Genomic DNA, 59258 nt, shown 5'->3' on the forward strand with positions numbered 1-59258 from the left:
TAAGCCGTTCCCAACCTTCTTGGGGTGGATACCCGAATCCTTGGAATGGTTTGGAACCCGTGCCAGAGATCACCCGTGTCCATCCGCCCCGGCGTCATAACCCGTGGACGTATTGCACATGTCCGATCGGCAGCTTCATCATTGTTCTGACAACGTTTAAACTGCTCCGAAATGGTGTTTCCATGTACACAACAGCCTCTTGATTTATAGTCGTTCAATTGTTTTAGCAATCAAGGTTTAAAAAGAGCACTGATCTAGTGCGACTGTTTCGGGCCAACAATCTAATCACGTCTTCCAGCTGACAGGTATCAGTAACTGCTCCCTCAACCGTGACAAAACTCCTTCAGCCTAAACAATGGGACAGTAAGAATGGTGGATGCCCATCAGATGGTATTACTTGAAAAACATTCCCTGTTCTTAGCTGATTGTAATGTAGTATCAAGCTTCAGATATCGACAGTTTCTGTTTCTTTTTGGCAAGTATATAACTTCAGAAAACAAACAAACAAACAAAAAATTCTTTTTAGCCTCTTGGCATCAGTAGACGGAATAGAAAATCTAGGAATCCTGTGGCTGCACACGCGCATTGTTAAGGTCAGAGATACTGCTAGTATTTACTACAGTTTGGATAGCTGACATTGACACGTCTGCTACCATCAATCGATTGATCTATCAGCCTATCCTCCTCCCTCCCGTTTCTCCCAAGCAAACACAGAGACAATACAACTGTTCAATGTATAGGGTATTTTAATGTCATGATTGATGATAAAGTAAACAAAGTTTCAACAAACAACATGGACATGATGTACAGATTGTTCCCTGTGCATTGCTGTAGACATTGTCAGCATACAGGAACAGTGGTTAAACTTATTGTGTCAGCTTCTTGTGAGAGATAACATTAATCAGGTGAGGAAGCACCACCAGTCCAGGTAAATCTGGAACCAAACATATATACTGAGCTTGTCTCATTGAACCACAGTTCCATCTTGTCCCTATCACCCACTTAGTGAAGCATATCTGAATTCTCATCCATCTCCAGAGGAAGCCCCCACGATGGGCTTCACACATTTGTTCCCTAGGAGAAAGACACTGTCTACTTGTGTCTAACCACTATAGGCTACCTGTGGTTTCTAGTTCTCCCTGAAGTTTTGACCATACGTGAACCTTTGTCACGAGAATGATATGAGTGTTCCACCTACAATGGGCTGTCCTTCTTACATCAATGTTTTATCTTTGTGATACACTACCAAGGTGTCCAGCCAGTCCAGTCATGTATAACAGTATATTTAGTGAGGATGAACAACATCATCAAAATCGTCTGGGGCCTGAGCCATCCCTAGAATAAGCTTGGAGTTGAATATGAAAAAAAATAAAGTGAATGGTTCTTAAGATATCTCGCTGACAAGCTTAACATGCTGAAACCTTCAGTGTCACTACGACCTTAAAAATTAAGCGACAGTCACCAAAATCGACGGGGCCCTGCACTAAGTTTGTGTTGAATATGAAGAAAATGGAATGGCTCTTGAGATTTCTCGCTGACAAGGGTAAAAGGTTAAAGTCTCTTTGTGACCTTGAAATGGAGATAAAGGTCAGCAGACCTGTCTTTTTCTATCATGAACATAGGACCAAATATGATAAGAATCTAGTGAATAGTTCTTAAGATATTTCAATGCGTACGGACTGATGGAGCCTAATACTACATCCCCCACTTTACACAGTAAACGTGGGGTGGGGGTAATAAAAGCAATATATCATTATATGCATAGAATTCAGCAAATAAATAAGAACTTATCAAACAATGAAACTCTGTATACCTCTGGCTGTATATACCCTTCCAGCATCTGTGACCACACCCCATGCTGTGCACTACGCCGTAGTGCAGCCCCTGGTGTCTGTGCTACTAACTCCAGCACATTAAGCCACATGACACCTAAAAGAAGGCCTTTATTGGTGGTGGAGGCTCTTTGCCATATCCTGGTACCATTGTGGCCAGTGAATACCCATTAAAACCCTCACCACCAATTCTCTGCCATGACCTCATAACCAATCATCATTAATTGTTGTCAATCAAAATACCTTTTGTTAAATGATGCATAGAATTAACATTATCATGCACTACAAAGTCTCTGCCCTTACAAGATGCCAGCAAGTGGCACGTGTTATTCTCACTCCCATGTCTTAATTTATCTTGAGATTTGAGTTACCAAAATAGAAAATAAATTACTGCTACATGCTTCTCTCCAGTGGAACCAACACTACTGCAGGTAATGCAGGAATGGCAGTCACAATGTAATTGTATGTTGTTACATGGGAGAGATGAGATGTCTGACATGGCAGTGACTGTAGATGATGACTGTAGACTTCCTCACCTTGAAATGTATGACGTAAATGGGATCATTAATGTTTCATGTGAGTATAACCTTGACACACAGGCATTGAAATAATTTTCATTAAGCAGGAGTGGAAAATACATAATCATTCAAACACCTACAGCTTGCAGGCGAGTTCATAACAAGGGAAGTAACTCTGACTTGCACCTTCTCAGCCACAGTGCCATCATTTTCCAACAACAAAATTTATTGGAAGGGTATATGTTGTTCATATAAGGTTATTGTCTCTGTTATAAAATCAAAAATGAACAGACAGATATCTGGCCAGTGCCAGTTTTTATGGACCCAAAAATGTAATGGTGACAATGACATGTTGCTTTTGAGGGAATAAACCAAAAGAGTCTGTAACTACAGAGTTTTCAAATCTCTGCAATGTTCAATATTAACAAGTCATGTGAGCACTATGAACCTTCTGCAATGTCTAGTGTTTTATGGCATATATGAAGAAATATCACATTTGCAACAATCACTTATAGACTCTCACAAACACTGCAACACACAGACTTCTGGCATACAGTGTAAACATACAAATATACTTGCAGCAAGAAAGAATACACAACATCATATCTGGAATATCTACTATCTGTGCATGTTGTACATATCAGCACACTATTATTAAAAGGGTCTCATGTCACAAGGAAACACACTACAAGTGTCTAATGTAAATAGAAGCCGTCTTGACCGCTGGCCACATTCATTCAGAAGGGACTTAACACTTGTAATACCAAGTTGGTAATTCCTTAAACTGCTTGATGTCATTTAAGAATGAGACATGCTGAGACCTTGATGTCAGTGTTTTGTTCATGTGACATCACTGCAGTTTGTGAGGTCAACGCAGCTGTACTGTACAGTTTTCAACATACATCAGAGCACAGTGATCACTCTATACTATTCAGGGCATGCTATTTTATCAACTTTGCTATCTCTATAGCATTCACTATATAGCCCTTGTACACCTCAACTCACTTGACCCATAAGTTTGAGGCAGTCCTTCACAAAGTGATTTTGTGTTACACTTGTGAAGGAATGACTCCTGGTAATACTGGATGCAGCTTGATTTCCACCAACACTCTGTTTCTCTCTCACCAGTCAACCTCCCTCCCCTGAAGTGATGCCTCTGGTGCCCCTTCCAGCATATACAAGATGTCTGCCTTGTCTTCCCGCAAATTTATTCCTCTCCTGATAACCATGGAATCAACTTTCTTAACCTTTTCCTCGTTTCCTCTACTTGCAGTGCTATGTTGATGGTGACAATTTCATCCCATGAAATCAGGGCATCTTGACTGTTAAACACTAACCAGTCAGCTCCTCACAAGTCCTCCTCCAGCGACACCACACCAGACTTATCCAAGGCACCTGGTCATCACAGCAAATGTTCTCACACGTTCTGTGCATCATCAGCCTGACAGTCACAGATAAATACTGGAATCTTCCAAATCGTGCTGATATCTACAGTGTTTCATCACTTTCACACTACTCAATATTACCCATACTAGTAGAGCATGTTCATGAACCAGTGCACACAATGGTGTATTGAAGCACTGAGAGCTGTCAATGCATATAATTTGCTGTCCATTCTGTTCAGACCATCGACTGGTCTTTCCAGAGGCAGTTTGCACTGTCTGACTTTAGCACCAAATGAAAACCGTAAACACGGTTAAAGTCCCTCTCATCTGCGGCTCAGCTTCTTAGCCTGCCATGCATCAAACTTGTTGTAGGCAGCCTGGAGCATCTCCTCCATGTGTCCGCACAGCTGGGGAGACAAACAGGTCAAGGTTATGCTGGTGTTACATTAAAGACAACCAACTTACAACAGTACTCAGATTCATAGAAATTAACAGTAGTTTGGTATATTCGCAGAAACGTTTGGTAGATTCACTGATAATACATTCATAATAACTTGATTGGGTATGACATTCTACTGCAAGTTGGTTAGAATCATAGACATAGGCATTAGTAGGGCTACTATCAAAGTTACTAAGAGTAATGCAATTTTCTGAATATGATTGATGTTTTATACTTATCTTGACTCATGCTTATTTTTGTTTTTCTCCTCCTCCTGTGTGAAAGTAGTGGAACACTTAAAATCCTTGAAAATCCCTTCTGATTGAAGTGGATGTACAATACACTCATCCATCAGGAGCCATGCTTGCCACTCTCTCCTAATCTCATAAGCCTGAGATGAAAATTACTGTAAATACAGCATGCCTGAGAGGCGCATTTGGGAGGGCTGACGCCATGAGTCAGGATAAGTATATAATATCAATTTTATTCAGAAAATGGCATATTTTTCCTCATCGTGACTCATGCTTATTATGCTTACATTATCAAACGGAAACGACAGTGGGTCAGGCTAGACTGGATTGTGTTGACTGTCATATAAGTATGTTCAGTACTCCCCCACCCTTCTGGAACTATAACGCTCGGTCCTGTTCTTCCAATATTCATCCAGTCGAACTTGTCTTCTCTTGTAGCATTTGTTGACTGGAATGTGATAAGATATAGATCAGCTAGCATCCTGCTAGTGTCTAATGCAACTGTACGTCGTATGTCAAGATTTCCAATCAAGAGCAGTCACAACCCTTCTGCATGTACAAGTATCTTCATTATGAGGACAGGATCATAATCACTCTTGCCAGCCTGTGCATGAACTCTCACCATTATACTCCGTTGAGTGTCTTGACCACAACAAGTCACATGATAAAAGGATGACTTAGCACCTTTGTGGATTCATTAGTTCTGCCATAAGAGGTGGCCCAAATTAGTGGCAATGTCCTGTAGGTAGTGGTTGGCAAACACCATGTTTGATTTCCAAAAGAAGCCCTCCATTATTGTTAGCTAGCAGTTTCCATGTAGATCTTGTGTCGACTCCAATGCTCTCACTCCATGTCTGTCCTCTCTGTTGATCATGAGAGCTGACGATCTGTACCTCAGAAAGTAGTAGTGGAGGTTCATTGTAAACTGACGTTTATCTCATCACTAAAGGACTTTGAAGAAGTCCTTGAGTGCAGTTAACAACGTATGGTTACTAGACGCAGTATCAACCGATTTAGACATGACTTCAGAGAGCCTACACTGTTTGTCCTTAGAACAATATACAACTACAATGCAAAATCTGAATCTGATAAATCCTTGCAAAGTTCACAGTGAACTAGATACTCCATGCAGATCAACCACTGACAGCTGTAGTTTACACTAGAAGCTGGATACAATCAACTATGACTAAGTCAATGTTGAAGAAAATGTGTCCAAAACACATCAAATTTTGCTAGTTTCAAAATTAATTTTACATAATGATGATAATGATTACAATCCAAAAACCGAATACTACACAAGTGCCTTCAGCTGACCTTGTTGCATGATGAATGACAGAGTGACAGGCATGGCTGGTCATGTGACTGTCATGTGACTGTAAGGGAGGCTCCCGATGGGTGAGTGTATTGTGTGTCCGCTTCAATTACAAGGGAACCTAAAGGGATTTCAAGTGTTCCACTAACTTCACATAGAGGGAGGAGATAAGCATAATAAGCACGAGTCATGCTAAGGAAACATTTTCTTTAATATAGCTACGATGCTGCTAGTTATATTCCAGCTGTCACTTACATCCACAGAGTAATGGTGTGATGCCAGTTTGTCCTTCAGAGGGTTAAGCTTTGCCACCTGGAACTTTTCTAAAGTTGTCCTCATTTTTCCTATCTGAAAACACAATGTCACATGTACAACTAGTACTGCCCCACACCATACATCATACCATACCACACTAGTCAACAATACACTTACATCACAGGCTGTCAGAGTAAAATGTTACAGAAATTTACCGGTAACAGAATGTCTATAAGATCAATGAACATTGTAAGAAAGTGTACTTGTTTCAGTCTTTTCCACATAAGGTTAGCTAGCTAGTACAAGATTAAATGATGTAATCCCTTACATCCTGTGTCACTCAGTGTGAGCAGTTGGACCAGGAAAGTCCACTTGCCACATCTCACCACGTTACACACTGACATTTTGTCATCACTGCACCATGAACCAAATTTGAACAGGATGTCACCAGATGCCACAGATGCTCGAGCCAGACAGATGCAATAATTTCATGGCACAAAACTTTCCAGATATGATGTAAGCGAAATCTATTCAATATATCGGAAAACTGACAAAGGAATTTGATGATATCAATCCCCACCAAACTGATCCTTGCCTTGTATAAAACAATAACACAACCACAGCAAAGGGACATTACTATGTATAGTTGCTGCATTGTACTGCACCAGTGCCCCAAATGTGAAAACTGAGAATGTTATCTAGTCTTTTGTACATTGGAAAACTTGATCCTTGGAAAAATACAAAATGTTGGAAGAAGCAACAGCCAGTCTGACTCACCTTCTCTTCCACAAACTTTGACGATGGAGGAAAACATGTCCAGAAGTGTCGCAAGAGTTCACACAGTGCACTGTATTGCTGTCTTATTTCATCCTGGACATCGCGGGGAATCATCTCTACAACATAGTGTATCCAAGTGTTTATAGCAATACAACCATTTAACCACTGATAAGTGATAATCATATCATTCATTTAACCACTGACAAGTGATAATCACATCATTCATCTAACCACTGACAAGTGATAATCACATCATTCATCTAACCACTGACAAGTGATAATCATATTCATTTAACCACTGACAAGTGATAATCATATCATTCATTTAACCACTGATAAGTGATAATCAGATCATTCATTTAACCACTGACAAGTGATAATCACATCATTCATCTAACCACTGACAAGTGATAATCACATCATTCATCTAACCACTGACAAGTGATAATCATATTCATTTAACCACTGACAAGTGATAATCATATCATTCATTTAACCACTGATAAGTGATAATCAGATCATTCATTTAACCACTGACAAGTGATAATCACATCATTCATCTAACCACTGACAAGTGATAATCACATCATTCATCTAACCACTGACAAGTGATAATCATATTCATTTAACCACTGACAAGTGATAATCATATCATTCATTTAACCACTGACAAGTGATAATCATATCATTCATTTAACCACTGACAAGTGATAATCACATCATTCATCTAACCACTGACAAGTGAGAATCACATCAGATGTGTAACTGCTGATTACAGTCTGGCCGCATTAATCTGGACACTTCTGTTTTTCATCAAAAACGTTCGGATAGTGAAACGTACGGACTACTGAAACGAACTTTTATGAACACAACTACAGTAGGGTTACTTCCCTTTGATATGGCCATACAAAAACATGCGAACGTATACAAGTTTCAAAAGACTAATAACTTCAATATTCATATAATAATCAATCAAAGCATACAATCAAGTCTGGATAGATTATACATACACGTAACAAAACTCACTTGTGAAAGAAATCTACATGACGGTAACAGTTCTGAATGGTGGAGCTTTTTAACTTCGGACCAGGCAGTTTTCTGTGGCCTGTAGGCACACTGAATGAAATGCTTGTTGGTCAAATGATCATAGCCAATCACGAAACATATACGATGTCCGAAACTGTGCTCTTGCCGATAGATTGTCCGAATTCTTGACCAAAATGTTTACACATAAGATCAAAATTGGCTTTAGGGTTTTCTCTTTTTTTGTCCGGCAGTAATTTCACATCTTCTACGCCTAGGGGCGGGACTTGCCATTATGACTGACAAGCGTCAGGTGATCTAATTTTGACACGATCACTGTTTTATACAGGAAGTAAGCATGACAGGTATTACTCCAACTAACCAAAAGTGAGACCTACTAATTGATCAAAATCACAAACTAACGACATCTTCAAGTGTCGTCTAACAATTACCACTGAATGGGATCATGGTGTGAAGGGATTATCCAAATCGTTTTGATGTACCGCCGGATTAATGAAGCAAAACTATGTGTAATTATCTAATCTGTTACCGCTGATTAACGTTCAGATACGGAGAGTGAAGCACCGGATTACTGAATTAACAGGTAATGAGTTTACATAGTAAACAAGATTGGTTACAGCTAGCTATTGTTCAGATATCGCGGGAATCGGATTGTCGGGGTCCTGACTAATGCGGCCTGACTGTATCACTTGTTGGTGATTAAATGAATGATAATGATTAATATGATTATCACTTGTCAGTGGTTAAATGAATGGCATGATTATCACTTGTTGGTGATATCATTATCACTTCTCATATTATTCATTCAACTGCTAAAAAGTGATAATCATATCAATAACTACTACTAACAAGGGCCATCAGAAGATGCATATCCGCCCCAGTTCCCACATATTTGAAAGGACAAATCATCTGAGAGTTACTTGATGTACGAATCATTTCCATGGAAATCATGACAAATATGATTTATAATATATCTATAGATAGCAAAAGGCATCACTTCAAGAGATGTCTCATATATCCGCTAAGATCTGTTGAAAGATATCAAACGGTTTTCGAGTCCGAATCATTTCTTTGGAAACCGAGAAAAGAAGCAAAAAATCTGAAAATAGCAAAAGGCAACACTTTGGAGTCTACCTCACACATCTGCCAAGTTTTGCTGAGAGATATTGAGAAGTTTTCGAGTTGTGCTCCAGAAATGAAGGTCACCCTTCCCTTTTGAAACAAAGTTCGAAATTGATTCCATGGAATCAACGAAAAAGAAAAATGACAAGAACCTGTAAATATTACATGCCGAGGGAATAAAAAAACAAAAGAAAAAAACAACAAAAAACAAAACATATAGTTATTTATCATGCTCAATTTACCTTTCTAAGTAACACCTACAAGACCTGCTTTAGGTAGACTGATCCAACACAAACATGAAAAAGGCAAATAATATGTGGCTAACCACTGTAGTGTCACTGCCTGCTATTTGTTCAAAATAAGGTTAATCTTGGTTATGACACAGCCCAAGTCTCTAATAAAACAGAGTGACATGCTTTGTGATCCATACCCCCCAAACCCACATTCTTCCTGCTGTAGTCTTTGCCTGTATTCACGTGATGTGTACTTACGATGTAACTGTTGTTGACTGGTTCCCTTCATGAGAGCTCCCCCTGGTGACAGTTCACTGAGTATGCTCATAGCCTGGCCTCCTTGGAGTACCTGCAGTATACAAGGGGAGATAAGCCATCCGCTGTAGGATTTTGTCGGTTGTTTAACACTGCATTCAGGAATATCTGAGACGCAGTAAAGCAGCCTCTATACATATCAAGTCAATGATCTTGTGAACACCTATCAACACAATCAGGAAGCAGCTACACGTTATCAGCTCAGTGAGTAAGCATGACCACCAGGTCAATTTCATCACCTCTCTGACCAGACTAAGTTGCTGGGAGCCTACTCTAACCCAGACTCCCTGAAACTACTCTAAACCACAAGCCTAAACTAGCTAAGACTACCAGATTCTACGATAACTCCCTGAACCTACTCTAACTCAGACTCCTAGAGCCCACTCAACCCCAGACTCCGGGAGCCTGCTACAACTCAAGACTCCCAGACTCTACACCAGCCCACACTCGCTGAACCTACTCTAAACCACAAGCCTAAACTAACCAAGACTCCCAGACTCTACTCTAACCCAGACTCCCTGAACCTACTCTAACCCAAACTCCTATAGCCCACTCAACCCCAGACTCCCGGAGCCTGCTACAACTCATGACTTCCAGACTCAGCTCTAACCCAGATTCCCAGACTCTACACTAACCCAGACTCCCAGAGTCCACTCTTGGGAGTCTACTCTCCACCAGACTCCGTACTCTAACTCAGACTCCCAGAGCCTTCTACACTAACCCATACTCCCAGAGTCCACTCTTGGGAGTCTACTCTCCACCAGACTTCGTACTCTAACTCAGACTCCCAGAGACTTCTCAAACCCAGACTCCCATAGGCTACTGTCACCCAGACTCCCAGAACCTACTCACACCCAGACTCCCAGAACCTACTCACACCCAGACTCCCTAAACCTGCTCTAACCCAGACGCCTGATGCCTAGATTAACACAGACTCCCAAAGCCTACTCTGACCCAGACTCCTGGTCAGATGTAGGTAATGAGGAGCACACAATAGAGATGTTTGCTGTAACTAACAGAATTAGTACTAGTGTTACACTTGGCTCATGCTGTTATGTAGAATGTGTTGAAAAACACCAGAGACAATAAAGACATTCCTTCTGAATGAACAGAAAGTTACATCAAGGTTCAGAACCCATATTACACAAAGCATTGTTCATGCTATATTATTCAACAGCTATTCCATAAAATAGTAAAGAAAATAGAGATTGTGGTACATGTATGAAATGAACAACAAGGTGTTTAATCATATAAATGTTTAATTTTCACAAGCTAGGTATCTTCTTTAAGAGACATTTATAAGCTGGCATGATGAAGAGATGTATAGACATCTTCAATGCAATGACTCAACGACTCAACCTAACAATCAACAGAAATGAAGGTTATTACATCTCTACAGCACATAATTATCTAATCAATGCCAATCAAGAATAACCCTTCTATACCATTTGTTCATCTGACTACACTAGCAGTATCTGTAATCACAACAACGAACAGTAATGTCAACATACTATACATCAACCATATCCAGAGCCCTACATGCTTGATTATAGCATTAGCATCTACACTCAAGCATCACACATAAAAAGCATTCCTCTCCAATTTAGATATCACACAGAGATGCTAAGGACACCTGCATTTTGACAATACAGATATACTTCCATACATGACCCTATGCCAGAGACTATGGGCATTGTGAAACCATCACCTGAGTGAGCTTGGGGTTCCAGTGCTGTATCTCCTCGCCTACAGCACGTAACGCCTGCATCACATTCTCACTAGTGGTATACTTGGCAGCCACAACTGGAGTGGGGCCGTGTAGGTACCGCTCCATCTTCCCTAGTCTCAGGTTCACATGGTTCCACCTCATATCATTCTGTAGATCAGAGTACTCAAGTTTCTCCTGAATTTTTCTCTGCAAAAAGAAGATGGTGTGGCATGGGTGGTGTTGGGTGATGGTGTGACACACAGGCGGTGTTACTTAGTGGTGGTGTGACACAGATGCGGTTATTCAGTGATGGTGTGATATAAATAGTGTTACTCAGTGATGATGTGACACAGATCATGTTACTTAGTGATAGTGGAACACAGATGATATAAGCAGTAATGGTGGAACACAGATGATGTTACTTAGTGATGATGTGACAGAAATGATATTACGTAATGATGTTGTAACACAGATTATATTAGTTAGTGATGGTGGAACACAAATGATGTTACACAGTAATGGTGTATTACAGATGATGTTATTTAGTGATAGTGTGACACAGATGATGTTATTCAGTGATAGTGTGACACAGAAGACGTTAGTCATGGTGTGATACAGATGATGTTACTTAGTGATAGTGTGACACAGATGATGTTATTCAGTGATAGTGTGACACAGAAGACGTTAGTCATGGTGTGATACAGATGATGTTATTTAGTGATAGTGTGACACAGATGATGTTATTCAGTGATAGTGTGACACAGAAGACGTTAGTCATGGTGTGATACAGATGATGTTAGTGATGGTGTGAAAAAGATGAAGTTAGTCAGTGATAGTAGAACACAGATGGTGTTTCTCAAGATGGTGTGACACAGATGTTACTCAGTGATGGTATGACACAGATGATGTTACTCTGATGGTATGACACACATGTTGATGGTGAAATACAGATGATGTTACTCAGTGGTGTGACACAGATGATGTTACTTGGTGTTTGGTGATGGCATGACACAGATATTGTGCCTCAGTGATGGTGTGACATGGATGGTGTTACTAGGTGATAGTGTGACTCATTGATGGTGTAAGTCAGTTATGGTGTGACATATATGGTGCTACTTGGTGTTGGGTGATGGTGTAATATACAGATGGGTTTACTCAGTGATAGTGTGACACACCTCCATCACCCAAATTACCATAACCTTGAATACATTAACAAGTATTTTTCCTAATCATCAAGTGAAGGAGTGCCCTGTGTCCATACCTTCTTGCTAGCTGGTTCCCCAGAAGGACCTTTACTGGTTGACGGTGTGGCTACCTCCGCAGAACTGCCATTGTGAAGACTGCTCTCCCCATTACTTGTCTTGGACGATTCATCTAGAGAGCTGTTGCTTGTACTGACTTCACATGCCCGCAAAACCATCGTGGAGTGATGATTGAAACGGCGAATCATTGACAAGTTGGTGACATTATTGCTCTTCCGGCTGTCTTCAACCATTCCACGATAACCCTGTTCAATCAAATACCAAAACAATGTTATTACACGGCATGCAGAGGCACCATGTGAATCTCACGATAATGTGAACAAATGTGTCTATTATATGAATGCTGTAGAAGTGTTGTCTTGGCTGCTGACCTATATCTGCCAAGATCTGTTGAAAGATATGAAACGGTTTTTGAGTTGTGCTCTGGAAACGAAGAGCCATTTTGAGACTAAGTCTGAATTGTTTTCATGGAAACCGGGCAAAAATAAAAACGCCAAAACTTTGTAAATAGCAAAAGGCACCACTTTGTGGTCTCACTTACATATCTGCCAAGTTTTGCTGTAATATATTAAATAGTTTTCGAGTTGTGCTCCGGAAACGAAGAGCATCCCTCCATTTTGAGATTAAGTCAGAATTGTTTCCATGGAAATTGGAAACATGATAAATCACAAATATCTGCAAATAGCAAAAGGCATCACTTCAGGGTCTGCCTCACATATCTAACAACTTTTGCTGATAAATATTAAGAGGTTTTTGAGTTGTGCTCCGGAAACGAAGCCTGTCCCTCCATTTTGAGACAAAGTCCAAATCGTTCCATGGAAACCCAGAAAATGATAATCAAAAAACCTGCAAATAGCACCACTTTGACGTCTGAAACACATATCTACCAAGTTTTACTGAGATATATTAGGAAATTTTTGAGTTGTGCTCCGAAAACGAAGCACAGTCCTCAATTTTTAGAGAAATTCCAAAACATTTCCATGGAAACCAAGAAAATAATAAATCACAAAAACCTGTAAATAGCAAAAGGCTCCACTTTAGGTTCTGAATGGTTTACAGAAAAGTATTGAATGGGTTTTGATTTCTGCTCTGGAAACGAAGCCCATCCCTCCATTTTGAGACTAAGTCCGAAATGTTTCCATAGAAACCGAGAAAATGATAAATCACAAAAACCTGTAAATAGTAAAAGGTATGACTTTGGGGTCACCCAAATATATCTACCAAATTTTGCTGACAGATATTAACAAGTATGTGAGTTCTGCTCCGGAAACGAAGCCCACCCAACCATTAGACTAAGACCAAAACATTCCATGGAAAAAAAAAAAAAAATATAAATGCCAAAAATCTGTAAATAGAAAAAGGCACAACCATAGATTCAGATTACTGTATCTATTAATTTTAGTCTAAAAATGTTGAAGGGTTTCTGAGTTATGCTCCGGAAACAAAATGATTACAGACGGATGGACGGACGGACAGACAGATGTGTTGTCGAAGTATATCCCCCTGCATTACATCCTGAAGGGATAAAAACACAACAAAACGGGTGCGAAAAGTAGGACCCAGCATTCAATGAATACTTAGAAAGATGTTGATGCATCTTTGAGTGAGTGACTGACTGAGTGATTGAGACAGTTTGTTTTATGCTGCCTTTAGCAATATTCCAGCAATATCACAGCAAGGTACTCCAGAAATGGGCTTCACACATTGTACATGTGGGAAATCGAACCTGGGTCTTCCATGTGATGAGATAGGCTTTAACTACCTGCATCTTTAAGACAACAGATGGTTGTCCAATTCCATCAGAAACAACTGAATAATTCTATCCACAAAACATGATGATGTGTTTAGGAACATGAACTGTAAACAGATGGAAGTGACAAATAAGTGGGACAGTTGTGTACCTCCTCTATGGCCGTGTCTCTAATCCGAGACAGATCAATCAGTGGGTCGGACACATTGCGACTGATCTCCTCCTTCATATCTGAAACATGAGGTTGCTGATCTTCACCTTTTTATAATGGTGTCTGCATGACATATGATGATAGTAACGTTCTGACCAAAAACAATTCTGATGATTAACATTGAAATTTAAAACTTAAAACTTCACAATTCTAAATTCTATAGAGGTCTATATTGAAAATACACTAGTTTCTATGGTGATGTGGCTGTTTAATATGTTGTTTCGGTTGGAGGTGTTTATTTTCATTTGAAACCTTTGAAAGTTTGATGCACCAATCAGAATCAGAACTTTTCTACATTCATGTTGGAATAGATAACTACACACTTCTCTCACCTTCATCATCGTTCTTGGCACATTCAGAAAACAGATCCTTAGTGCCTGTGTGTGTGCGATCTCGGTGGAAGTAGTGGGACTGGAAAAACCTGGTCCAGAACTCGCTCTCCGTCATCCTGTGGGGCACGTACTCGGCATGTTTCCTCTTTACTGAACACAAGAATACCTCACTACTGAGTATGCTTCAGTTATGAATGTAACTTTTCATCTCATGAAAAGTGGTCCAAACCATCAGATATACAGGCAGTTAATCAGTGGGTGGCATACTTGCAACTTTTAGGACAGTTTTAATGTCATTTTCAGTACTAATGCATGATGATGATGATGATGATGATGGGGCGGGGTGGGGTGGGGTGGGGTGGGGTGAGGTGAGGTGAGGTGAGGTGAGGTGAGGTGAGGTGAGGTGAGGTGAGGTGAGGTGAGGTGAGGTGAGGTGAGGTGAGGTGAGGTGAGGTGAGGTGAGAATCAGCATTCTGCTTTAAGGTCACAGCACTTGTATGCCAATGTGAAGGTATATCAATAGATGCTTATGTATCTGTCTGGTCTGCATGTACAATCCCACCCAATGGCAGTTAAAAAGAGATATCAAATCATAGTACAGCTTGACCAGTCACCGAGACACAGTATACTCCATGTAAACAAATTGCAGAATACAGTGACTCGGTGATAACATGAAGGATAGACTTTATTGAATTTGTATACTTACCCATAGGATATGTCCTGAAGATCGACTCTATGATATCAGCATTGAGGTTGTACTTCAGACCGTTGCAGCCATCTGTTTGAGGTTTGATATCTGCCTACAGTACATAAAGCACCTTATGTCAACAGAAAATGTTTGGCATAAGACTTCACTATGTTCACACAAAAAGGTGCAGTTGGCCTGGATATCTCTTGTGGACTTTGACCGTCTGCTTGCCTGGAAATGGGCTTAATCAGCTTAAACCATCTTGGCTTTCACAGTCACACAAGACACATGGCAACATTCAGCAAGAAAAAGACTTGAAGTCAGTCACAGCTGTTTAGTACCAGGCAATTTAGTTGGTACACACAGCGTAGCTGCCTGACAGTCATTATTCTTTGTTTATAGTTTGCCACAAAGTTAAGAGTTAGGATAACACCAATAACGTTTTCACAAACAATGTCAGATTGAAGAAGTAAAGCTTGAGGTGGGGAATGTTGCTAATGCGGTCGCTATCTTTAAATGATGACAGCAGCTTTAGCAACAGTTAGTACGCATACGCAAGCCATGACTCATCACTCCTCTTGCTCTGGGGCAGATATACAGCTGTGAAGTTGAAACTAACTTACCAAGAACGCTGGAGAAATCCCCACAACTTGCTTAGCTTCTGGTTTGCTTGTGGAGTTTGCAAATTTCTACAAATGAGACAGTAGATATGATAGAAATATGAGTTAATGAAGGCAAAAGGTTTAAGTGGTTCTCTCTACCCTGCTCTACTATGTCTACCAAACAAACAAGAAGTGATGCTTTAAGGTTCATGTGGTCCTCTTTCTCTGTTCTACCATGTCTCTCTACAAACAAAAAGCTTGGTGCTAAGGTGTATGTGATTTTCTCTCCCCTGCTCTACCATGTCTACCAAACAAACAGGAAGTGTGGTACTAAGGTTTATATGATCCTCTCTACCCGGCTCTACCATGTCTACCAAACAAAAAGTGTGACGCTAAGGTCTATGTGATCCTCTCTACCATGTCTACCAAACAAACAGGACTGACTGAGTGGGTTTAGTCTTACGCCGCACTCAGCAATATTCCAACTATGTGGCGGTGGTCTGAAAATAATCCAGTGATCAGCAGCATGAGCATCAATCTGCATAACTGGGAACCGATGACATATGCCCACCAAGTCAGCAAGCCTGACCACCCGATCCCATTAGTCGCCTCTTACGACAAGCATAGTCGCCTTTTATGGCAAGCATGGGTTGCTGAAGGCCTATTCTACCCTGGACCTTCATGGGGCCCAAACAAACATGAAGTGTGGTACTCAGGTTTGGGTGATTTTCTCTGCCCTGCTCTATCATGTCTACCAAATAAACAGGAAGTGAGGTGCTAAGGTTTATGTGATCATCTCTACCCTGCTCTACCATGTTTACCATCCAAACAGCAAGTGGGGTGCTAAGGTTTATGTCATTGTCTCTACCCTGCTCTCCCATATCTAACAAGGTGACACTAAGGTGAAGTGTAATGGTTATACTTGGAGTCAGCACACCAGATACATACATGAGCACGTGAGGCCCAGAACTCCTCGGCAGAGATCACCTGACTGACTACAAGGTCCTTGTACAGCTGAAACAACTCGGGATCTTCCTGTAGCATTCTGGAAATCAACGAGAACCAGTATTACATACTATTCAGAGGATTAAGACAAATGTCAGACTTATCACTGACTAGGTCAATAAAATACAGTGGCCAACAAGACAAAATTGTGTCATGGATGTCAGCGCTGTTGCAGGAAGTGTTCCCTACACTGAGTGTGCTCTGGTGATTAACTTCTACTAAGCAAATACAATAAACATCTATGCAACTAGAGATGCACACCTTTTGAGTCCAAATGAAACACAGGTAGAAGCTTAATCAACTCTGCTGAGCAGTTTTGGTGGAGAAGTGGAGAGACTTAATCACCTATTTCACTATCACCAAACAGATATTCCACACACGGTATCAAATCTCTCTAAACAAGTTCAAACCTCTCTAAACATACATAAAAATATATACAGTCAAGTTCTTCACCAGCACAAAATATATCCCCTACATAATAATCTCAAGTACATTAAATGGACAATATGGTAACCAAACGTTGACTTGACAAGGCTGAAACCATAAATAATGAAAGGTAATTTGTACATCAAATGTCCTAAACATAATTTACACAGAACATCTATCCATTTCTTGTTCATAACATAACCATGACAACAGAAGGGTAGATCACCATCTGTTGTTTTGGGTGTGTTGTGAACAAGAAATGGGTAGATCACAGGTACCAGCGATCTAGTAGGTGTTTCTAATCAACGGAGTACATATACCACAATAACATAACAGATGAGATATTTCAAGGGACTCTACTTTAAGCTCTGAGTGACTTGAACTTCTGTTGAAGCACAAGTACCTGTTTTTTTCCTCTAGTTCACTGCTTATTTTCATTCTAAACTTCGGTAGCAGTTGCTGCAGCAGCTCCTTGACGCTGTCCCGATCCCGCATTTGTGCAGCCCGTCCCTCCGCGTTGTTGAAGTGGAATGTGTTTGCACCACCATCGTGCATCACCAGCTGAAGCTGCACCTTGTCTTTGGTGTCTGGGGAAATTTTCTGTGCTGCAATTGTTACATCATCTTATTGGTAATAATTACGCTCAATATTCTGATTACTCCAAAACACAAGCAGTAGAAGCAATAATACTTTGGTCGTAGTGATTGTAAAACAGGACAGTGTTAACAGAGATATGACAGCATCAGAAAAGGGCTTTACATATTGTACCCATTTGAGGCATCAAAACCTGTCTCTAAGGCATGATGAGCAACAATATTAACCACTAGGCTACCCCATCACTTCTTCTTTATATGATGAAACAAACCTTACACAAAGTTCAGTCTAAGTAAACATAGCCCAAGTGTTATTCGTTATACTCCTACACTGGGTCTAACAAAACCTAGTAGGAGGTTGCATCAGATATCCTTTGAGCAACCTATGATCGTCCAGTTAAATATGAGACGGCTAAAAGGATTTAAGCAATCTCACAACGGCCACTGTTTAGGGTTTGGTGGAACTTACAAAATACACCAGTCACTCACAATGATCTCTCAACAAATGAAAATCCACATAAAACACTGATATTTGACCTGCAGTATTATACGCTTTTGGGTTTATGTTGATATGGTTGTCATTAGCTAGTATTTCCGCAAACTGACATCCTGGAATATTGCCAAAAATACTATTTTCAGCAACTATTTATTCACTGTTGTAAGGTGCTCCGGGTGAATCGCCCGGAAGCAACCATAGGGCAAAATAGCATTTGGAATTTTTTGGGTTACAAAACTTTGCATGTGTAAAAGTTCAAAAGGTATGTGCGAATGTCCACTTTTCGCAAAGGTTACCTGACGTGACCTCCTACTAGGTTTTGTTAGACTCAGAGTGAGTGAGTGAGTGAGTGAGTGAGTGAGTGAGTGAGTGAGTGAGTGAGTTTAGTTTTACGCCGCACTCAGCAATATTCCAGCTATATGGCGGCAGTCTGTAAATAATCGAATCTGGACCAGACAATCCAGTGATCAACAACACGAGCATCGATCTGCGCAATTGGGAACTGATAACATGTGTCAACAAAGTCAGCGAGCCTGACCACCCAATCCCGTTAGTCACCTCTTACAACAAGCACTGATCTACACAACTGGGATATGATGACATATGTCAGCAAAGTCTGTGAGCCTGACCATCTGATCAAGTTAGTCACCTCTTATGAAAAACATGGGTTTGCTGAAGATCAATTCTAACCTGGATCTTTATGGGTGGGTTGAAGAGAAATGCATGATCTCCAACTGAAATAGCTGGCAAAGCAACATCTAACACCATGCCTACTTCTATGACTTCTACACAGAAGTACAGTGTCAACATAATTTCTATATGACTTGTATTTACGGTCAGTGGAAACTTTGGTTAGAGTACCCCACACCCTCATAAAAAAAAATAAAAAAATTACAAACTGACATGCATACCTCATCCTAAATATATATTCAATAAACTAGAACTGGTATAAAAAAACAATCAATGAACTAATTTCAGTGTCGGAATATTACTCTAGGAAGTATTCCCCTGGAGCAAATTTACTGTGTAAAAAAAGGAATGTTCAGGCGATACTCTTTCCTAGACTTTACTGATTTACTGGATTGGCAATTACTGCTATATTCCATAATTTGGACTTGTCTTAGTTCACAGTAAACACTGATGATGTAACAAGACTAAAATATCAAGCTAGAATAAATTAACTTACTTTTAATGTTTGCATACATGTGACTGATGGTGAAGGAGTTCTTGCCCCCTGGCATCCATGCCAAGCGAGTGCCCATGAGATACAGCGTTCCATCAGTTTTCTTTTGTCGTACATGGTTGACTATGAGCAGCACCTCCTCTGATGACCTGGACATGATGACAGGGACAGATGGTCTGGGAGGTCACAACTGAAACAACACATGCTTGGACTTGAAGCCACAAGAAGACAAATCACAGTGGTTCTGAGATATAACAAACCCTGTTTAGGAACCCTGTCAAATTTAAATGGTGTGTGTGCATGTGTGTGCATACATGTATGCATGTGTGTGTTCGTGCATGTGTGTTCATGCATGTGTGTGTTCATGCATGTGTCTGTTCATGCATGTGTGTGTGTTCATGCGTGTGTGTGTGTTCATGCATGTGTGTGTGTGCGCACATGACTAAACTTGGTTATCATTATGCACCTGAAGATCTGTCCAATGGCAAAAGATTTTGTGCTGATAAATGCGTTTTGACAAAATGAAATATATATATTTGAAAGATAAGTACAGGTATTTCTCCTTGTCAAAACTCCTTTATCTCCTTTTGTCAGAGTTGTAAACTCCTGCCTCAAAAAGTTGCACGTCTGAAAGTGTTGGATGAACCTGACTTTGAGTGTAATAATTAAAGCCTTGACTGAAACAGATTAGAAACAGTATGAAGTTTCATTCCTCTTATTTACCATCTTAATATTTTCTTTAATCCAGAAAATTCTGGACTGGCAACTTTCCAAATTGTCTGGCAACTTTTGAGAGTTACCATCACATAATCATCATCATCATCATCATCACATAACAAACTGCATCTGTGTATGTCTGGCTGTAATCAGCTACTGCAGATCTTCAGTTAAATCAGTTTTGTATACACCCAACTCAAAAACACTCTACAGATTCCCAACCAACCTTCATTCATCCCTGAACTCCTCTGTCACAAGACGTTCCATCTTTCAATACCTTGTGGTATGATACAGTAAATAAATCAATCCACTGACCTTTAGCTCTCCACACGGATGGTCTATCCACTACAGCCCACGGGCAATATGAATCTCTTGGAGAGAAAAAATCTTTCTTACTTTACTTGACGGTACTTTACATGACTACTATAAACAAAACGTTAAGGCAACAACGTGAAGACGACGAAATCGCTAAATAAATAGAAATATCACACTGAGGTAATATATACAACTTTATCTTCCTCTAAATGGTCTGTACGCTATTAGGTTCACCTTTTCGTGGACAAGAATGAAGTTAAGCCATAAAAAGTTAAAAGTCATAAACAGTAAAGCAACGAAAATGACAATGTCAACGGGAACTCCTTGCATAACTCCTTTGACGTTTTGGTTTACAAAACTTCTCAAATGAAACCATGAAACTTTATTCACCTTTTCAAAGATCAGTTTTTCATTGATACCATCCTTTATACCGGAAGCAGAGACTAGATAATTCGACGCTAAATCATGAAAATAAACATCCTCAAAAACAACACGCACTTGCCGGTGGACATGCCTATTTACGACAACCGGAATTGGGTTTAGCGACACTTCCTGGCAAAAATCGATTCCGCATCTGCGCAATCAGCATAGTAACGCGTAACTACGAGAAGCTAAAAGGAAATCGGGACACTTTTGTGAAGCTGCAATCAGCTGTCATCCCGCAAAATGGAGAGTAAGTCTATTGTATTTTGTATGGTTAATTTGATGTATGCTATAGGTGTATATAGGAGGAAAACGATTTTGTTATCGTCGATCGCATCACCCAAAGCGGTATTACAAGACTTCGAGTGATCCCAACCGTCAGCAGTGTTTGCAACATAATGGTCCACGTCCTCTAAATTCGGGTATTGGGATAATTGGGTGTGGGTGGTTCTGTTTGTAGCACAGATCATACACACATTTATGTCAAGATGTGCTTTAGATATTCAGGTGAAGGAACACGAAACTGTATATCTATCGATAGATTTGGACAAACATATCATGATTTTGAGGGCTGTACAATAGAGATGAAACGTTTCATGATGACTGAATGAGAGGCAAGCAGGAGTTTTTGAGCAATTGGACTTTGAATGTTTGGACATTTTATTCTTTGTGGATTATAACAATCAAGCTGGAGCAAGTTTGTGATTTTAAGATTCTCAACATCTGCCCATACCTGTAATAGCATTGACAGCCAGTGACGTCATCATGTTTATATGAAGGCTAATGTCTAAGGTCACTTGGATGATACACACACTTCAGTGGGTGTAATAGCCAAAATATGTATAGTGACATAAGAAATGTTTCAATCCAACCTTTGCGAACCATGTGTTTTTAAACCTTTTGTGTATATTTTCAAATTGTTTTTCAGTGTTTATATTGATGAATATATTTGCCATCTACAGTTGGACATAGTATACTTGTTTGTAATATTTATAACATTTTAATTACGTACCTTTACTAAGAGTGTCTTCTTTTATTTCAGTGGATAAAAGACCCAAGGTTGCCTTCATGACAACTCTAAATAGGGAACTATTTCCCACTAAAATGCCACCTAATCGTTTTGGTAATGAGGTGGTCCCACTTCGAGGTGCACCCCACAGAGGACCAGGCTGCTACGAAAATGAGGAGGTGTGGCTATAATCCTACATTTCTATAGATACGGAGTTGTATGCAGCAGAAGATGTCTCCAAAATAATAATCAAGAGCAAGGTGGTCAACTGGTTCCATGATTCTCTGGGAGCTTCTATTTAATTTTTGTAGGGGTTTGAGGTGCTGTGTTTTGATATTTTATTCAACTAGCTAGTTTAAGAAAACTATATATTTACTGAGCACCATTAATCAATCTATTAATTTTCACAGTTCACCTAAAATTTGAGGTCTTAATATTTTCAACAGAACAAACTATTCATTTTTTCACTGCTGCCATAAAATGATTGAAGTATTCATGTAAGAAATTCCTATCCTCCCCATAATAATCTAATGGATGCATTGTGTCTGTTTTAGTTGCAAAGGATCATTTGATTGCGAGTTCAATCCCACATGTTATCAATAGTTACCATTGGTCTTTCAGTGCCATACATTAGCTTTTTCTCTGACACATGTATACATCATTGAACATCCAGGTTTGAACTCTTCTTCAGCAACCCCTGAACCTGTGAAGGTCCCCAGGTAGAATAGGCCTTCAGCAACCCATGCTTGCCATAAAAGTCGACTATGTTTGGGTGGTCAGGCTTGCTGACTTGGTTGACACATGTCATCTGTTCCCAACTGCGCAGATCGATGCTCATGTTGTTGATCACTGGATTGTCTGGTCCAGACTCGATTATTTACAGACCGCCACCATATAGCTGGAATAATAAACTTACTCACTCACTAACTCAGCAACTCCAGCTTCTTAATGTATGTCATAAGAGGGGACGAACATGATCAGGTGGTAAGGTTTGTTGACTTGGTTGACACCTGTCCTTGGATCCCATTTGTGCAGATCAGGGCTCATGCTGTTGATCACTGCATTGTTTGATCCAGACCCGATTATTTACAGACCAATGCCATATAGGAATATGACTGAGTTTAGAGTTAAACAAAAGACAAACAAACAAATCCAACACTGACCTGCTAGTCTGTAATATATTAAACATAAACAGCATCACGCTCAGTTCCCAATCACTGAATCAGATGAAAGATGAGGGTCAGGTTTAGTTGCAGCCTATGGCAAATTATATAACAATGTAGAGATAACTTTCTGAAAAGTGTGTCTTAGAGGCAAGTCCTTGTTACCTTAGGCTAGGATTCATGAAGAACCCCGTATCTTAAACCAAGTAGACATAACTTGTACCTTTTTCAATAGTGTGTTTGTTTTAGGAGTTGTTATAACTTCAGACTAGTCTTTCAGAGCTATCGTCGATCATGTTGAAACTAGTACTTAATATATAAATTTCCTAATTTCTGAATCCTAACCAGGGATTGGGATTCATAACTTTAACAATGGGCCGTTTTCAGGATTATTAGCCATTTTCTGAATTTAGAATAGGCCACTGCCCTTGTATCCATAGTAAACTTCAAAATTGTTTTGGGCCATTCCTTATTCTAATGTGCAAAATGGCACATGGTGCCTGCCTTTCCCAATCTCTGCCTCACATATCACTCATAGTGATAATTATCATTCCATGGTATTATCAATCAAATACCCTCAAATGTTTGTAATATTGCTATGATGAAGTTTATAATCACTACAAGTATTATTCTGACACTTCTTGCAATTCAGAAAACCAATTTTTGGTATGGTGTGAAGAACAAAATTACCAGTGAGAAAGGCTACACACTCGGAGCTAGGACTTCAAGCAGAATACCTTCAGATGCAAAGGTAAGCACAGTCAGGTCACATGATAATTGTACATGTTTGTTTGCATTACATTCAGTGTTTTGTAGTAACATCAACAGCACTTTTATGCATTTCAGTTTGTACAAAGAAAGGTAATCTGTTCAAATTGTAAAAGAAGTTTTCCCTTCTTTTTACTGTTGTTATTTTGTTGATACTTTAAGGAGTTAAACCTGCTGCAATGGTATTACATAGTGAAGTCAAATGATAACTTTATTCCACATATACGACATTACACCTGTGAAACATTTCTTTTTGTAATTAGTTTCAGACACCTAGTCCCTTAGTCTACCAGACAACCTGCACAGAACCCAGAACATTCTCAACATCGAAGAAACCTTTTGAAGTTGGCGCAGAGAGGTTCCCTGTGTACCGAAGGGACATCAGTGAGGTTCTTCCCGGGTAGGTAGCAGATAGTGTAGATGAAGAGTGGAGATGTAGCTGGTGTACAGGAGGAATTTACTCAGGGACACTTTACTTCATGAATTGTGCAGGTTCGGCTCATATCAAGCAGCACTGTTTGCCAGACCAGCAAAACAAGTAATCTGTCTGTGAAACATCCCCATCCTAAAATCCGCTTGTAAACACACATTGTTTGATTCATAGCTTTTTAAGATAAAGAATGGATATTATGAACATGTTTAGCATGGGTTGTAATAAGTAAATATATTTTATGCATATCTGCTATGTGTAAATATTTCATAGATTTTAAGTATAACTTGAGGGACAGATACAGCTTTTTGAGAAAGGTGGGGTGCACAGTATTGCCAAAAAAAAGGGTTGGGGGCTGGGGTAGAGGGGTGAACACTTCATTTTCACCTGAGTTTCAGTGGACATATAACAAAATTCCTAGACAAGAATGGGGTAGGGGTGATCCTGCCCCGCCTGTCTGGATCCGCCTATGCAGTTATCAGTTATATCAGACATATTTGTTGAACCACTTACTTGAAAACTATTGGTTGGACTGTTTTCCATTTGGAGAGCGGTGTAGGGGCCTTTGTCAAAAGGAGAGGGGAAATTTCAAGTAAATTTCAAAGTTTATCAGAATATTCACAATTAATTGTCATTTAGCTGAAGTTGGGAGTCTCATTTGGGGGTATTGGTGGAGTGCCAAATTACAGGTCTAAGTGGTTTTCTCTGAAAAACTTTAGCAGAGATAGAACTCTATATGAATGACGTGTTCAGAGGCTATGGAACTTCTCTTTCCAGCCCTGGCACATATGAGCACCAGTGCCCCAAGAACAGAATGGTTCAGTGGCACCAGTCATTTGGCGGAACTCCAATCATGTTGCCTGAAGTCAAAGTCACAAGCACCATACAGAAAAATACAGATAAGGTTAGTAAAATATATCCCTCTAACAGGAAAATAGCAATAGTTCCAAAATATTTGACAATGTTTTATGAACAGTTGGAATAGCCTACAACTCAGCATAGCGTTATTTTAGCTCAGAATTGGTCAGTCACAGTAGAGCATTTTGAATATATGCAATACATGTATGTTGTCAGATGTTTCTTCAAACAGTAATTACAGTTTTTTACTCTAGTGTTAGGTAAATGAACTTAGCACAGCATGTTAAAGTGTGACAGGGACCTTTCTCTTATGATTGTAAGAGGAAGGGAAATACCAGCATGTGACCTATGCTTATATTTTGTAATCATGGGCATACCAGTGACAACTGTGAAAAGTTGAATAGGGATGGTGAGAGCCGGACAACTACTGTCACTTGATATGATGGGAACACGCTTCTTTACAATACTGGGGCCTGTTTCACAATGCAATCATGGTGCTAAGCCTGTCGTAAGTGCAACTGTGGCTTTGTGAAATGGCCCTGAATACTGTTTGTGTGGTAAGATATCCAAGCATTCCCTCCCAAAACATGGCATATCTTTTCCGAGGGTTTAGTGGCTTTTATACTGGAAAAATATGTTACGGATATTGGTATTTTTATGACGGATATTTTATCAGTATGTCAGTGAATAAATACATCATTATTCAGAATTTCAAAATTTACAAATATCCCTAACTATTTTTGTCCAGTGTATGTTCCTGGATATTTATTTATTTATTCACCTTTCCTGAAGCTAACACTGTTCTCTCATGGTTATTTACAGACCACCACCACATAGCTAGATTATTACTAAGAGCAGCCTAAAACTAAACTCATTCACTCGGATGTAATTTGAATACTTGTAATTTTTCTTTCAGTTACTCAGCACAAAAGAAGAGAAGAAATATCATCGAAAGCTGGCTTATCTTAAACTATATTATGATTAAGTTGTATATTTTCACATTGGCTCTTTGTGTTATTTTGTTGTTAATGAAGTCATCACATCAGTGAAGTTGAGACATGTCAGAAATATAAACATCTTCCTCAGATATATCAATTGAGCAATCGTGTCTCGAATGTCTGAAATACATCTGTCTTTGTGTGATGTGTGATCATTTTAAATGTTCAAATGAATACAGATTTTAAGATGGCAGGCACAACACATCTGTTACCTTATGAAATGTCTACAAACTCCAATCAATTTGTTGACTGGAAACATGTACATGATATGAAGACATTATTTCATTGTAGGTGTTGACTTATCTATCTTAACTGCACTTTCAGTCTGTACAGACATACATAGATACAATGTTGCAGGATATATACCTGCATGTGTACATAATTGTAAATAAATGTGTATGATTGTCATGTGCATCAGTCATTCTTTTATTGTTATCAAAGACATGTAGTCCAGAACACACAGTTTGATATTAAATGTTGGATGTTCTCACCACAGAGAACTGATAGCAAATGTGGTCTTATCTATTTGATGTTTCAGTAAGGTCAGTCTGACAATTCTATATTTAAATATGAAGACTTGCTGTGTCAAAAGTGTACCTACTATCAAGACATTTCTTGTTTCTTAAATATGTTGCTAACATTGTCACAAGGTGTTATATCAATCTTTGCCTGACCGGTAGGTTGAAACCTTGTTAAAGTCTGTGCCTGTACACTGGGCACTTGACAAGAGAAAGGAGAGCCATTCTTAATTTTGATTCAGCAAGAAATGTCAACCGGTGTTGTCTGAGAATACACCTCAAAAACAGTTTGCATCCTTCATAAAAAAACATGGAGATGGCAGTGAACATCATACAGGATGACATGGATATGGTGTGGTTTAACAGTGAACAAAATCAAAGTAAAAGAAAGAAAGCATCTGTCTGTACATTGCATCACACAACACTGTCAGATGGACAGGAGAGAGTGTGATTATTTGCTAGTACTTCATCAGTGCAGCTGCAGTTAACTGTGGATGTTGTGGAAGCAGTGTGATGAATGAATGCTGTCATTCTTCATACTCAACTACAAAATGGTGGTAGATCAGCCTCATGGTTAAAGGACTGGATTCAATTCCATGGATCAAAAACAAGGTAAGCCTGTTTTGAAGTTTTCATGATAAATGCAAACATGACCATTGCAATCAGATTCTCATTAGTTAAACTAGAATGGCTTCCTGGACAGTAATTAACAGTAACTATTCTCGTAGCATCCACAGTTCCTGTGTTACAGTATACTGTTTAAAACTTTCCAGAGCTTACGCTTATGAGAGTTTTGTGACACGAGTCCCAGATGAAGGAACAAACACTGACCTCGTTCAAATATTTTATTTCAGTATGTACATGTCTTTTCAATCATAAAATCTTTCATACTTTGAATACCATTCTAGGCATTCATTTTTAAATCCAAACTCTTCCTCAAAATATATTGGTCCACAAATACAAATATATGACAAAATAGCACTTACAGGAGTAATACTGCATTTAACAAAATATACCAAAAACATTGCACTGAGAAATAATGTACAGTTAACAAAGAAGCCACAAATCTTTCTTATGCATGAAATGGTGCCAACAAAAGATGAGATGGGATGAGGACATTCTTTTCTTCACAAAAATAACTGAAACTTAACAGTAACTTAGTGTGTGAAACAGTTCCTCCTATGCATTAATACTGCACATAAGACTTTGGCAATAAACTGGGTCTGAGTACACGCAGAGCAAATTACATATCTACATATACATGTACTCAATGAGATCTGGATTCTTTTTAAGACACAGAAATAAAATGTCAAAGTACAGACACTTGTCCCTCAGTATTCTGAAAATAATAGTTTTGGCTTCCTTCATCATGTGAATTCCCCTTATTCATATACTACCACCAATGGCATCTGGGACACTCTCCTACACAGGAGTTCCTTGCCGCCTGCCTTGTGCCTCTGCCACAAGCCAGTCACTTGTGAAGCTTCATCACATGTTACACTGTCCACTCAACCAAGTTACATTTGTTTCTCGTTTGTCACAAATTCAGTTAACATGTATAGTTACTTTTTAGAAAATACCCAACAAGACAAACTTTCAATTGGTGCATATTCCACTTTTTGCTTTTTACCACTGGCTGTACAACTCTTAAGTACACTCATCAAAGCCCTATGGGGAGCTGGAATACAGTCCCTTAGATTTAGAAAGATACACTTTTATACTTCGCACTGTTGCAATCAGACATGTATATCATTATGCAAAAGAACATGTAAGAATACACTGGTGTTCAAATTGCTTCTGAATATTCAAAATTTAGAATTGTATAATATATTATGACACACACTGCAATACAGCCTTGACCTGGGAAATATTCTGTAACACTGTAAACTTCTAATGACCATCCCTATGAAACACAATCGAACAAAACTTTCACTGGCAGAAACTTTAAACTTATTCATATTATGTCTGTGGTAACAATGAACCTGACGACTGATGTAGTGGGGCAAAATAAAACCACACCTTGGGTGTAAAAATCGTATGGAACAAATCCCATTAAAACCATCTGCAAACATATTAACAGTAAAATGAGCTCCACTTTGGACCCTGTAACTACTAAAAATCCTTCGTAAACAACATGTAATCAGGTATTGTTTTTGCTGTCACAAACTACACTTTTTGTGTTTTTGACTGGCTTTCACTGCTTTTTTCATACCATCTCAAAGGAAGATTGTCATCATTCACAAAGACAAGCAAACTATGCCAACAGATCATCAATGTCTTGTAGTATGTCTCCCTCATCCAACTTCCCTCCATCATCAAATTCATCCAAGTCTTCACCAAAGAAAAAGTCATCATCATCTTCAGTGAGGTTGAGAGACTGCCTTGATTTCTTTTTCGTAGGCCTGCAAATAATCAAGTAGTAGTATACACACTGTCATAACCAAAATGCAAGGATCACATGAAACCCAGCTACTTCATGCAGAACAACACTTCATAATCATGCCTTGGTGTAATATAACCTGGATGCAGGATGGGTACATTCAAACTCTGCAGATGCATGTATTTTCATTTTGTGCCATCTGAACTCTTTGTTGATATTGATAGGACAAAGGCCGATATTTTGGTTTTTACAGTTAATTCAAATTAATTCTAACAGTACACAGTTCAAATTGTGTTTTCAGTTTCTGAGAGCAGGGAGCTAATATGCATATGTAACAATTTGACTATTGTCAGGAGTGTGAATGAAAGAAAGCTGTAGAATGAAGAACACCTACAATTCAGACCCCTGGCTGGATGTTCTTCTCTTTGGAGGGGAAACATCTGGAGCTGACTCTTCAGTTTTGTTCTGCTGACTGGATATACTCTTCTCACTGTCCTTCACTTTGTCACACACATTATAACTCAACACATGGCCCTCAAACAGTCGTCCAGTGCCAGCACTCCTCTGCTCACTGCCAGTATCATTAACGTTTTTCACAGACACATTCTCTTTTGATCTTGCGGTACTGTTTTTCATTGGTATCACAGAAAAAGTTTGTTTACTAGTTTGTTTAGCATTTGGGTTCACACAAACTGTATTTTCTACTTGTGCTTTATCTGAAATGAAAACACTGACAATTAAAACTATGATTTTGCATTCAGTGATTGGTATCAACACAAAACCAGTGCAGATGGTTGTTTTTGTTAAGTTTAAATAAGTTTAATATCCAATTTGTCTCTTTTAGTGTGTATCTGCAGAATCAATTATTGGGAGCAAAAAAAATTTAAAAGTTTTAATGCTCATAAATCAGTTATTAGACCACACAATATGTACACAATCTTTTGACATTTCATGAATGGTTTAAGGTCACTATGTAATAAGTCAATTGTAATGCCTGACAATATAAAGTTACAAATGAAATGCTGGTTAAAAAGCAACCATCAATCAATGATTCTTTCAGAGCAATGTGAAGTTTGCTGGAGACTCTGTAGCTTGCCATGAGATAATGTTGTTGGTAACATGGCGCAGTCAGTTCATTTGACCGCTCCTGGTGCAGTTAGTGAAAAATACTGAAATTGTACCCTCGCATTTCACACACAAAAATCACAAGATCACTAAATGTTGATCCCAGCAGTGTTATTTCCATCCAATGTTCATTTCAAAGGCAAATGTCTCTACAAACAAAATGTCTCCAGTTCTACATCAAGTGAATCATACTTGGCACGGGTGAATATTGCACAGGCAAAGGGACAATAATATTGAAAGGAAACATTACCTTTTTTGTCTATGTCGAACACAACAGGGGTAATAGACACTTTGGGCTTTGAACTTTCAGGTTTGTATTCTTTTTCAAACTTTTCTTGCAGCTCCTTTTGCCTGCGTCGTTTTTCTGCCATTATTTCTGAGAAGGTCTTCACCTTTACATCACCAGTTGGTTTTCCCTATAATCATATCCCATCAGATATAGAAAGACGTGTAAGCAAGCAGGCAAGCACGAACACACTAAACTCATATATCCATTAATACAGAAGTTCATAACAAATGTGTAAGACATATTCTACTAATATCAAAAAAAAAAAGAACAAAGAAGGTAATATGCATGAGTTTCCTACCTAACTTAACTTTTGCCATGCTTTCAGAATATGCCACTTTATTAGTTTGTACATACCTCTGAAATTGGTTGTTCTTTACCTATGGGCTTTGGAACATCAGACAAACGTTGTTTTACTGGCAGAGACTTAACTGCAAAAAAAAGGAAACTCTTCTTAAGTAGGTAGGCTTATCAGGCACAAATACATACCACATTATAATGACAATCAATGACATTACATACTTAATGTGCAAAGACACTATGCAGTTTATTATCCCATTTCAAATCATAAACACAGAGCAGAAATAAATTACACTGATTGCATTCTTGTCCATGGTCTTGTCAGTTTCATATTCCTACTCGAACAATGTGAAATGTACTTGAAAGAAAATCAAGTTAATGGTTCTAGAGGCATGTCGTTCACAAGCATAACATGCAGCATAATATGCTCCAATCTTCAAAGTGTCACCATGACAATTATGTGAAGGTCACCAAAATCGACTGGGCCCTGCACCTTCCCTTGATAAAGCTTGGTGCTGAATATGAAGAAAGTCTAGTGAATGGTTCTTGAGATATCTCGCTGATAATGAGTGCCAGGGATATAGTATTTGGCTCCAGAACTCCAGATAACCAATTCAAGGTAGTTGTATCTTAAAACATCTTTCTTACCAGTGTTTTTCATGGCAGGTGGCCTGTATATCTGACGTTCCTTCTTGATTGACGGTTGTTTCTTTGCCTTCTCTGCCTTAATGTCAGCTAATGTTTTCACCTTCAACTCTGCCACTGGTTCTACTACCACAGGGGTTTCCTTTTCATGCTCATCAAACAATTCATCTGTAGCAAAATATGGATCTTACAGAAAGGTTCATATACATAAGAAACAATGATTGTTAGTATACATTATCCTGACACCACCTCTTGCAAATTCCTTCCATCACCTCATCCCATAACACAGAATATCTCTCCACCAAAGGGTGCTCCTTACCAGGTAAATTTTTGCAAAAGTCAAATTGTTATCCTTTAACATCAGACTAAAACTTTGTTCTCATTGTATACCATTTCGATAAACCTTTCTTCAATGGTGGCTGCATACCATAATGCTTTGACTACATGTTTTGCATAATGCATTTAAGTGTTGTTTCACCATATAGAAAAAATAATAGTTTGTTATTAACAAGTATAATTATGTCTATAGTTTGATGATTTGAACTTATTTTGAGTTACAGTACCTGTTTCTTTCTTCTGAAATGCTACAGGCACGTTTGAGAAGGATAACTGTAGCTCAGTCAATCCACAAAACATTACCACGGTTACCAAATATGTAGCATTTCCAGCTACAGGGATAAGTTTGCAATTATTCCTTAATCTGACTTGTAGTTTTGCTTCTCTCCCTTAACCCTAGATGCATTTGTAGCATTCATGTTATGTTCCACAAGGACAGTGAAAACATCTAACAGTGCACACCTGGCCACTCCCATTGCACGCCAGGCAATGACTGTCACTCTCTCCATTTTCAACCAACAGGATGACAGGATGAAATGGAAAGAAAACACAGATCCATTTCATCCAATCAAAATCCATGTCATCTTTTTTTAAAAACAAAATTAGGCTTGGATTATATCTTTCAGACCGTTAATCATCATTTCTACCCATACTTGTTTCAATTTGGCATTTAACGAAACATATTCTTCTTTTTAATAATTGAAGAACTGTCTTTTTGAAAAACTGCCCAATGATCTTCTCCTTGGACTGGCCATGTCTCACGATATGATCAAGGCCATGTTGACAATGGTGAAAAATCCTCATTTGGAGGAGGAAAGGATGTTTCTTAGGGATGCAAATATTTATCAACTTAGCATACTGATCTGGACAGAGTTAATCTAAAGTTGACCCTGTCTTTGCCCCATCTTAATGTTTCAGCAACTTCTAGGGCAATTCAGAGAAATTTAAAGGATGTTGTATCAGGATAATAAATAGCTGACATGTCTATCTAACATAAATGTAATATGACAGTAACAAATTACAGACAATAACTATTTTCCATCATTTGTCTTCTACAGAGAGACTTAACAAATAGACTGGGCCAAAGGTAGGTCATTTCTTTTCTTTAACATTTATACATGCGAACAGGAAGTGAGTGAGTTTAGTTTTATGCCGCACTCAGCAATATTACAGCTACATGGCCATGGTCTGTAAATAATCGAGTCTGGACCAGACAATCCAGTGATGAGCATCGATCTGTTTGCATTAGCAATCAGTAAGTAAGGTGTTGACAGATCAAGGATATTTAAAAAGCTGTGCTAACTATACCTCCACACAAAACTGGGAGTCATTTAAAATAATAACAAGGGAATGGTGCAACTCACCAGAGTATACGATTAACTTTCTCTTTGGTGCTGGTTTAGCTGGTGGAGGCACTGATTTAAAAGTCTTCTTCAAACCTCTCTCGCCAGAAGCAGGCCCTGGGAAGTTGTATGAATGGATTGTAAGCACATCATGGCAATCCACTTCAAATGTAAGGAACATTTACTCTAAAAATTCTTATTAGCATCCTGAATTAAACCATCATATGACAAATATTATTCTGGAATCATTCCATGATTTGCATGTTCTGCTTCCCTAAAGCTTGCACAATGATTAAGGTTTGTATCAGCAAAAGAGTTACAAGACATTTCATCAGTTACCTTATGTTGTAACAATGCTAACTTTGAGGACTATTAACTTACTCATTGTACAAAACAATAATCAAATAGGAGCACTGAATAAAGTTTTGCATTTGCGATACTGGGTTGATTCCAAGCCAAGGTCCTACCTCTTATGTTCAAAGCCTTACAGGCCTTTTCTGCCTTTATTTCCTCTAGTGACTTGACCTTGATGTCACATTTACCATCTTCTTCTTCTTCAGGCTCTGCAGAAACTTTTATTAACAGGAAAAATATCACATGAAATTTTAAAAGGATGAGAGGTTCAAATTTGGAGAAGATTATTGCATGGATTCTAACAATAAACTGATAACACAATTATTGTGATATAAAATGTGCAAACTTCACAATACACACTTGTATATCCTTAACTATATCTGGACAACAAAGTCTCTGCATATTTTACCTTCAGCTAACTGTTGGAGTATCTGTAGTTTCTGTGTACGTAAATCAGTCAAGGACTTTGCTCCAAGGTTTGAAGCTGGAGCTGTCAACCCAAGTCGACTTCGGACATTTGATCTTGGAGGTGAATCATCTTTAGCAGGTTCCTGTACACCAAGTCTGTCCTTGATGCTAACTTTCACTGGCTCTGCCTGTTGGGGCTCCCTGTCAGATCCACCCAATCGATTCTTCACACTCAGCTTCACTGCAATACACAGATGCCAACCCTGATTGAAATTTTTGTAATTCCATGTAAACAAAGAAGCTGTTATCAATACTTTAATGCAGATTTTCACTTGAACGTTTTTAAGACTGGGGTGTACCGGTACATGCCTTTCTTCTGACTGGGACTTACATGAAACATGACCACTGGTTGCTGGTCACATGCAGCAGAATCCTTATTTCCAAAAATGGGCCATAAAGTGGAAAAATGCCAAAAATGTCTCTGTTTGCATTTAAAGTTCAATACTGAGTAAAACTTAAAAGGGAATATATAAGCAATCCATAAAAGAAACTGCACATGAACAATGAAAAGTAGATGCCAATACAGTTCAAAATTGAATTACCACAACGTCAACAGTGATATGTTGCAAATGGTAAATCCCCAAGACATCCGAAGGAAAAGGAGGAACTCTGCGATGACCCAAGGAGAAGTTTTCAGTGGGTCCATGGACTTCTGCGCACAAAACATCTCAAAAGACATAGAGCGCAAGCAATTACTATAGCCACACTCGTGGAAAAACGTTTGGTCCAACCGTGCAGATAAAACCATGACGGATTGGGGAGCAGTTGGTGACTGAGTGGATGCCGGAGCAGGTTTCTTTTGGTGAGGTGATACAGGTCCGGAAATTGAGTCCTGGTTGGCCACCAAGGTGTGACTAAAAGTAGACAAATTCTCTCCGTCTGTTTGACTTTTGCTATCTCTGCTAGCAGCAGAACTGGAAGTGGAAAGGTGTATGTGTCCAGACCCTAACATGACAAGGACATGGCATCGACTGCCCATGCCTCCAGATCTCAATTAGGAGCTGTTTTTTGAATTTTGTTGCAAATTGGTCGATCAGAGGATGGCTGTGATTGTGACAAAGCAGGTGGAAGGCTTCTGGATGCAGCATCCAATCCGTCAGCGATGGTTTGCCTGGTCTTCATAGAGTTTCTGCTAGAACTTCCCTGCACCCGGGAATGAGCCAAGCTCTTCTTGTGATGCTGTTGTCATCTAGGCTAACTGTCAACTGGCCAACAGAAACATCTGCTCCAACAGCTGCTTGGATGTGGTTGTTCCTTGGTTGTGAATCAAACACACCACCTTGGAATTATCTGAGTCTGGTGTTTCTCAGCAGAGCATCCAGTGTTGTACTGCTAGAATGACTGCAAGTTGTTGATTGCCAACATAGCTTATTGTCAGACCACAGCCCTGAGGCTACCTCTATCATATGTCTCATCTCCTCGTTATAATCCAGGGAAAAGTAACGCTATTCCGAATCATCCAATGACACAGAAGAAGCTTCATGCCGCTTTGGAACTGCGCTAGGTTGAGTAACCAAGAGGAGCGTCCAAGGCAACTTCTGCACCTTCGGATATGATAAATCAGCGAAGGTGTCAGACTAGTGCTAAGGTTCAGGCGTCAACATACATGGCGTAGGAGTAGAGCCTTGATTAGATGGCTGCGCTGTCAATGGAGAGGAGTGGTTGTCCAGTGTCCATGGCAGAGACAAGCGGGAACCCAATGAAAAAGCCTGAGAAGACATTTTCCTCTTGCGCTGAGTAAAATGTTTCATCTTAGCAACAAGAATGGCAATGCTCAGCAAGTATACAAGATACTGTGGCACAGTCTGGACACCAGGGAAGGTGGTTCTTCGCAGATTTCTCCTCTTGTAGATACAACAGAATTCTTGGGTCATGCACACAAAATTGTAAAACATGAAAAAACTGAAACATAAATAATATGTAAACACCAATAAAAATAACACTTCAGATAAATGAAAAACACCCTTGCAGAAGAAATGGGCACGTCCAAGCAGGTGGGACAATAGAAAGTAAACAGCCAGAATGACTGCCCCCATTGTATTAAGAAGAGTGTTTAAACAAGCACAAATTAGGATATAATATGACAGAACACACGAGCAAGCAAGATCATAATGGTGAAAGAGACAGAAGAGACTACAAAACACTACATAAGCCAAGCAGAGGGACACTAACGACGTGGGAAATACACCCCTCACCAAACTGAGAGCTAGCCGGGTAGGTGAAGGTCACCCACACATAATACAGAAAAGATTATAAAAAAATAACATACCTAGCAGATACAACAGCTTTAATAGTGAGAAATTATAAGTACGCAGCAACTTAGTGAAACAAGAAACGTTTTACTCGCATGACACCTGAAGTATAAGTGAATTTTTGGATAGGGGAGATCACATCATTTTTGATCCTGTACATTCGCCGATACATAAGGTAGCCATTCTAGAGAATGGTGAATCAGACAGACTGATCTCTTGTAAGCAGAGTTGGAGTAATATGCATAAGACCTATGGTAGGGTACGTAAAAAATTATAACATGTTTCAGGTAACCTTGGGGGCTTCAGTATCACTAATGTTATTAAACAACCTGTTTGCATAAAACCCTTGGCACTATTTATCCTTTCAACACGGGGATGATACTAAAAAAATGACAAATATGCTTCTATGGCATAAATGCTGACATCAAAATAGAAAGTGCAAATGAATGTCTCACATACATACCTGCCTTTTTCTCGGGGGACCTCTTCACTGTCAGATTTGAGGAACTCCTGCTCTTCTTCAGCACATCAAGAAAAGTCGTCCCTGAAAAAGACAAACAGAAATGGGTATTCTACCCTAAAAATATGCAGTCATCATGAACTGACCTATAGTGAGTAAAAGAATAAGGGCCATTGATTTTAAGAAATAGAATCAAAGATATAGTTCAGAATCATAGTCTATGAAGATACTTATAACATGGTTAAAGTGCACAAGTCAGTGTCCCGATATAGTTAGTCTTTAACAAATCAGTCTCATTTTAATGGATGTAGTTCCTTATTCTTCCAATGACAGCCAAAGGTAGCAATGACTTGGCTTTGCAACCAAAGCAATCAATGGCTTACTCACACGCTTGTAAAACTGACATTTTTGCACACATGACCTGCTTAATCTTCTTTGCTACTGTCACCTTTACCAAAAACAATGGTGAAATACTTCCAAGACTGTCCATGGGTTCTCCAATTTTCCTTATTCTATTTCTGATAGATTTCATTTCTATTGCATCTACATGCAAAAACCCTACAATCTACCAGTGCTTTACAATGCAGTAGTCTCTATTATACACTACATAATTTTCATGGTGGCAGGCTAGAGTGTAAAATCCATGCGGCACTTATTCAGTATTATACTTCTTCGTATGTAATTTTCTGAATAAAACTCATTCATTCTTATTATGCTTATCTCTTCCCTCTATGAGAAGATAGTGGAACACTTGAATTTCCCGTCTCATTGAAGAGGACATACAATCACACTCACCCACAGGAAACCTCCCTTTCCCGCCAATATGGTCACATGACCAGTCATGCTTGCCACTCTCTCCGAAATCTCGTAAGCCCGAGATGAGAATTACCGTGAATTCATTATGCCTAAGACGAGCAATTTGGAATGCTTGATGCCAAGAGTCAGAATTGACATAAATATAAATTTTATTAAGAAAATTACATATTTTCCCTTATTCTGACTGATGCTTATTATGCCTACAGAAACTGACAGAAACGGTGGTGGGTCAATCCATGATGGATTCTGTAGAAATACATCCTGTACTTTCCCACTTCAGGAACTATAATGGCGGTAGTTTGGTCCTAATCTTCCAGTATTCATCTGTGAATGTCGGGGATCACATCCGGTCGAACTTGTAATCTCTTGAAGCATTCACTGACTGGATTGTGATGATATATTGATCAATTAGCATCCTGCTAGTGTCAAATGCAACTGTATGCAACCCTTCTTCATGTACAAGTATCTTCATTACGAATAGTGGTTCATAATCACTCATGTTACCCTGTTCAAGACATGCACATTATACTCCACAGGGCATCTTGGTCTCAACAAGTCACGTGATAAAGGGGCGAGTGAAACTCAGCGCCTTTGTGGAACCGTTAGTTGTTGTGCCACAAGAAGTGGCTAAATTGGTGAATGCCAGTCCTCCATGGCGATGTCCCATAGACAGTGGTTGGCAAATACAGTATTTGATTTCCAAATGCAGCCCTCCATTATAGCTGTTAGCGAGCAGTTTTCATGTAGATTGAGTGTCAACCCTAAGGCTGTTACTTTGTAATAGGTATGTCATAGACGACATAAGTAGTCTGTTACTTGAGGATGTGAGGCCTCCACTGCAGCGAGGCCTTTCTTTCTGGCGTATATTTCAAACCGTATCCATTTATTGTCGTATAATGTGCAGGTGAATCTACCCAGAGCTAGGGTGACTGCCTTCACCACTCTAGTAGAATACCCTCGATGTTTTAAGCAGGGCTTGATAGGATCCAGGCGTGAAGTCGATGTTGGAAAGCTGGATGAATTGGAATGTGCAGGCAGGCTTCTTGCAGATTGATGCAGATCGATACTGGCTAGAAAATCCGCTGGATGGATGAGGAGGCTACATTTGTGGTAGATGGATCATTCTGAACCGTTTTAGTGTCAGTAGATAATCCATGTTGAACACCTTCTTGTTGTATATAAGTTGATACTTTTCCTTGGATGGGTGGGGGGTGGGGGGAGTAGTTTCTTGGTGTTAGTCAATCTAGGTGTAGTTCTTCAAATGCACCTTTCCCTAGTAGAGATGGTATGGTGTACACTAAGAGTGCTTGGTCCCTTGTGAGTGGTGTTAAATGTAGTGGGATCTTGTGCCCATCTCGCAGGATGATCATGATGTAATCGTCATTGAGAAGTCCCCAATTCTTCCAGTAGCGTTCTAGATGTCCACCCACTTGTGAAGGTTGTAAGGGAACGGACATCGTGTACCATGGGAACACCTGCTTCCTCCGGTTGAGTGATGAAAACAGCTCATGCAGCTGCGAGTATTGTACTTGTCTCTCTCTCTCTGGACCCCAGAGAAATCTGAATGTTGGAGTAACGCTCAGAAGTCTGCCTAAGGACAGTGTTGATTGACTTTATCATCATTACTCCCCTGGAGTCTTGGGTGACAGATTTAGCGATGTTGTCAATTCTACCATCAAATACCATAGATGCTGACCAGGGAGCCCGATATGAGGGTTTAGTAAAGCTGTTGCCCCAAGATGATGCTGAAAAAAATCCTTGCCAGTGTTGTAGATTCAATCCTGCAGGCGCAGAGGCTAGATGCTCCAAGATGAATTGTTGATCCTTCTTCTCAGTGGTGAGTGCTGAGAGGACCATCCTTTCTTCTGCAGGTTGCTGAACTTGGAGATGAGAGCCTCGTTGACAGCCCTGAATGGGTGAGTCCGAAGAAGGTATGCCAAATGGTTGTATCCAGTTGAGCCAGTCACTTATCCTCCACTTTGTAGGATCTGTTGCGAGTCTCACTGATGAGTTTGTAGGTCTCATCTATACCGGACGCTTTCATAAAGGGCTCCATGTGATGTAGATGGAATCGACGAGTGCTAAAGGCTGGAATGTGTTGTTGCTGGTACTTAATCGCTGTCTGAAAGGCCGTTGACAAAGGTTCAGGGAGGAAGTTTTAATGTGTCGATGTCCTTGTTACTCATCTTATACATATGAACTTTGTTGGAGTCCTTTGACGAAGAGACGAGGTCCAGTCCATTCGTAATCCATGATGATGATGATCATGACGATGGCGTGTCCAATGAATGGTGATGTCGAAAGTGAACGCTTGTGGCTGTAGCAGGACACATGAGCTCTTGGCGAGCTGATGGAAAGCGCTTCATCCATACTGCGATGCAATGGTAATGCTGACAGCGATGATTTCAGTGAATGGGAGTGTGCACATGACGCCTCCTCGTCATCTGATGAACCTAATGCAGCTGATGAACCATCAATTAGGGCGGTGGTAGTTGTAGCTGCTGACTGGCGTTTCCGTTTCTCTTCAAAATGGTGGTCCATCAGGTTCATCATGTTGAAGAGGCCCGCATGCAGTGGTGGCTGAATTGCAGAAGCATTGGACGTGTTGAGTGTAGACACTGTAGATATCTACATAGAATGTAGACTCTCTGAAGGTTGCACCATTGTTGTTGATGAAGCTGATATGAAGGTCTAGAGGATGCTGAACACTAATCATGAGTGCTGATGATCTATACCCGAGGAAGTAGTTGTGGAGGTTTGTCGTAGATGTGACACTACTGAGACCAAGTCTAAGTTGAAGAAAACATCTCCAAAACACATGAAAATGTATAAATTTCAACAATACTTTCATATCATGACGATAATAATTACAATCCCAAAACCAAATACGACACATTTTAGTTTACAGGACCAAAAAAATTGTCAACATATGGGGAACCAAAGTGCTCCTGCCTTCGTCATCGGGCGATGAAGGAAAGACTGACAAGCATGGCTGTTCATGTGACCATATTGACCGTGCGATGTGAGTGTAAATCATAGCTTAATTTCACCATGATAGTTTAAATAAGATACTATTAATGACCACGATCGAGACAAAAGAACAATAGCTTTCATAATATATTATACTGATTCTTAAAAACAACAATATTTCCAATAAAACAATTTATATAGCCAACCCTTGTAAGGTTGGCCATAGTTCAGAATAATCAATCAGAATCATAACAATAATTCTGAAAGGACTCTTTACATAATTATTTTCAGTTTCAGAAGAAAAGTTAATTACAGACTAATCACTGCATTGTCACAGGGTGAATAAGCAGCATAATAATGTAGATGAAAGACAAGCATTGTAACAACATCTGTGAACTACTACCGGAATCTGAATCCCCTTCAATGATGACATTCCGTCTGGAAACAGCTGACTCCTTCAACAGATCTGCAACAACACCCAACACATTAGAGCTTTTGGCTGATCCAAGCTTGAACTGTGTGGGCTCCTAGTTATATATGGCTTTACATTGGAGCTGTCTTTTATTAGTTTATACAAAGTTCACCTGTTCACGTGAGTAATCAAGAAAACACAGAATGGGTCTCAAGTATCTCAAAACACATAATACACAAATATCTTGATATGCTATTTCTGATAATGTGAAGATGTGTGAACAGCTTGCCCACACACATTCCTACATCCCCCATCAGGTCTGAACAAATTGGATACCTCTTGGGAGGCATGCAGCTTGTCCTCTGATTAGACATGTGATCCTCCTTTGGAGTCATCTGTCTTGGAGCACAGAGTCCTAATCTGTTTAGCGAGACTGGTGCGGTATCCAGGAAAGGAATGCATCAAATCTACTGGAATACGGTATACATAATGAATTGACATTGTTGCTCATGAGTGTAGAGGTCGTTGAGTATGTGTCGATTGCCTCTACATTGTAGCATAAGACTCATCTTTAAGTCTATGATGTAGCCACTCAGCAATGACTGTGCTGTAATGCTCCATTGTGGTTCTTGAACCGATCTACCCAAGCTGTCCACATGTGATCGGTAGGGGTGTGGTCGGGCAAGCTGTTCAGACAGGCCGAATACATTTCAGTTTGTTTCCATTCAAGCATATGAGATAGAGTACAATACGTGAGACTGGGTATGGGTATGTAGATTTTACTACATACTGCATCGTGGAATCAAACATACTGCCAATAATTCATCAAAACCATTTACCGGTGTCGGAGACTGAATGCCTTGTATCATTTTGTCCAACAGTATCAGCAGGTGCCACATCATTTTCTGTGGAATCAAAGAATGCAATCACTCAAATTTAGCTTAACAAAGAATCTTATTGTGATATTGATGAACACAGTCAGTGTGACCATTGCATAACAATTCAAATTTATTTCACTGTGTCAGTGTGAAATTATTCTCTTTGTAACATCACTCCAACTGACATTTCTTACATCCTTACCTATCAACTTTATCTTCCTCTTCAACACTGTCGATTTTGTCATCAGTGCAGGTGCAGCTGCTGGTTTGCATTTTACCTTCACAGAGGCCTGGCTTGGTAACGGGGCTGATTCTCTAACAACATTTTTCTTCAACTGTAGAGCCTTTTGAGGAGATCCAGACGTACTCTCCACATCAGAATCTGAAATATTGACAGCCCTTAATCAAACAAAGAACAAAAATCCTTTGGTCTTCAAACCAATCATAACACTGCCAGTGTGTACCAATCAACAATGTACCATCATCCTGTCCAAGAAATACCTGTGGAAAGGATTAAATAAGGTCAAGATACCAATAAATACATACCATCTTCAAATGGGTTAACAACCACTGGTTCAATCTTTGGACTAGCTCTGTTCTGCTGAGATGCAGTGTTCCGTACATCAGTGTCAAGGAGAGTAGTCTGCAACAACACTGTCTTGTTCTCCCCTGGTGCAAGTACATCTGTAATCCAGACAGACAGTCTTACACGCTTATAATGCAAATCATAGTTGCTTTTGTTCAAGCATGAGAAACAAATATCCTCATCATGATAATAATTGCTAATAACCAATGAAATGTCTTTTCAAAATGTTTCACTCCTAATTCATTTAGGTTTTCAGTAAACATACATGTAATTTTTTAAATAAAATTGATATTTTACACTTCTCCTAACTCATGTTTATTTGCTTATCTCCTCCCTCTATGTGAAGATAGTGGAACACTTGAAATCCCTTGAAGTTCCCTTCTAATTGAAGCAGACGCATAATCACACTCACCCACAGGAATCCTCCCCATTTCCCTCCACTTTAATCACATGTTTGACACATTCTCCATAATTCCATGAGCCTTACATGAGAATTGCAGAGAATCCAACATGTCTGTGGGGGGCAGTAGGGACGTCATGACGTCATGAGTAAGGATAAGTATAAAATATCAGTTTTATTCAGAAAAATACATATTTTGGCCAGTCCGGACTCATTCTTATTTGCTTACAGAATCCGGCAGTCAGTGGGTCAGATCACGACGGATTCTGTTGGCTGCCATATAACTTCAGTACGTCCAGTACTTCCCCCCATCAGGAACTGTAACAGCGGTAATTCGGTCCTGTTCTTCCAATATTCATCCGTGAAACACAGCGATCGCTGATTGTAATGTGATGATATGAATATCAGCTAGCATCCTGCAAGTGTCTAATGATACTGTATGTCAAGATTTCTATCAAGACAAGTTGCGGACCTTCACATGTACAAGTATCTTCATGCGCATGAAGACATGCGCATGGGCTCTCAACCACTTTACTCCATAGAGCATCTTAGTCTCAACAAGTCACATGATAAAGAGAGGAAATTTAGACATACTAGTTTATTTCTCCAACTAGATATCTATAGCAACTTTGTCTTCATGATGCCTTCACCAGAGTTGCGACACTTCTTCATGTACAAGTAACCCTTTTACAAGTACAGGGTCAACAACACTCTTGATAAAAAGGGGTGAGTGAAAGTCAGCACCCTAGTGGAACCGTTAGTTGTTGTGCCATAAATGGTCCAAACTGGTGAAAGCCTGTGACGCCCTCAGTGGTGATGTCTGGCAGGTAGTGGTTGGCAAACACTGTGGATGATCTCCAAATGCAGCCTTCCATTATCATAGTAAGCAAGCTATTTCCGTGTAGAGCCTGTGCCAACGCCAAGGCTCTTTCTTCACATGGATTGGAGGTTCACAGAAGTTCAAGTCCTGCTGCTTTGTAGGCCCTCAGTAATCCCACACCAACAAAATCCCACTACAGTCCTTGGTGCAAAATCTCATGATGATCGGTGTAGAATCGTGTATGACTGACGTCCACAGCATGTATTTCTGACATTCATGCTGCCGTGGCTAGTTGAAACAGCATTGTCTGTGTCAACAGTTCGAAGGATGTCTGATCTAGAGGCTCGTAAGTGTCACTGGTGAGATGTTGAAGTACAGCATTCAAGTCCCAAGCTGGTACATTAAATCTTCGTTGTTGGTCTTCCAACTAGCGTAGTAGGGCGAGTAAAACCAACATTTTCATCAGCTTGAGCCCAGATCTCCTGGTGATGACAGAGCTGAGTGCCACTGTAGCTCGATAGTGTAGAACCTTTAAGTCTTCTAGTATGCCATTGGTGACATAAGTAACCCGCTCCTTGAGGATGTGTGGCTTTTGTTGCAGTGAAGCCCTTCTGCTTGGTGTATGTCTCAAATCACATCCATTTATCGTTGCATAAGGAGCAAGCAGATCTATGTAGAGCTAAGGTGACTGTTGGAATCTTTGACTGACGAGTTGAAACGCCTCCTGATGTATCCACTCTGTTGGAGATGACTGTAGAGGATGTGACATTGTCTGCCATGATGCTGCACATATCTGAGATGTGGCATGCATTTATATAGAGATTTAAGTCATTGATGATGTCAAGGAGTTGAAAAGTTAGTTGTATCAGCATGAAATGACGAATGTTGATATGCTACTAATTCGCATTCCCTAAATGCGTTCATGGATGCTTCTGTGAAGGATGAAGATTTAACAGTGATGACGACCCATATCTCAAGCCGTAGAATCATCACAAAGCATATGGGGAACTCTTCTTGTTGAAATGATGAAGGTGCTCGAGTGCAGTCGTCAAGTCGGTTGTAGAGTAAAATCTTTGAGTGTAGAAGGAAGGGATGTGTTGATGCTGATACTTCGTTGCAGTATGGGAAATTGTAGACAAGTTGTCTGGTACCACAGATATCAGCATAATCAGAAGGAAGGTCAAGATGTCAAGTCATCGTGGATCATCTTGTAGGTGAGGGCATCATAGACTCCTTTGAGTGTGAGAGTGAGTTGAGTTTTACGCTGCACTCAGCAATATTCCAGCAGTCTGTAAATAATCATGTCTGGGCCAGACAATCCAGTGATGAACAGCATAAGCATCGATCTGCGTAATTGGGAACCAATGACGTGTCAACCAAGTCAGCAAGCCTGACCCTCTGATCACCTCTTACGACAAGCATAGTTGCCTTTTCTGGCAAGCATGAGTTGCTGAGGCCTATTCTACCCAGGACCTTCATGGGTCCTTCGAGGGTGAAGTGAGGTCTAGCCCAATCGCAATCCAAGATGTAATCTCTGAGTCTGAAAAGAAAACTTCTTTTTCCCCCTGATGTAAGCCAGCGACTCTCCGCTGAATCATCTCTATTCTTCTGCAAATGCATTTGCAATTGGTCCAAAAGGGTTTGTTGAACAACGTTTATCACAGTGATCTTCATGTCTGGGTACATCCCTTAAGTGGTTGTCATCCTGTGAATGCTTCAATGCGTTGAGATGATACAGCTGATGGTGAAGATCTTTGTGAACAGGAGTGTTCACACAGTATGCATCTTCTTCCTCCGACGGACCAGTTGCAGCTGTAGAATCATCATGCAGGGGGACTGTAATAGTTGTTGATAACTGATATGTCCAAATGCTGCAGTGGCTGTAGATTTGCAGAAGTGTCCGATGTGTTGAGTGTAGACGCTGTCAATGTCAACGTTGAAAGTAGACTCTCTGAAGGTTGAGCATCGTTGTAGATGCAGTAGATGAAGGTGTAGAAGATGCTGCATCACAGCATGTTGCGCTCATTCCCTGATGCTCTGTACCTCAGGTAGTAGGAGTCAAGATTCATCACAGATGTCTCAGTTATCTGAAGGGGTGATATCATTGCTGAAGGACTTCATAGGAGAGCTGGTCTGTTGTTTCAGCGATGATCTAGTAGTATCTAGTAGTTGAAGAGTAGTCTTGGAGGACGTCAACTTCTTTGGTTGAGATGACATAGATTCTGATGATGACCTCTTCTGGGACTATGACCCTGTCTCTATGTTATCCTGATGGCATCCCTGGGGTACATCTGACGATTCACTTTAATATCAGCAGTAGTTGGCACATGGTTACAAGAAACAATAAGAATCAATTTGACAGACAAGACTTGAGACTGAGAGAGCCCACGTAAAACTTTTTCGCACATATTTCCATAGTAAACAAATACAAACAAACTTCTTTCCAAGTTCACAGTGAACACTGGAAGAACAAAAAATGTGCAAGGACATAATAATACGAAACAGACGCAGACAGACATAACTTACACCAAGAGCACGATTTTACCAGTGTAAAACGTAATCTCAAAAGATGAATTCAACAACATTTATCCACAATTTCCTATCATAATGATAATTAGTACAGACAAAGTCTGTATAATTTTGTGTAAAGGAAAGAAATATAAAAGGATATTAAACGCTGTACTGGGACTCAAGTCAACTCCAACCATCCCGTCAGGCAACGGAGGAGGGAGTGACAAACCTCACTGGTAATGTGACTGAAGTGGTGGGAAAAGGGAAGGATTCCTGTAGGTGAGTGTATGTTCACTTCAAAAGATGGGAATTTCAAGGGATTTCAAGTGCGGTATAGGGACTCAAGTCGACTCCAACTGCCCCGTCAGGTGATGGAGGAGGGAGTGACAAACCTCACTGGTAATGTGACTAAAGTGGTGGGAAAAGGGGAGGCTTCCTGTAGGTGAGTGTATGTTCACTTCAAAAGATGGGAATTTCAAGTGCTGTACTGGGACTCAAGTCGACTCCAACCATCCCGTCAGGCAACAGAGGAGGGAGTGACAAACCTCACTGGTAATGTGACTAAAGTGGTGGGAAAAGGGGAGGCTTCCTGTAGGTGAGTGTATGTTCACTTCAAAAGATGGGAATTTCAAGTGCTGTAGAGGGACTCCAACTACCCCGTCAGGCAATGGAGGAGAGGGTGAGAAACCTCACTGGTAATGTGACTGAAGTGGTGGGAAAAGGGAAGGATTCTTGTAGATGAGTGTATGTTCACTTCAAAAGATGGGAAATTCAAGGGATTTCAAGTGCGGTATAGGGACTCCAGTCGACTCCAACTACCCCGTCAGGCAATGGAGGAGGGGGTGAGAAACCTCACTGGTAATGTGACTAAAGTGGTGGGAAAAGGGGAGGCTTCCTGTAGGTGAGTGTATGTTCACTTCAAAAGATGGGAAATTCAAGGGATTTCAAGTGCGGTATAGGGACTCCAGTCGACTCCAACTACCCCGTCAGGCAATGGAGGAGGGGGTGAGAAACCTCACTGGTAATGTGACTAAAGTGGTGGGAAAAGGGGAGGCTTCCTGTAGGTGAGTGTATGTTCACTTCAAAAGATGGGAATTTCAAGGGATTTCAAGTGCTCCACTATATCCGCATAGAGGGAAGAGATAAGCACATAAGCATGAGTCAGGATAAGGAAAAATTAATGATAATACACTAACAAAATAAGGGAATGAATAAGAAATTGTGAAGGTCACTGACCTGGGCTTGATTTAAGAACTGTTAAACTACTTGCCAACTTCAGGTAAAAATCTAGCTGCACCCTCCAAATTCCAGATGCAACATATTGTGTTAAAGCAGCAGAGATTTTGTTGCATATAAAGACATTTCCATGATGAAGTACCCATTAAACCATAGAAACAAAGACATGGCTGATCCCTGTCTACAAGAGCTGGGCAAGACATGTCTATGAACAGCAATGTTTGCGTGCTATTGCTAGTCAAAGTTTAGTAGAAACATGAGCTGACATATTTATGCTTATTATGCCAGATTTATTGTTGATTTATTTCTAAAAACAAATCCATCTTGTGCACATTAGACTCATAACTAGGTTGCTCTTTGTAATATTGGGTTGCACCAGTGCAAGTAACAAAGCACTAAACTGAACCCTGCTGACGCATGTCAAATACCACACACATTATGAGTCACTGATCTAGGAAATATTAAACAGGACCATAGATGGAGGTAACACATTTGACATAATTACCCGTAGAACTTTTGAAATGAATTGTGTCCAGATCCTTAGCTTTGAAATGTTTGAAAGCACAATGTGCCTTGGTACATCCTGAGGGCTGAGACTCCCAGTAGCATGGAATATTGCTTCTGTCAACCTGAAATGAAAAGCCCAATAAAATATACCATTTTGCCCAATGTACAGCCAAAGGATCAGGGGAAAGTTTTTATCTAAACCTTTGTCAAAAGTTTCACTTCACGTCACATGACTTCATGATTAGATTGGTTAGCTCTTCAGTGTCTCTTTCATTCAAACCAATGGGAGTACAATGCATGCCTGACAGAACACAACCTGAAAATTAACCTTTGCCATGTTTAACTCCCTTCATTCCCAAAATACTTTTAATTTAGTGCAAATCTGTGCCCCTGATGTTAGCATATTAAGAAGATTAAAACAATAAGAAGACAGTATTTAGTCACACCTTGATTTCCATATGTCTGAACTTGCATCCTGGACGTGTACAGCTCCCCACCTGCCAGTGGGTGCACATCACCTCACATCCCAAAGCAGCTTCTACATGCCGGAATGGGCAACTAGCTCCCTAACAACAGATCATAACCATTGTAAACACAGTCATAACTTCCCACAGACACAGGGATAGGAAACAGATCACTTCAATTATATCTGAAAAAGCTGTTGTATGTGATATCTGCATTCACTGTTTCCTAACCTATGGCACTGATGAATAGGTTTGCCTTAACAGACAATTATGCTGATCTAAACCTCAATCCTACGAAATATATCGATTATTCATTCTCACAGCAGTACAAGTTGTACTGACATAGGCCAGTCCTGATGACTTTCAATTACAAATATTATCATATTATCATAATTTCTTTCTGTCAGTTTTCACATTTTGCATAATCATGATTAATAGGAAGGAAGTATTATCAGCAATAAAAGAGCAAATAGCATGTCAACTCATCATGCTTATTATCACCTTTGTACATGCAGAGTAGTAGTAGAAATAGCAATCATCTCCAGTTTGTGCCATCCTGTCTTTGATCCTGAAGAAATAACCTAATTACATTCTTTTCAAAAACTTTTTTTGAATCCTGTTTTACTTTTTTTCAAATCAAAACCAAACTTTGATCCTTCGCCACTTGGTGTTGGCATGCTTCACAGTGACCATGTAGTGATAAGGTTCAGTCTCAGTCCAACCCAGACATCAGATGCACAGATCAGTCAAGAACAAAGCAGTCCAATCAAACATGTCATTTATCTTAGCAGTGGATCAACACTGTAGAAGTCTCAAGGTTAATTCCAAAATTTGGTGCATTATAATGTGTGACACAAATCCATATCCATCAAAAAAGAAGATGGACAGCAATCTGAAAATAAAGAGAAAACAATAATCACACTTAAGCAATAAACATTCATCTTTGTTAGCAACTGTTATATGTTAAACTGGCATTACCATGATCATATTGCCAGTTAAATAAATATTACAATTATTACATCTAATATTCCACATCCGAGCTGTCCAATTCAATATCCTTGGTGAACAGAGGGGTTTTTTTTTTAGTCCAAGCTGCCTTCCTACATTCTCAACAACACATAACTTGATATCTGGACAAAGGCTGGATAGGCAGGCCTGAGGCTTCTTGTGCCAGGAGGAGCAGATTAAAATCCAATTCGTGAACAATGACAAATGCTACATCTTATCTTAACACAGCATTTTGCAATGCTTGTCCCACAGCTGGAGGTTTGGTCTTCAGTTTGCAATATTGTTAACCAGCAAACAGATTAGGTCCATATGAGAATATGCTCCGCAAGCACTCTATCTCAACCTTACTCTAAGTCTAATGTGTAAAGGTATGTATCATCTTGATGATGCTCAAATACCAATGCTCTACAGAAGTGATATTAGAATAATCACAACTTCAAGCTCTAGCATATGCAGAAAAAGCCCAACAACCATCAAGTGAAAGCATGCTGCCATTGTTGATGCTTTGGAACCTTTTGAATATGGAGGATTTAGCTCTGCCGACTCTTGTGTCTATTAGCCCATATAGCTGTGTTACCAAATTCTGGAAAACAGAGTTTTGAGGGCCAGTAAGAGACTACGAAGAGCGGTTGATTCTCCTCTAAATTCTGCATGTTCTGTTGCACCAAGGGTAATCATGATATTGGCAACTCTGCTGGAGAGAGGGTTTTTAAATTTCCTCCAGAATGAGCACTGATATGATCACCATAGCACTGTTTGTTTACCCACCTCGAACATGTGAAATGGTAGCCCAGAAGTTCTGTTTTCCAAAAATCGTGCAATACGCATAACACAACAGGAAATAATTAGTAAAGAAAGCAGACATGTATGTCCCTCTGTGATGGGAAAGAAAGTATGGGAGCAAGGACAGGTAACTCTGGGTTTTACCCAGGGCTACAGGTACCCTTGCACAGGTACTACGTATACAAATTGAAGTATGTTATAGGTAAGAGAGGAAGGGAATTTTTGCAACATGTGCAAAGCACTGTGTCACAGTCACTGTGAGTCAGGGTGAAAAATATCTGATTCTTACCTTGAAAATGATAAATCCAATCACTGGTCCTTTTCTTACTGCATAACTGCTTTAGAACCAAGGACCATAACCATGAAAACATATCCTTTGGTGTTCTTGTTCCCAGAAATGCATCATGATTCACATGATGCAGAGGTTGATAATGTTGGTGTAACCCTGACCATCTCTCTCCCTATACCTAATAAAGTACTCAAACAACCCCTAAAATGATGTATTTAACACAAATCTATACAGGAATGTGTTTTTGAAACCAATATATCCCATTAATCCAAAGGAAATGTTCATGTCTTGTGAGGTGTCACAGCGTCCAAACTGACAACCTACTCCAAACTTCATAATCATGATAACTACACTGTCTAATCCAACATATTGTGTTATTATATGTTGTGTTTCATGTTATAATATCTTGCCTGTCTCAATGTCACTGATCATTAAAATATCAAGTACTTGGGGAAAAACAAGGAACTAACTGAGACTGAAGGTTCACCAGAGCTCTGAACTGAATCAAAGTAAGGTCCAAATGTCCTGTCAAGTGACTACTTAATTGGCATGTGGTAGTCTATATTTTCACAACGATGATCACGTTTAAATTTTACATTTTGAGGCTGTGGGTAAAAACATGACAAACTCAACACACAATGTGAACCAATGTTTCCACACTTCACCATCTTCATAGTAGTACCTTTGGACACCATATGAAACAAAAACACTATTTTGCCCGAGGAATATGTTATAATGATTTATTGGTGGTTATCTTGATCTGACAGAAGAAATAGTAGCTGCTAAAAACTACTGTTACTTGTAACCTTTCTCAAGAGAAGAACCACTTCTTGCATTTATTGCTGTTGCTATATGGCTAAAATAATGTCGATGAAACCTTACATTTTCACTCACACGTTGACAAGGAGCAACTAACACGTATTGGCTAAATATGTCCTGAAGTTTCACCATTAAATAGATCTACTTGTCGGAGGATATCAGGCAAGATATGTTACACATAAAACTTAATGCCATATCTCTCTTCCCGAATTATCTTGCTTAATAATCCCGACAAAATGTGCATTATCCATTCTCATCCAGTGACGTTTTGGGTAAATATTATTCTTCACTGTCACCATGTCCTCCTGTTGATATATTTATTCCATAACACGTAACGCCTAATACTTGTTCAAACATTAACTTGTTACAATATCTGTGATTGCTCGGACAGTGACAGACATGTATTTAAATAAATGAATACACGCAACCCATGTTTACCTCTCCTGTAAATGGCGTCGAATATAATGACGTCATTGCTTTACGGAGTAAATACGTAAAAGCAGACTTGATAAAGGACTGTTACAAAATGAAAACAATTATTATACGCATTTATTATTACATATTCTAACTGGATTATTTTTTATTTCTCTGGTATATGACCCATTTTAATTTAATAACCTATTTTGATTCCGCACTGAAGCAAAGGTGAAGGTCACTAATGGAAGTAAATACACATGTGGAAGGAAATGTGTGTGCGGTCGTGGTCATGTGCGGACAGCTGAAGCTTTAGCTCCTTTTCAATTCGGAGATTGTGGTGTCTTACTCACTCTTAACCTTTATTTTCCAACATGGACAAGAGGAAATCACAGTCTCAGGGTCATTTTCAGAAAGGGAAGGCGAAAATGCATACTCACAGTTCTAAAAAGAGGGTAAATCCAAAGAAACAATTCAAAGGAAGTAAACAAGAAGGTGCGAACGCAAAATTGATGGTTAGCATGTTGACCTTCCTTTTGATTTGGCACAGTCTATCGTGAAACAACTCGATAGCCAATTTTGAACCCTTTTGACTAGAGTTGTAGAGGGATAATGGTTTCTGTGTCTGTGCCTGTGTCTAAAGGTAGTCAGCCAGGTGCTGGCCCCTATTTCTCGAAACAAATTTAAGATTTTACTAAAACTTTCCAACTGAGTTTGACAAAGTGAACAGCTAAATTTTTACTCAGCTGTATTTTTGCAATATAAAAGCACGGCTAGAGTGCAGTTTACCAGGCGTGCGACCCGGGGACTGCTGAGCATTTGCCGATGAGCGCACTATAGTGAGAGCGCCCTGTAGAGCTCTGATCTGTCACATTTTACCGTGCTGCTGTATCTTTAGGGTTATGGTTAAGGCCCCCCCTTCTAGATCCTTAGGGTTAGGGGACACCCCCACCCCACCCCTTCTAGATCTTTAGGGTTAGGGACCCCCCTTCTAGATCCTTACCTTTTCCCACGGTTGTATTTTCGCTTGCCAAACTTGGACTCGTCGATATCCACCGTGGTTCCAGGGCCGCCAATCTGGGAACTGTCTGCCTCTATCACAGTCATGCAGATCTCTCTACAAAACATATTCCAGTCCACGAGTGTGTGCTTGGAATTGATTCTGATGGATGACGTGATGGAGTCTTGTACACCCAGTAGTGCAAATGCTTCATAACTTGAGCAAGAGTGAGGTGGGAACCGCTGAACCAGCTCCCCTCCCGGATAGAAACTCTCTGGCCGCAGGTCTTGACTCGGAACCCCCACACTAACCTGTAGCTGCTATTTATTTTTCTTCGTTAACTCACCGCTACCACTACTGGGACAGGCTCCTGCGAAGTCACCTATGACCCCGCGTGTAGTCAGCCAGTCGACAAGAGCCAACGAATCGAAAGTCAAGCGATAAACCTCATCATATATCATTGCTTCGCTGGATTGGCTGCACTACATCTTGAAAACAATGGTTAGGTGTGGCTTCTCGCTTTGATGAGTGGGTAGGCGGGGCCTAGCTCTGCGCATGCGCAGTAATTGAAAACAAACCATAATAGTTTGTTTTCATTCACTGCACAGAGCTAGTGTGGTAATGACCCGTTAACGAGCACTAACTAACTGTGATCGCACCGGTGGTCCCAAGGCAGCGTGTCTGCTAATTAGCCTAATTAGCACCAGTTGAAATCCCATGACCCTGCTGAGAGCGTTCGAGCCCCGCCAGCTTAGCAAAAAAATCTGAAAAGTGCGCCTGGTAAAGTGCACTACTCCCAAAAGCACATACAAACATAATTAATCTATTGTGTTTGAGTGTAATATTGATTTCAGTTTATTCCAGGCAATATATTTTCCAGTGTGTACTCAAATGTGAGGAAAAACTCAAACTTAAGTCTAAACTCAGATGTAAGTCTGTTTTGAGAAATTGGGGCCAGATTTATATTTGCTGCACTCTGAGGTTAAAGGTATCATATAGATTTGTGAAATCTTAGAACAATGTATAATGTTTCAGGTGAGGGTTTTGCAGAGAAACGGAAAAAGAAGATGCATTATGAGTACATGAAGCTATTGAAGAAAGAAATGAGGCAAAGAAATTTGGAGTCGCAAGGAAGTATAATTGATGCTGAAGAGATGGTGGGGAATGGAGCTAAGAAGACTGAACCCAGGTTTGTTGATCACGTCTCATCAATCCAGGATAGAATAGGTCTTCAGCAGCCCATGCTTCTCACTCACTTTCTTTCATTATGTGTTGATAGAGAGTTACCTCTGAAAGGTATCCATTGATTTGATTCAGGTTTGGTTGTAAGGTGCATTTGGAGAACCTATGTGGTAAAAGTGATGACCATCACCCTAATTTATACATTGTTTGCATCGCTTTACTCTTAAGTTCATACATTGCAGGATGCTTGTTAAACCTGTTTGTTTACACTTTGAAATGTCTTTTAATATTACCTTGACTTCATTGACCAGGTCATGGAAAGTCTAGGACCATGGTACTACTACTACTGTAAATTTAGGGGTTCCATGAAGATCTGGGTTAGAATTGGTCCTCACCAACCCATGCTTAATAGTAATGCTTAATCAGAATGGTTGATATGTCATTGTATCCCAGATGTATAGATTGTTGCTCATGCTGTTGATCACTTTATTGTCTGGTCCAGACTTATTATATATTTACAGACTGCTGTCATGTAATGGAGATATCACCAAACCCCCTGGATAGCACTGTTCGAGTTTTGGTGCAAAGTGTTTTTGTGGAACAGAGAGAATAATTTTGTCTTTGATTTTCAGGGTTTGCTTGTACATTTTATCTGCTAGGTCATTTTAGAGAGACACTTGATTTTCAGAGCGTGGTTAATATCTGTCATTGTTCATCTTGAAAGATTTGGATTTGGTACACATTTGATTCTCTAGTCTTCAGGATTAGAACTAAACAATCCAGATCCATTTTATGTGTTTAGTTGTTCCATAAATGTCTTTCACTTGTTTCAGCAAGATATGGTTCAGATGATATATCCTATGATAAAAACATCTCTTATAGCAGTACAGATGAAATATTATTGGTTTGGTACTTGCAGGAACTACAAAGTACAACACAAGCATCAAGGTAAACAACATATGTTTTCTGAGGCTCAGAAGCAATTTCAGGTGAAGAAAGAAAGTCAGTTAAAACTGAAAAAGGTAAAGAAAGTCTTATCACTTTTTTCATAGAGTGCTACTTAAAATGTCCCCTTATTAAAATTCACCCCTTGTTTCACTGGCATATAGAAACTTAAATTGGCAAAGTCCATCCTACTCTTCTTTGAGGCCAGCAAGACTGCAAACAATATGCTCAGCGTTATCACTCAATCATTGGGTTCGTCAAACATGGAATAGTGGCCTTCAGTAGCCCATGCTTGTTGTAAGGGGCAACTAACGGGATCAGGTGGTCAGACTCACTGACATGATTTGTGACATGTCATTGGTTCCCAGCTGCACAAATGAATGCTCATGGTGACTTGATCACTAGATGGTCTGGTCCAGACTCCGTTAATTGTAGACTGCTGCCATATATCTGGAATATTAATGGGTTTGGCGTAAACTTAGGCTCACTCACCCATCAGAGTCTTGAAAAAAAATTGTGAAATCATGTTGCAAAACGCTAGTTTATGTTCATAGCAGATGTCTGAAAAACATCAGAAACAATATGTAGAATCATCAGATTTACATGTCCAGCATATGCAGTCACAGTGCGATGAATCCTTTGTAAATGGAGTGGCATGGATCCTGTATGAAGGGATGCATTTACTGAATATTAAGTGTCTTTAACTGATGCTGCAGAGGTGTATATAACTTTCTCATTAATGTTGTTCAAGCCATGTTATTTTTTGTCTTGATGATGAAGTACATTTCATTTGGCTTTAACTTACTGTTTTCCCTAGTGGTCTGTGAAAATACAGGTTTAAAGGTTCCTATGTATTTACTGCTGATTCACCTTACAGGAGAACCTCTTGAGGCTGGAAGAACAGAAGAAAGCTATTGATCAGTATAGAAGCAAGAGGAAGAAGAAGCACCTGATGTTGTGTAAAAAGACACATAAAGGCCAGCCCATTATGAAACACCAAATAAACTATCTGCTGGAGAAAATTCAAGCAGACATTGTTCGTTCATGACAAATCCTTGGTGTTGTGATGGATCTGTCAGTTACAAATACCAAGATACCATGTACATTGTTGAATTTTGTAAATAAAATGTCTCTTGTCCTGGAGGATATGAATAGGGTTGTTCTGTTTCCCAAGGTATAGATGAAGAAATGTGCAGTGTCCATGATTGATCTGTAACACTCTAGCAATAACATCAGAGTTGTAATGGTTATCAATTGTGTAAAGTCTCAGTTTACACGGATATGCTGCCTGTGAAGGTCTGGGTTAGAAACTTGATCTTCAGTAACCCATGCTTGCCATACGAGGCAGGCTCAGGTGGTCAGGCTTGCTGACTTGGTTGTCATTGTATCCCATTTGCATAGATTGATGTACATGCTTTTGATCCTTGGCTTGTCTGGTCCAGACTCGATTATTTATAGACTGCCGCCATGTAGATGGAATATTGCTGAGTGCTGCGTAAAACAAAACTTACTCACTCCTGAATGGAAACATTTGTTTGAATCTATCAACCCACTCAGCATTAATGAAACTTGGATAATTTGGTGCACGTTATTCTGAGACCAAACTCTCAAAAAATCATAGGTTTTGGAGAATTTATTTCAATTGTTCACAGATTTCGACAAGAAATTGAAGCCAGAATCTTTCAGTAGCTTTTTGATTGAACCACATTTTCATAATACCAATGTTATTTTAACAGAAAATCGGTTTTACTTACAGGTCACGTGCAACATAAAACACAACCTTGCAGATTCTGATATCTTTCGGTAGGCACATACTGAAACAAATCATTAAAAATGTCACTATAAAAACTATAAAGTTGGAAAAAACGTGTTTGAAAAAAGCAAGAGAAATCAGAGTTCTAACAATTCACTAATTTTTTACCAGCACTAGGGGAAAAAGTGGTTTCAACAGCTCTGTTGTGAATAGGTTCGCGGAACTCAAGCAGTAGCTAGTTCTTGGTTGTGTACACACACAAATACAGAATCTACTCGTTACATGGAAAAAACAAACATGAGCCCCATCGGGCTTATACACTATAAACGAAGAGCTGGCTAAACCTAGCGGCATATGAACCAGTGGCCAATGAAAAGACTTCATTAGCCTTGAGGTAAAACCAGGTATAAATATTGTATTTTTGAATTGCAATTATACGCCTATAATTTTGCTCATTTGGGTTTTTTTCTTAAAGAGCAATGCATTTTATATATCATGAATATGTGATAACTGTGTTTCAGTTATGTTTATTTTTTGGTTGCACGTGACCTTTAAGCCCTGGAATGATAAAGGTATTGTTAATAAGAAAACAAGATAACATATGAAGAATTTGTGGAATGAATGGAGTTATTGCTTCCTTTCTTAATTTTATGGAATTGTCAACAGTGTAGTTACATTCTCAGATAGTGTGTGTGTGTGTGGCGAAATACCCTAACACTGGATCAACCTCACTGTCCAAAGAAGTGAAATATGCCACAGGGTAGGGAGATTAACACCAACTTATCGTCTGTATGTACAAATACCAACGCTTGTTGTCTTGTCAACATTCAATATTGGGTCAACCACAGATGTAAAATATGGTGCTGAACCAAGAAACTGCAACGGCACGGAATCATTGATCTGATTCTCCCAGAAACCAGAGGTAGTATAGAGGTTTGTTTAGTGTGCAACTCTCCACACTGCTGTGAACATAATAGTGTCTCATCCAGAAACCACCGACTGTGACTGGATGAGTTTCCAGTATATTTAGCCATAGTCGGGAGTAGATTGAGCGATTTTCATAAGATCGTCTGGTGTAAATACCTTCGCCACTTACATTGATCAAACTCTTGTCGCACCTAATTTCCCTAAAAAGAAACGAAAAACACAAAATAGGAACACGTTTGATAAAAACTAGGGAATCTTCTAGTCAAGTTGCAAAGAACTCTGATAAAAGAAAGTTGTATCAAGAAGGACCTCATCTTAATGATGTGAAAGGTATGAAATCAATATGGAAATCGAATATGGAAAACTGTACTTTGGTTGTTAATGTTTTTAAGTTACCCAAGATCACAAGAAGCACGTAGTACATTAGAAGGGGTGTGACAATGTATATTAATTGACACTTTTCGTCATAATTTCGAATCTGAAACCGACTCCCATTCAAAAATCATGTACTTACCTTCTAAACCAGGTTTCAAACGGATACACGACAGCTGAGGCGACGATCGACCAGCCCGACATAGGGTTACAGGTTTGTTTTTCACAATAGAGCATATGTCTTTTCGCATTTCATAAGCTGTGTAGTATCAATGATGAGTGAGTGAGTATCAGTGATATGGAATATTTTTACTTCATCTGTTAGGACCGTGGACGCCATCGTCACGAGGTCGACTGAGAACCGGACAGACACGAATGTATAGTGCATACAGCTTCCACATGTAAACGGAGAGGTAGTGTAGAATAGTTGTTGCAGTTTTGGCTCGCCATGTTGAGTGCCAGGGTTCGAGTGCCCACTTAGGTACTATTTGTGACGCCCACTTCTGATGCCCGTCGTTGGAATATATTGCTAAAAGCGACATAAAACCATACTTACTTGCTGTTACTAAACACATCGACATACGTGAGAAATGTGATTGCTGACTCACTTCTTTCAGACCCAGGAACCCTGGCACATTCTGGATTTGGGGTTGTGTTCCCCCACCCCTTCTACAAGGACTTCAGTACACTGCCTTTCCGAAAGACAGGCAGGATGAGTTGTTTGTCTCATGGTGGCTCCATAGTCTGTCCGTTTTTCGCGTAGCTCCCCGCCGACTGTACCGTGGAGTAGGTTCGGTGCAAGGGTCTGATTGTACAGTCAGGATGGTTGTTACAGCAACCCAGCTAGTTTAGGGTTGGCACACTCTGTGGCCCCAGTTTTTCTCAGCATCCCCAAGTAGGCCCAATGCTGACTGCACTTGACTGGTAGATTTAGGTGGTAATGTAGATAGGGCCCTGTACGATGCTGTCTAGAGATGTCATAAGTTAGTGCTTACCCGCCATTCAGTCGTTCTGTAGGTAGGTCCCAGACAAGGCAAGTCCCGTATGGTCACTTTGAGGGGCCTGTACTGGCGACTGCGACCACCTGCAGCTAAAGCATTTTAAAATTTCACTTTAATATTCAGACTAAATCTTGTTTTCACGACCTGACATAGTTGTTTTGCATTTAAATCTAAACCAGGCAAGCAACTGTTTTTATTCAAACAATCTTTAGAAGAAAACATAAAATGGATTCTTGTTTACCACGAGGTGTACTGCAAAGTTACAGGAACCTTTTTCA

At 39.7% G+C, this 59258-nt stretch overlaps 4 protein-coding genes across 6 annotated transcripts; 2 read left to right on the forward strand and 2 right to left on the reverse strand.

Moving 5' to 3' along the window:
• Window positions 1-728: 728 nt before the first annotated feature.
• Window positions 729-21296, reverse strand: LOC137261639 (general transcription factor IIH subunit 1-like). 2 transcript variants are annotated; one of them, XM_067799418.1, is made up of 14 exons: window positions 21270-21296; window positions 19743-19929; window positions 17871-18072; window positions 16985-17081; window positions 16058-16123; window positions 15453-15546; window positions 14747-14896; window positions 14355-14434; window positions 12453-12698; window positions 11192-11398; window positions 9427-9517; window positions 6770-6885; window positions 5993-6085; window positions 729-4142 (listed from the first exon to the last, which is right to left on the reverse strand). In XM_067799418.1, the coding sequence occupies exons 2-14, from the start codon at window positions 19894-19896 to the stop codon at window positions 4059-4061; spliced, it is 1680 nt and encodes a 559-aa protein (XP_067655519.1). In that variant the 5' UTR covers window positions 19897-19929; window positions 21270-21296; the 3' UTR covers window positions 729-4058. The 2 variants fall into 2 exon arrangements, with proteins under 2 accessions (XP_067655519.1, XP_067655518.1); XM_067799417.1 differs by having other exon boundaries at window positions 21162-21296.
• A 54-nt stretch (window positions 21297-21350) lies between these two features.
• Window positions 21351-26828, forward strand: LOC137261640 (ciliary microtubule-associated protein 3-like). The gene is made up of 6 exons (XM_067799419.1): window positions 21351-21444; window positions 22237-22382; window positions 24019-24117; window positions 24398-24534; window positions 25342-25468; window positions 26339-26828. Exons 1-6 carry the CDS (start codon window positions 21438-21440, stop codon window positions 26405-26407), a joined length of 585 nt encoding a protein of 194 aa, XP_067655520.1. The 5' UTR covers window positions 21351-21437; the 3' UTR covers window positions 26408-26828.
• A 937-nt stretch (window positions 26829-27765) lies between these two features.
• Window positions 27766-51852, reverse strand: LOC137261120 (zinc finger CCCH domain-containing protein 11A-like). Of its 2 annotated transcripts, none has more exons than XM_067798813.1 (17): window positions 51825-51852; window positions 48989-49055; window positions 48470-48589; window positions 48022-48145; window positions 42510-42647; window positions 42166-42345; window positions 41925-41990; window positions 41077-41139; window positions 36891-36971; window positions 34117-34356; window positions 33821-33925; window positions 33375-33470; window positions 31678-31842; window positions 31087-31160; window positions 30694-30859; window positions 29713-30034; window positions 27766-29340 (listed from the first exon to the last, which is right to left on the reverse strand). In XM_067798813.1, the coding sequence occupies exons 2-17, from the start codon at window positions 49040-49042 to the stop codon at window positions 29193-29195; spliced, it is 2142 nt and encodes a 713-aa protein (XP_067654914.1). In that variant the 5' UTR covers window positions 49043-49055; window positions 51825-51852; the 3' UTR covers window positions 27766-29192. The 2 variants fall into 2 exon arrangements, with proteins under 2 accessions (XP_067654914.1, XP_067654913.1); XM_067798812.1 differs by having other exon boundaries at window positions 27770-29340; window positions 48989-49379; window positions 50568-51852.
• A 165-nt stretch (window positions 51853-52017) lies between these two features.
• Window positions 52018-56075, forward strand: LOC137261331 (thyroid transcription factor 1-associated protein 26 homolog). The gene is made up of 4 exons (XM_067799069.1): window positions 52018-52295; window positions 53836-53989; window positions 54902-55004; window positions 55805-56075. Exons 1-4 carry the CDS (start codon window positions 52175-52177, stop codon window positions 55973-55975), a joined length of 549 nt encoding a protein of 182 aa, XP_067655170.1. The 5' UTR covers window positions 52018-52174; the 3' UTR covers window positions 55976-56075.
• The last annotated feature ends 3183 nt before the right edge of the window (window positions 56076-59258 follow it).

The sequence above is a fragment of the Haliotis asinina genome, chromosome 14 (assembly GCF_037392515.1).
Source record: "Haliotis asinina isolate JCU_RB_2024 chromosome 14, JCU_Hal_asi_v2, whole genome shotgun sequence".
In the NCBI taxonomy this organism is placed as follows: Eukaryota; Metazoa; Mollusca; class Gastropoda; order Lepetellida; family Haliotidae; genus Haliotis; species Haliotis asinina.

Coding starts and splice junctions, on each gene's coding strand:
- LOC137261639 (XM_067799418.1), bottom strand. CDS start 19,896: ATGTCCAGGTCATCAGAGGAGGTGCTGCTCATAGTCAACCATGTACGA. Junction 15,547..16,057: donor GGATTTCTCCAGCGTTCTTG/GTAAGTTAGTTT, acceptor TATGTACTGTAG/GCAGATATCAAACCTCAAAC. Junction 12,699..14,354: donor GAGACACGGCCATAGAGGAG/GTACACAACTGT, acceptor TTGATTGAACAG/GGTTATCGTGGAATGGTTGA.
- LOC137261640 (XM_067799419.1), top strand. Junction 22,383..24,018: donor GCTGCTACGAAAATGAGGAG/GTGTGGCTATAA, acceptor CTTGCAATTCAG/AAAACCAATTTTTGGTATGG. Junction 24,535..25,341: donor ATCAGTGAGGTTCTTCCCGG/GTAGGTAGCAGA, acceptor TTCTCTTTCCAG/CCCTGGCACATATGAGCACC.
- LOC137261120 (XM_067798813.1), bottom strand. CDS start 49,042: ATGGCACAAACTGGAGATGATTGCTATTTCTACTACTACTCTGCATGT. Junction 34,357..36,890: donor GTCCCCCGAGAAAAAGGCAG/GTATGTATGTGA, acceptor TGTGTATTGCAG/TGAAGCTGAGTGTGAAGAAT. Junction 33,471..33,820: donor TAAGGCTTTGAACATAAGAG/GTAGGACCTTGG, acceptor ACAACTTCCCAG/GGCCTGCTTCTGGCGAGAGA.
- LOC137261331 (XM_067799069.1), top strand. CDS start 52,175: ATGGACAAGAGGAAATCACAGTCTCAGGGTCATTTTCAGAAAGGGAAG. Junction 52,296..53,835: donor CAAAGGAAGTAAACAAGAAG/GTGCGAACGCAA, acceptor ATAATGTTTCAG/GTGAGGGTTTTGCAGAGAAA. Junction 55,005..55,804: donor GTCAGTTAAAACTGAAAAAG/GTAAAGAAAGTC, acceptor TTCACCTTACAG/GAGAACCTCTTGAGGCTGGA.